Source organism: Miscanthus floridulus, chromosome 8, assembly GCF_019320115.1.
Source record: "Miscanthus floridulus cultivar M001 chromosome 8, ASM1932011v1, whole genome shotgun sequence".
Classification (NCBI taxonomy): Eukaryota; Viridiplantae; Streptophyta; class Magnoliopsida; order Poales; family Poaceae; genus Miscanthus; species Miscanthus floridulus.
This window is the reverse complement of record NC_089587.1, coordinates 178,283,708-178,355,796: the sequence shown is the minus strand read 5'-3', so window position 1 is coordinate 178,355,796 and position 72,089 is coordinate 178,283,708. Positions and strand designations below refer to the sequence as shown.

The 72,089-nt window shown below is 43.9% G+C and overlaps 2 protein-coding genes across 2 annotated transcripts; one reads left to right on the top strand and one right to left on the bottom strand.

The window, feature by feature from the left end:
• The first annotated feature begins 6,235 nt into the window (after positions 1 to 6,235).
• On the top strand, positions 6,236 to 8,150 carry LOC136477614 (flavonoid 3'-monooxygenase CYP75B3-like). The gene is made up of 2 exons (XM_066475826.1): positions 6,236 to 7,271; positions 7,392 to 8,150. The coding sequence occupies exons 1-2, from the start codon at positions 6,372 to 6,374 to the stop codon at positions 8,034 to 8,036; spliced, it is 1,545 nt and encodes a 514-aa protein (XP_066331923.1). The 5' UTR covers positions 6,236 to 6,371; the 3' UTR covers positions 8,037 to 8,150.
• A 39,974-nt stretch (positions 8,151 to 48,124) lies between these two features.
• On the bottom strand, positions 48,125 to 50,994 carry LOC136470232 (uncharacterized). The gene is made up of 2 exons (XM_066468145.1): positions 50,902 to 50,994; positions 48,125 to 48,592 (listed from the first exon to the last, which is right to left on the bottom strand). The coding sequence occupies exons 1-2, from the start codon at positions 50,992 to 50,994 to the stop codon at positions 48,125 to 48,127; spliced, it is 561 nt and encodes a 186-aa protein (XP_066324242.1).
• Positions 50,995 to 72,089: the final 21,095 nt, after the last annotated feature.

Here is a 72,089-nt window from a genome sequence, read left to right as displayed (position 1 = left end):
CGTATTTGTGGGATGAGAGGGGTTTTTTCGCCTGATTCTACGGGATCCCGTTTCGATTCGGAATTGACCCGTATTTATTTCTTTTTCATCCTATTTTCAATCTACGTGAGATATATCTAGAAATTGATATGTTCATAAACCAACTAATCACCAATTATGTATGTTAACATGTTAACGCATGGCATGCTAGTGAATATTGGACCAATAACTTCGTATGTGTATATTATTTTATGACTTTGTTCATGTATACTCGAGAATATTTAATCATGTTATTCTAACTTAATTTTTCGGCTCTATGTCTGTATTGTTTGTTTCCGTGTTTCCGTATATCCTCACATCTATTTTCAATTCGGTTTTTTTTTTCCTAAAACCGATTCTGTTTTCGCTAAAAATATTGAAAGAAAACGGGAGATGAGTTTTTCCACCTGTTGTTTCGGTTCGTTTTCATCCCAACGACGACAAGGCGAGGCTGGAGACCATTGCTTTCATGTGCGTGTCGTCAGTGTGTTGCTGGTGTCTTCGTGCGTGATGTGCTGGTGTCTTCAGGCAGCAACCTTGCCAGTTGCCACTGTTTACGTGAAGACAGCAAGCTTGCACATGCTACATGTCCTGCATGCATGTGAACTGCCGACAGACAGCACAGACCGGGCGCACTACATAGCTCCTATTTATTCATTTTTTGACACATTTATTCATTTTTTATACTCTACAGTACTTGTTTGCCTCGCTTCTATTTTTGCCTCTGTTGCTGCTCTCGCTACCGGTAAAAACTAAGAGACTTGTACCATTACGACTTGGGCTTCATCGTGGCGAGCGCCGGCATCATCGGCAGCTGCACGGCGCATGCCACCGCGGGACGCAGCGCACGGGTCCTACTTCTAGAGCGCTTCGACCTGCTCCAGGCCTCCAGCACCTCGTCTCCTGGCACGGCTACTCCCACACCATCCGCGGCTCCTCGCACGTGCCACGGCGAGTCCGGCACCATCCGTGTGGCTCCTCGCACGGCGAGTCCGGCACCATCCGCGACGCCTACAGCTAGCCTACCCATGTCGCAGTACCCGCCCATGGAGGCAGCAATCACGGCGGCGGTGTTCTGAACGCGAGTCCACATCCAATTGATGATGGTCGTCGTTTGCTGCTGGGCAAGGCCGGGTGTATCCGCCGTTTGCTGCTGGGCAGTGCTGTGCTCGGGCCGAGCTTGGTGGCGAGATGCCAACGCTCCCCTTAGATGAGACGGAGCCTCCACGACGCACGACGTACGGCACGAGCTCCAGCTGTGGAGTACGGACCCGGAGAGCCACCGAACCGCCCTGAGGCCTGAGCTGCTGGTTGCGCAGCGGCAACATCCACAGCCGGAGCAATCTGTGATTGTAAATGTTGTGTTTTGTAATTACCACATCCACAGCAGTGTAAGCATTGTGCTTTGTACAGGAAGCATACTAGCGTTAGCAATTTATGCAGGAAATTATTAGCTTGAAAATTGGACAGGAAGACATTACAGACTATATATATAGATCGCACAAACCCGTGAGCATGTTGGGCAGAGGCCCCGGCGCAGCGAAGGGAGGGACACTTGAAAGTCTTGTGGGAGCTGGTCGCCGTTCGATTGAAACGGACGGTCGGATACGCTTGACTGCAGAGAACAGTCGCTGCCCTGACCGCAGAGGATCTCGTTCCCCAGTGACAGGTACAGTGCGTCTCACGTGTTTACAGGCGTTCGTACATTTGCAAGTGAGATCGCTTTAGGCGTTCGTACATTTCGTACCTTTAAAAGCAGCGCAGGAGGTTGCTGGAACGAGTGGCATGGGCGCATGGCATCCATGCAAGCGTAAGCGTGTGGCCGTTTTGGGTAGATGGGACAAGCGGCTGTAGAGAAGCCACGGCAGAACCCACAACACCGACCGCTCAGAGGAAAATACAACGAAGCCGGCGAAGAAAAATAAATAAATAAATAAACAAATAAGGGAATTACTAAATTTTAGGTGTCTGAATTTTAGTTTTATTTCAGACGACGGTTATTACATATATTTATAATAAAATTATAGTTTTAGTTCGTTGCAATTTCTGCCGACACAATATGTAATTTTTGTCTTTCTCTGTTCCCTGATCTGTCTTCTGCTGTCTTTTGTAACTGAACTTTGTACCTCTGCCTGTTTAATCCAATTGCAGTAGGGGCCTCCTGATTTCTCAAAAAAATATGTAATTTTTGGTTCTAAAAATAAAAAACTCGTTAGATAAAACAACAAACTTGACAAGATCTGATACGTGTTGACACAAAGGCAATTTAATAATTTACAGTTATTTTTTATAGTTAGATAAGGACAAAAATTTGATATGTTATGACACAAAGATAAATGACAACTCACAAAAGTGACAATTTACTTATACTAATTGCTAGTACAAGAGTGTTGCATAAAATTATGTTAAAATTCGGACACCTGAAATATAGCAGAAATGAATAAATAAACAGGTATATATCCCGGTCGCGGCGCGGGTAGGTAGGAACGGCAGGCATTTGTTAATTAGCTGAAGCACGCCGAGTGGCGTCTGTCTAACCGCACGCTAAGCGCTCAGTGCAACGCGCCAAGCGCGCCTCCCGTGAACCGACCGGGTCCGTCAAGTCAAACCATGGACGTGCCTCTGCCGCTGCTGCTGGGATCCCTGGCCGTCTCCTTCGTCGTGTGGTGCCTCCTGCTCCGCCGCGGTAGGGATGTGCCTCTGCCACCGCTGCTGGGACCGGATCGATCCCTCGCTGTTATGAAAAATGTACTTTACCCTTTAATTACATGGTAAAAAAAGCACATACATGTGGGTGCATTTAGAAAGTGAGATCGCAGCGGCAGGAGGTTGCTGGAACGAGTGGCATGGGCGGGCGTGTGGTCGTGTCCTCGTGTGGGTAGTTCAGTAGTTGGGACAAGCGGCTATATGGACGTCTCTACTGGACGTCGGTGGACCCACATCCAAAGACGAGCGGAAAGCTCCCCTCTCGGCTCCTGCTCACATGCTAGATCGGCTGGCGCCTCTCGGCTTCTTCTCACATCAGCGCTGCGCGCGGCTCGATCACTCGAGGAGTCACGGCTAATGGCTCGATCTGCACGGTACTCCCCCCGTTGGCGGGAGAGCGCGGGCGCAGGGGGAGTCCAACCGTGCATGCGGCCATGCACAGGGAGTCGAACAGTCTGGCATGCAGTGCAGCGTAGGATACGAAGGATTTCGCGGCGTTTGTAGCTGGAGAGTTACGGTTTCCTTGGCCTCGGTGTTTCTAGAGGGCCTCTAAATCAAGGACGGAGGGAGTATCTCCTCGACGACTGTACGCGGCCTCTCTGACGACGGCCGCGCCACCGTCGGCCTCATCTCGAGCTCCGGCCACGTCCTTATCCCGGGCTCCGGCCATGTCCTGAAAAGGAGTATCCGCCATCTCCTCCCATGGGTGTAATATTCACATTGTAATTTTTACATGAAATACATAAGGCCTGCTGGCTGTTTTGAAATTTGTATGGAAGGTTGTTTGTGCTGAAAATGATTACACTACTATGTGATTGTTTCTCATAATGATTTACAAAAAAATTAGATTATTGTCAATAGAATATGCAGAAATCAACAAGAAGAATATGAGAGGATGGACACGCTGGAACGATAACATGTGAAACGGGAGATGGGTCCTATAAATGGACGGAAATTGCTCCAATACTCCTTTTTTCTAAAAACAATATGCACACATCTCAAAGCAACAGCCCGTCTAACTAATTATTTTGATAATTATTTTTCTCTTGGGTCCCACATTGGCCCGGCCCATCCAACCTAGCCCGAGTCCAACCCTAATGTGTCATTCGAGTTGCCGCCGCTGGAACTTGAGCGGTTCGTCACGTGCTCCGAGGTGCCCCTCGCCGAGCGTTGCGTGATCAGGTACTCAGCGTAAGGCTGTCGTCGGTAGTGCCTATTCCTGATGCCCGCCGGTAAGCACTACGATTCCTGTTTTTGGTGCTTTCGATCTGCTGTTCAATGATAGTCTCAGCATGGAAAAAGAGACGAGAACACCATGTTGATCGGTCACCAGGTCCATGTTGGTTTCTACTACTAACAATGGTGAATGGGTTAAAACGTGGAACAAACAGCGGTCACATGATCAGTCTAAGAAAACATGAGAGGAACGGCTTATGGTTCTAAGAACCACACGAGCATCGAACCTTCCATGATTCAATTGAGATTACAGCCGCCGGCAAATGGGATCGGAATGGGCGACGCCGTTTCGTCCAACGAGTAAACGGAGAGACACCGAACAAGCAGGATCTAGAGAGCTTGGGTCAGGACTGGAATCGGGCTGGGTTGGAACGGCCAGGCCCATGTGGGACTCAAAAGGGAAAAAATTAATTAATTAATTAATTAGAATGGGCTGCTTTGAGATCCGTGTTTTTTTTTGGAAAGAGGAGTAACGGAGTAGTTGTCTAAATGGACACCCCTCTCAAATGGAACCATATATATATAAATGTAACTTTCAAATAAGAAATGTTGCATGTGGCCTTTGAAACACAGGAACTCTCTCATACATAGCTAACAAAATCCATCCAACATAGATCTTTACGAGTTGTACAAAATACTATTAATCAAAATGTAACTTTCTAGCGGACGATGACAGTGTGGCCACTTGCTCAACTCCATGTAAAATACTTGTAAGTCCACCCTGGATGAAAGGAATAGACATGGTCGAATAATGCGCAGACACCCCCTTTGCATAGTTTGGCATTGTGGCATTGGTATATAGTTGCCTTTGATCAAAGCGCCATCCATGGTAAAAGATGGACCGTTATGAAGGCACAATGTCACAGAATATGAAATTGTTCATAAATCTTGCATGTAAGTAAATAATAAAAATGAAAAATCAAGCGAATAATGCCGAATTGATGACAGCATGTTGGTTCCCCTGCTTGAAAACACATATTAAGACTTTCTCGCATGTATACCAATGAAACAAATCTAGCATAATCATGTGTTATCATGTCATCGAGAGCACATGGAAAAACAACGTACATACCTATATTGCATCATTTTCACTAGTGCGTGGAGAACTAAAGTTGACTAGGTCTTCACTGATTGGAACAATTACACCACCGCTTTGAGAAGAGTTAGCCTCCATGGCGGCTGTGTGGTCGATAGGGAAGATAGCTTCTCAGCGTCTGATTGAGCTTGGACGGAGGCCGCTTTGCCAGCTTGACTGGGAGACTTCATCGGGCGGAAGAATCCTAAACACATTGCTCTTCTCCTTAACGGGCGTCCTATGCAAATCGCTGCTGCATCTTCGGCACCGTCGACTCAGGCGAGGCGGACGACGAGAGAAACTCGATACAGCGGCCCTGTAGTGAAGATGGTTCTCTTGGAAGTCTGCCCATGCGTGCAGACCTGTAATCTTTGCAGTCTTGGGAACGGGAACGTGGCTACGTTCCACGTTCCGAGAACATTGTTCCAATTCGTAGAACAGAAACTTGATGGAACATTGTTCCGAACACCAATGGAGCGTGATCCACGCCATGGGAACCACGCCTGGCCACTCGATGGAAATCTGAGGCCCAAAGTTCAATTGATGGAAGAAAAAAAGAGAGGAGAGGCCGGACGATGAGTTTAGATATCTATTTTATCTTTATTATTTTAGAACTTCCTTAGTTTTACATTTAGTGAAAGCTTATGCTAATTAATTCATTCATGATATGAACCAATTTAAAAGGATCATGTTTATTATTTCGGAACACGTTCCCGTTACACTTGGTACTTGTTCCATTAATCAAAGGAACAAGATCAAGCTATATACTTTCTGTCCCATAGATTTAAGAAACAATGTACCACGTACCACATTCTCGTACCACCACCCTAATGTTACGGGAACTTGGCTGCTATGCCTGTAATCCAAAACCTTCTCTTGGAAGTCTTCTCGTGCCTGTGGCCGCCAGGATCCTTCTCTTGGAAGCATCTCCATGAGTGAAGTAGCCAGAGCTGAGTTACGAGCCAGAGACGAGTTACGAGCCGGCGCAAGGCTGCGAGCCAGTTTAGAAGGTGCTACGTGTCATGATTTGGCTTCAGGTGCCCACAGCGTCCTCTCATGGAACTCAGAAGAACCCACGGCCCCACAAAAAGAAACCACTACACCAACCTCTCATGAAAATAAAACGAAGCCGGCGAAGAAAAATAAATATATATAAACAGACCAATCGCGGCGCGGCTAGGTAGGAACGGTGGGCAGGAAGATTGTTAGCTGAAGCACGCCATGCAAGTGGAACCTGTATGGCTGTATATATAGATGAACCACTCCCTCGCTAACCGCACGCTCAACGCTCAGTCCAACGCCAAGCGCGCCTCCCGTGAATCGAGCAAGTCAAACCATGGACGTGCCGCTGCCGCTGCTGCTGGGCTCCCTGGCCGTCTCCGTCGTCGTGTGGTGCCTCCTGCTCCGCCGCGGCGGGGACGGGAAGAAAGGGAATCGGCCGCTGCCGCCCGGTCCCCGGGGCTGGCCGGTGCTGGGCAACCTGCCGCAGGTGGGTTCTCATCCGCACCACACCATGTGCGCGCTTGCGAAAGAGTACGGCCCGCTGTTCCGGCTCCGGTTCGGCAGAGCCGAGGTGGTGGTGGCCGCGTCGGCGCGGGTGGCGGCGCAGTTCCTGCGTGCCCACGACGCCAACTTCAGCAACCGCCCTCCAAACTCCGGAGCCGAGCACGTGGCCTACAACTACCAGGACCTGGTGTTCGCGCCCTACGGCTCCAGGTGGCGCGCGCTGCGGAAGCTGTGCGCGCTCCACCTCTTCTCCGCCAAGGCCCTGGACGACCTGCGCGGCGTCAGGGAGGGCGAGGTGGCGCTCATGGTGAGGGAGCTCGCCCGGCACCAGCACGCCCCCGTGGTACTGGGCCAGGTGGCCAACGTCTGCGCGACCAACACGCTGGCCCGGGCGACGGTGGGGCGGCGCGTGTTCGCGGTCGACGGAGGGGAGGAAGCAAGGGAGTTCAAGGACATGGTGGTGGAGCTGATGCAGCTCGCCGGGGTCTTCAACGTCGGCGACTTCGTGCCGGCGCTGGCGTGGCTCGACCCGCAGGGCGTGGTCGGCAAGATGAAGCGGCTGCACCGCAGGTACGACGACATGATGAACGGGATCATCAGGGAGCGGAAGGCCGCCGGGGAAGGCAAGGACCTGCTCAGCGTGCTGCTGGCCAGGATGCGGGAGCAGCAGCCGCTCGCGGACGGCGAGGACAGCAGGATCAACGAGACTGACATCAAAGCACTCCTCCTCGTAAGTCTCCCTAGCTTTTTCCCCTTATTGAAATGGACCCCCGACGGAGTTGGTCCAGTTGGAGTTTGGAGCGTATATTCCTCATGTACGTACTTTCTGTGGGACACATGGTGACCACAGAACCTCTTCACGGCGGGGACGGACACGACGTCCAGCACGGTGGAGTGGGCGCTGGCCGAGCTGATCCGGCACCCGGACGTGCTCAAGAAGGCCCAGCAGGAGCTGGATGCCGTCGTCGGCCGCGACCGCCTGGTCTCCGAGACCGACCTCCCGCGCCTCACGTACCTGACGGCGGTGATCAAGGAGACGTTCCGGCTGCACCCGTCCACGCCGCTGTCGCTGCCCCGCGTGGCCGCCGAGGAGTGCGAGGTGGACGGGTTCCGCATCCCCGCGGGCACCACGCTGCTGGTGAACGTGTGGGCGATCGCCCGTGACCCGGAGGCGTGGCCCGAGCCGCTCCAGTTCCGCCCCGACCGCTTCCTGCCGGGCGGCTCGCACGCGGGCGTCGACGTCAAAGGGAGCGACTTCGAGCTCATCCCGTTCGGCGCCGGCCGGAGGATCTGCGCGGGCCTCAGCTGGGGCCTGCGCATGGTCACGCTCATGACGGCCACGCTCGTGCACGCCCTGGACTGGGACCTCGCCGACGGCATGGCCGCGGGCAAGCTGGACATGGAGGAGGCGTACGGGCTCACCCTGCAGCGCGCCGTGCCGTTGATGGTCCGTCCAGCACCCAGGTTGCTGCCGTCTGCCTACGCAGCGGAGTAGAAAAACAAAAAAGCGGATTCTCGGCTCGCTGCTATTCATATATGTCCGTCCGTATGCACCGTCAAATCATTTCAATAATGCTATAGGACACGTGTGTTTTGTGGTTTGTTGGCATATGAATTTTTTTTTGACCGCAGGATGAAGAATGGAACGTCCGATCTGTGCTAGTTTTCTGGCTGTCTTTGTGTCTCTGTCATGTGGGGTCTGGACGTCGGCGTCACTGTTTGATTTTTGGGAGTCGCGTCTGGAGTTGTGTGTCCGTTCCCCTCTTTCCTCATTCTCATTTCGTGTCATCTTCCTCCTAGCGACTCCCTGCTCCACTACAAGAAATACTCTTATATATGATGGTTTCGAGATGACGTTATAAGAAATTGTCATAGAAAGTTCTTATCTGAGATGGTTTGTATATAAGGTGATAGAACGCTCTAAACTGTGACGGTTTGTAATAAAAAATTAAAAAGAAAAGAAAATTTCTAAACCTAATCCACCAGCCTCCCTCCCACAGTCTACACACATCCATCTACTACGTCGCCCCTTCCCATCCGCCGCCACCGCACGCCCCCGTCCCCCATACTTCAGGTCCCATGCCTCCCCTGCGCTGGCGGGCCGCGCGGCGACTGCAGCAGCGCGCCCCTCCCCAACATAGGAGGGCATAGCGGCCGCGGCAGCGCGCCCTTCCTGAGCGTGGGTAGGCATAGCAGGGGTGGAGATATGCCCTTCCCCGCGCGCGGGCGCGCAGAGCGACGGTGGGTTCACACGCCTCCCCTGCGCGGCCGGACCGCATAACACCAGCGGCGGTGTGCCCCTGCTGTTGTTTGTGATTTTCATTAGGGTTTTGCTAGTAGGGATTTGATCTGGTGGATGCGTGTGCTTGTAGGTTTTTGAAATTTCTAGGTTTGGAGGAGTTTGGTGTGCGCTAGGCCCTACCGAGATCTGTCTCTGCCATTGTTGGTATGTGAAATCCCATCCAACTGTGATTTTTAGAATTTTTTCTGATTGCCGATGCCTTTTTGTGCACTGTGCAGTTGGGTCTATTTGTGGTTTTTGTTTGGATTTTTGTGAATGATGGTTTGGGCATATAATTCCTGTGAGTAGGATTGAAATTAGTTTGCTCGTCACCTACCTCCTGTTCTATAATGCAATGCAAGTAACTTTTTGATATATGCTACAGGTGCCGGTGGAAATGTCAGTACAAGATAGTAGATTCAGTAAGGAATTTCCTCCAGTTATTTCATTGCTGGTTAATCTTTGATCTTTTGTAAAAAGTTATAGCGTCAACTATAATCCTAATAGCTTGGTTTGTTTTTTATGGTACTACTGCCCTCAGGCTTATTTGAAGACCCAGAAATCTTTTTGGCCAGGCAAATTAGTTTATGTTAAATCAATTAACTTGCTTCAGGCTCTTGTAAACTGTTAAGAATACTGATAGCATCTAATGCTACATGTTTTTAGAAGGCGCAGTTGTGGGACTTTTGGCGGACCGCTGCAAGGCAATGACGGCTTATGAAACCATCGAGAAGCTAATTAAATTGGCTGAGGTGATGCCTTTGACCCCTTTTGAGTTGTAGAGATTTTGGATGCGGGGATTGCAATTTCCTGTGGTAATTTGGGATCTGTTTGGTGGTTTGTTAGGTGAAAAGTATATGCCATGATTTATAACCGTCATTCAGTTGTTCTATCACAAACATTCACTCAGTATATAAATGTGTCAGCCATGGAACATTGGTTATCATTCAGTATCTAAATATTTGGCCATGTAAATTTGTTTCATAGTTTTAGTCTTCAAGGTTCTATTTTAGTCTATGTTGACAGACTCTTTTAGTCTTTGTTAGATTAAGCTTGACAAGCACTACATGTAGCTCTTTTTAGTTAATTGAAGCAATTCTATAGTGAACTATGAACGTACAACTCCTGTCATGTTTTCCCCAAATAACATCAGGTAGATGCTCCTCTGTATTGTAGTTTTTTATTCGGATTACTAAGCCATGTTAATATGTTGGTAAATAAACCATCAACTAGCAGCTGGTCTATTGTGTATTTTTTCTCCAAGATAATTGAACCATGCTATGAAATACCATCAGCTAGATGCTCCTCAGTAATGAAGTTTTTTTAAATGCTTCTCTATTTGGGTTCAATAACTTGGACATATATGCCTTTTGGTTATTTGATTTGTATGGTTATATGCTGATGCAGCGATAGCACAAGCATTATACTAGTTACTACTTGTGCGCTGGTTTGCATGGGAAATTTGGTATTGACAAAGCTGCATTATTTTACATGCTAGTGCTATAAAAATGGTTTTTATGTTGAATGCAGAAAAATGGTTTGCCACAACATTGTCAACTCCATAGAATAATCAAAGATTTCTTGTTCAGGTTGGTCACTTGTTGGTTTTTCTACCACACGCTAGTACTGCAACCATCAGTTTTATTTGTTAGTACAGAGCTTGACTAGTGCAATCCTAGAACAATCGACTTTGATTGTTTCCTGATAAATAGATGGCATTTGTTTTTTGAATATTTGCTTAGAACTAACTTATTTCATATTCACATTGATTTTTAGGTAGCTCCAAGAGGTGCTTGATAGCACATCATATGGACAGCAAGCCAATTGAATTTTAGAGATAAAATCTTAGTTCATATGTTTGTTTATTTTAGACTCCCTAGAGATGAAATCTTAGTTCAGACGTACTTGTTAGTTTGGTTATGAATTGATTGTCCTCAAACTATATATGACAATAGTGAACATGCCAAGAAATGAAAGAATCAATGTTTGTTTGTATGATTGGTGTATTATGAGATGTGCTGCATGTTAATGCAGTGATGATTTCACACTAATATGTGATGTTCTTTTTCATCACTATGGTTTGGATCTGGGCTTGGATATGGGTTGGGTATAATAAATGAACAACTAATCCATGACAAACTCAAATGTCAATCTATGACAGCTCAATTTGGGAGAATAAATGTATGACGTGGGATACATGATGTTTTTTCTGATCATCATGGTGAGCTATCTGTGACGCATTTTTGCTTGTCTGTGACCAAAGTAAACCATCATGTATAAGGGTATTTTTTGTAGTGTTCCCCACGGCGGTGACTGGCGATTTAGGGTTTGGGGAGGTAGGTTGCTTTTGCTTCCTACTCCTAGTGAATCTTTGTTGTTTGCTTCCTACTGTTTATTTGGATTTGTTTGCTAACACCAACATGCCAGGACATTGCGGGTACCCAGCGCCAGTGTGGCTGTGTCCTGCCACAGCCATGCCTCCATTTCCTTCTCCGTCAGCTTCCGCTGCGCGCGCCGATTCCAGCGCCTCGATCCGCTCCCTATCCCACCTATGCTGTGGAGCTCGTGCAGCCTCCACTCTAGCTCCATCGCGGAGACTCCTCCCTTATGCCGCGGCTCTCACGACTCGCCATCGCTGTCATTGTTCAGGAGATGAAGCAGTGTGGAGGTGCTTTCCTGTGTGGCATTGCGGCGATCTTCCAGCGCACTGCCTGCCCGCCTGACCGCCCCGCCCTGCCTTGTCTCCCCTCTCGCCGAATCGGAGCCTCGCTTGCGTCCACCAGTCTTAGAGCTCTAGATATGCTTTCGCACGCCGCGCCCCCCAGGATTCAGGTTTGGTGTCCTATCCTTGCCTATGCGATTTGTGCCCTGGGGTTTCGGTTTCGGCTCCTTGTTCGTGTGATTCTCAGTGATTTGTGTTAGTTATGGTTTTTAGGAAGGGATGATCTGTTTGGATTCTAGTGTATAGAACGACGGTGGATCCGTCCATTTTGCTGAATGTCTCCCGATCTATTCCATTTTGTTGTGTTGAGAAGCTCGGTTATTCTAGGAAAGTGACGAGGATGGAGGATGGCATCCGAAAGGTCTTGGGAGGCAAATCTAGATCTGTCACTTGCTCATCATTGGCTCAAAGTGATAGCAGGAACCCTGCCTGGATTTGCAGCTTCCAATAGGGTGAGTTGCAGATTAGATTAGGGCGATATGCCATGTTTCAGATTGTACATTTCCAACTTTTGTAGCTTGTCATTTTAAACACTAGAAAAAAGAACAAATAGAGAAATGCTAATGTATATGAAGATACTCCATAAAGTCATCTTGTTGGATTAGCCCCTTGATATGTGTTCCTTATCTGTTGCTTGATTTATTGGATCCCCTTTCCTGATGTGGTGTCGATTTGCTCGATTGGTTGTGTTTTTGTTCTATTACTGTTGTCTCGCTGTAGCCCTCTTCCAGCTGGAAGTCCACTAGCTGCAAGTAGTGAAGCGAATTGCGTTAGCCAGAAGCAACAGGTGAATCCCAATCTACGGCTGGGCTGGCTGGCAGCAATTACTAATGCCGTCGGCCAAGGCTACTGCATTCATTGAAGTTTTTAAAGTTCTCTATATGTATTTGCTAGTGGTGTCACTAGAGTCAAGTTTCTTTGGGTGAGGAGCATACAATTCTAAAGATCGTAAAACTGGACTTGTAGGTGTTTTGTTCTTTCTAGCCTGAACCTGTATTCCATCAGTTTGTGCTAACTGAATCTAGAGAACCAATGATCGGGGTAGGGGTCTATAGAGCTAGTTTGGTTGCTTTGTCTAATAGCATTTGTTTGTTTTTTCATTTTTTCCGTTGCCCTGAAGGTGAGACAGCAGGCCTTTTTCACTTTGCGTCTGGGGCACCGCTCCTTCCCTCCAATATTTTTCCAGACGCAGTGGTATTGGCAATGACCTTTTCAGTGGTATTGTCTCTGTGATGATAGTGATTTGACTAAGTTCTGAATTCTGGTGTCAGAATGTAAAAGGTAACGGTAGCAAGAAATGTGCATACAGCTGTAGGTCATCTATAGCCCTACGTGACAGGTAGCTGATGTAGCTCTGTGGAAGATGTACACTTGTCGTTGGTGTTGCATACCATATACTGTACAAGAAAGTTGTGTTTAGTTTAGTTATAACAAAAAAAGGAAATAAAGTTGTGTTCAAATAGAAAATATCTTCCTGTAAATTTCGTTCTGAAAATCTTCCCTATGAATGCAGTTTTGCCCAACATTCTAGGATCTGTAAATCTGGTAATCATTTTTGGCATTATGTAACTCATTGATTATCTGAAATAGAATAATCTGAGTTGCATGATTTGTCTCCTTGCTTTTGAAATGATTGTTACTATGATTAAAAGTATTTATATTTTTCCATTTTTTCTATTTGTTTTCAGTCCAATGACAACCTAAACTTAGGTGGTGTGAAGAATGTCCAAACTGTTTCTTGTCCTGATTTGCATGTTTCAGTCCCCAAAGCTATTCCCTGTAAATCAAAAGGTTATCCTTTGTCTGAAACTACAGCTCCTGATTTGCATCTTAGTGGTTAGTATCCATTTCTTGATTGCACATTTATAAGTAGTAAATTGTGCACTTGAATTACTGCAATTATGGTGTTTTTCATGTGCAATTATCTTGAGAAAGCTTGTATTTTTGTCAACACAGATCAAATGTTTGTCCTTGTTTGACTATGGAAACAATTGTAATTGTTAATTGTCTTTGTGTTAATGCATATTTTGTTGCTAAACGCACTAGTATATTGAGCTTCTAGCCTTCGAGGTCCTTTTGAGTTCCAGTGAAGTTGTTAATTTGTTTGTTGGATGCCCTTTGACTCCTTGCAAATGCACTAAACTGGGATCTACATCTATGTTTGTACACTTAATCTGCTCAAACAATTTGTGAAATGAATTCCTGCCTTTTCATTTGAAGTGACAAATGATATTTTGTTGATTTTGACTCATTTGTTGTGTTTCATGTTGATCTATCCATGGCTAAAGCTGAAGATGATGGTGTTGAGGCTGTAAGTGCTATTATAAGCATCCTTCGCATGCAAGCTTGTAAGGTCAGTCTTTTTTATCATTCTTTTTCCTATCAAATGAATGCAGGAGTAGGATAATCGATGTTCTTTTGAATGTAGGACCCTAACATTCTGAGTAGTGTCTGCTTATGGTTTTGATCTTGTTCATGGAAGCTAAATTACATCTTCCTGTCAAGAAAATAGTAGCTGATGAAGCGATCTCTATCTTTGTGTTGTCGGATTTCAAATCATAGTGCATCGTAGAAGCACAACCTTTAGCCTTCAGGTCTAGCCTAGTCCTGTCTACCTAGAACCAAAAGACCAGCTCCTTTGCCATCTTTGTTCTTCTCCATAGTAGTTGTAGTGCGTGCTCTGTACCTGTTAATCTCTCCTATATTCATGAAAACCAAACAAATACCATTGTCAATCAATTGCAATCAGCAATAATGTAAATTGCAACTACCGAGCACCGCAATTGTAGTTTTGAGCATTTGCAATATGTGAAAATTTTAGTTACCTGATGACTATAATTGGCATTTACATTGTTTCAAGCAAATTTGTGATAACTTTCAATGTTCATTTCCAAATGCCTTGAAATACCAACCTGCAAATCAAAAGAGGGGTGGATTAGCTTACAACTTAGTAGTTCATATGTAATTCAATGCCAAAAGGTTTTCCATAGAGTGTGTGTATAGGCCTAAGACCTGTCTGGATGCATAGTCGATGGACCTAACTTTCCTGACATACCTATGAAGAATCTATGTTAACCATTTTGTCTGAAACATCTCATTGAGCTCATAGTCTATCCCTTTGCGACTTGCGACTTGAGGGCAATTATTACATTGGGATGCAACCCTAGTGTGATGAAGGATCAGCTAGATATTTTGCTAACCATTTTTCTATATCTATAAATTAAAGTCGTGTCATCGTATTGTTATGGTTTATACTCGAACCTAATCTATCTGTCTAAAGAAGAAAATGTTCCACTTCATCGGCTCATGACACTGACCGAAAAAGAGTAGTTTTTGTTATTTGGAAACTATTAACAGAGAATTTTCTCACATACAGAATATTGAATTTTGAGTTAAGAAAACCTCACAGCTTGCAAGCTCTAGCTACTTTCAAGTTGTCTTGGTGCAGTACTACAGAAATAAGATTCATCCACAGTAATACTACTGATTTTTTTGTTTGTTGTTCTTCTCCATAGTAGTTGTGGTGCTCTGTTTCTATTAATCTTTCATGTTCATGAAAATAAAACATATAGTTAATTAATTGCAATCAACGATGATGCAAATTACAGGTATTAAGCACCACAATTTTAGTTCTTAGGATACGCAATATGTCCCAACATGTACCATATGTTTGTCCTTGTCTTCCTGTAGAAAAAATTGTAATATGTTAATTGTGATTTGTGCCAACACATTTTAATTATTTGTCTCTGTCCTTCTATAGATAAGAATTGTAGTATGTTAACTGTGATTTGTGCCAACATAGACCACATTTTTGTCCTTGTCTTTCTATAGAAAAAATTGTAATATGTTAACTGTGATTTGTGCCGGCACACACCATATTTTTATCCTTGTCCTTTCATAGAAAAAAATGTTTTTTTATGCTTTGTGTTGACAAATTTGTCTTTGTGTTTCTATAGAAAAAGTTGTAGTCTGTTCATTGTGATCTGTGCAAGCCCACACCAAATTTTTGTCCTGGTCCTTTCATAGAAAAAAATGTTTCTTGTGATTTGTGCTAACACAACTTTTTCTTTGTTTATTGTGATTTGTGCTTAACCAAGCCAAGTTTTTCTCCTTGTCCTTTCATAGAAAAAAATTGTCCCTTGTGATATGTGCTAAAACATGTTGAAATCTATTTTTGTGATATAGGAGTAGCTGTTTTTATGTTTAGCTTATCCTGACTTATAACTTGCTATTTGTTTTCCTGAACTCATAATATTTTAGTCGTCAGTGCCTTTGTTCCACTCTAGGAAATCATTTCTTAGATTTCTTATGCCTCCAGCGACATGTGCCTGTGTCAGGCACATTTCTGTGTTTTAGCATCTCTGTGTTTATACTACATCTCTGTGTTTTAGTATCATCGACTTGCAGATGAGTTAAACCTCTATAAATGGTTTTTGAGGTGCTAGCAGACTTCTCTTAATGTTTAGTTAAATTCCTAGTTCTGTTCTTTGTCAGCTTGGTCAAGCAATATAGTACCCATGCCCAGTAGAAAAGGGATGTGGCGTTGGAGCTACTGAATATCACCACTATGTGTTATATTCATAGGTGCCATAAATGTTGATGCCTACTTTGTCAAATTTTTATACCGGAGACATGATGGTTGGCACCTGTACAGACAATGAAACGTCAGTTGCGTCTGTGTATGTCATGGAAAAAAGGCAAGTATGTCTCTCCTGTGTAAATATTTGCAGCTATTCTAGCTGATTTGATGATCTAAGTGCATGTTTTTTTTGTGCTAGGTGACTTCAAGGCCATCCACAACAATCCTGATGACCTATCCCATCCTGCATGATAACATAGGCTTTAACCCTGATGACCTGCAGGAGGTGGTGCATTCGTTGTCGTATGTGTAAGTATACCAAGCAGAGGCTCGAAAAAAACTTTTAGTGTTCAGTTGTGATTTTTGTATGTTTGAGCAGCAGCTCACCGTGTCCATGTATTTTTATTATGATTTGTGCTAGCACACAACACCCTGGCATCCACACAAATGGCATACTGACTATTTTTAGGATATGAGAGCAGAGTATCCCATCTTTGCTGAATTTTGCACATATGCAGGTAAATTCTTCTTCGCCTTCTGTTAGGTCAGTGTTCACTGTATATCTCCTGAACCTATGAACCTCGTGAATCTGGTTACTTTTGTAAGTATTTCTGCATGATAATTGATGTTCCTACTGTGCTCATCTCTGTCATTGTAAAAACAGAACTTACATCTAACAAACAACAATAGATCATGTCTACGTGGCCCTTTTTTGTCTGATGGAATTTGTGTGCTAGCTTCTCCTAGAACACATGGTTTTTTCCCTTTTGTAATTTGTGTGTTTTTAGGCAACCAACAACCATGTGCTAGCTTCTCCTAAAACACATAATTTTTTTGTATATTGAAATTCGTGTGTTTTTTAAGCAGCCAATAACCTTTGCTAGTTTTGGCTAAAACACACACTTGTATAATAGATAGACCCAATCATTTATATCTACTCTACGTGAATTATGTACTCTTCTAGTAGTAGTCGATGTGCCTACGCAGCGGAGTAGGAAAGATAAAACGGATTCTCGCCGGCCATGTCCATCCGTGACTCCGTATGCAGGCATGGTCAAATCCTTTAGGGCTCGTTCGTTTCAGCTGAATCCAGTCCAGGAATAATTCCTGTTCACTCAAGCTTATTCAAATTAGATAACAAATCCAGCCAGGAATATTTTCAGGGAGTCATTCCCCTTGAAACGAACGAGGCCTTAAGTGAATTCAGTACTCTTCTGGATGTGTTTATTTATGGAGGTAATAAAGCTTTGCGTACCATCTGATCAGTTAGGGCATCCCTAGATTACATTGGACCCAAGATCCAATTTTGTCATATGGATCTCTACCTTTAATGGAGTATTCTGTTTGTGGGGTGAACGGCGCGATACGGCATCTTTTATTATGAAAAGAAAAATGTTCATTATTTTTTATAATTACATTATTAGCAGACTTCATATATACGTACTATATATGCATACACGTTACAAGCACATTCTACCTACGTCCGAATGAAAAAGTCACATGGATATTGATATCGACGTCTTTACATTGACCAGGTAGCCATATACCAAAGCGTACGCCCACCTATACGGACACCTTATTATATGAGTACAACACAAGTGAATTTATCTATATCTATATCTATATCTATATTTAATAATAAAGATACAAAATTTCAGCCTATTTTTCGGTCCGTCCAATTTTTAGTCCGTCTTCTCCTAACTAACTTCGTGTCAGTCTTTTGTCACCCGACAAGTGAATTTATACGTGTGTCGTGCTGCTCTAGGAAGACGATGGTAGCATCTAAAGATACAAGGAATTATACTGGTTCAGGCCAGAGGCCTACGTCCAGTCTCAGAGATAGTTTGAGTGCGTGTTCCTCGGTTGAATGCTCTGAAGTTCTTACAATGGGGTATGCAAGAAGAAAGAAAGAGGTAGGAGAGTGGAGAGGGACTGTTCGAATGAAGTCTCGAGAGCCCGTCCCTTTGAAAGGTTGTCCAAGGCTACCCTTATGTAGAGTCCGGGGCCAGGTTACATACAAAGAGATAGGTTCTTCCGACTTACTGGTCATGAGCCTGAGGGAGGGAAACTAGCTATCTTGGCTTGCAAGGAAGGTTGTCTTGTTTTGGCGTCAGTACGCGTCCGGGCGTGGTTGTCTTCATGGTCTTGTGCCCACGTCACAGCTTGGTGTGGTGTGATGCTACAGTGCCCGTTGTGACGACACTGCTAGCACGGTGTTGGTTCGCTAGCTGTCTTGTGCGATGTGAGCTCGTCGTGGCCTTCGTCATCGCCTCCCGACCTTCTGGTGGCGTCAGTACGGGAGTAGGTAGTTGCTCCCACGTCGTTGGCTATTCTACTGGTCCTGAAGCCGGTGACCATGATCCCAAGCCTCGGGGTCGTGTCCCTCGTTGGCTTGATAGGCCTTGAAAGTCAATGCCGTAGTTGTGAGCCCCATCCCATAGTGGGTGGGGCCGTACACCCGTCTCATCGGGCCGTATTTGGATGATGGGTCACCATATCGGTCGTCACCGCTTGGCGGTGCTGTCTTGTCTGCGTAGCGTAGCGCAGGGATGGCATCTGTCTGGTCTGAGGGGATAGCTGTCCCCTCAGTCGTCGTCCTAGTGGAGTGAGTGGGGCGTGCCTGCCCTTGTCGAAGCAGGTGTACTTGATGGAGCTCGACATCTCCCCGTTCCTTCCAGGGTCAGGACGGAGGAGAGGTCATGCGGCGCTGCATTGCGCATAGTGAAAGGAGAAGGGAGAGGTCATGGTCAATCCCTTGTCTTGGTGCTTGGCCCAAGTCTACGTGGCTTTGATGGGCCACGATTGCTGTGCTTGTGTTTGCTTGGCTATCGTGGGCCGCCCGAGCGGCTAACTAATCGGTGTCTTGAGATACCCGAGGTATCATAACCCCGACAGTAGCCTCCGAGTGTCTTCACAATCGTGAAGTGATTGTGGAGACGATGATTTCTACGTGTGTCTAGCACGTGCTCGAGGTCATGACTGGTCTGAGCTCGGAGCTCGACCCCTTGCGGGCTAGAGCATTCAATGCGGTAGGTGGCTATTATGTCCCATCCCGTCAAGCCATCTTGATGGTCTGGTATGCGATTGCTCTGCTGTGCTTGGCCATGTCAGGGTGCTATGTGCCAGGGTACGTGATCCAGACAGAGCTGAGTGGTCTTATCGACGTTGTACCGACTCTGTCTTTTAGAGGATCTCGATTTGCCTGACCTCACGTGGGCTCCTCACATCGACTTTGACCTCTCGTATTTCGCCATGCAACGTGGGGGTCTCAGGCCGCATAGTCCGCCCTTGGGCCTATAAATAGGGGCCCTCCTTCCGTTTGAACTACTCATGACCATGCCTTCGAACTGTCCCTAGACCTTTAGAAAGGTTAAGTTTGAGAATGTGACCTGCTATGGGTCGGTTACGCTGGCCGGAGGCCATCGTCACCCCATCCAATAGTTGGTGCTAGAAGAAGATTTGCGAGCAGGGGGAGACGAGATTGTGCGGTTGCCGAGTCCGGTCATATGAGGCCTTGGGCCTTGGTCTTGTCTCCACGTCCCACCCTGAACCTTAGTGGTTTGGGTGCCTAAAGTGGCTGGTGAACGGGGGCACCTCCGTCCCTCTTTCGGTCCTCTAAAGCTGTACGACGTTATGTCGAGGCCTCAATGGGAGGTTGCTCGGCGATTGCTAGAAGCTGTGTGAGCAACGGGAAGAGGTTGAAGCCACTTCACCTTGTCACACCATCCTCATCGTGCAGGACATGATGGTGACATGGCTACACTTCGGTTGCCAGGGACATTAGAGATCTCTGTCTCTCTTCCCCTGTGTTTTGTCCCAAAGGTCATGATGCTGCAAAGAGGCTTGCGAGGCATTTGCTGCCCTTTCTTTCTTTGCTTTTGTAGCATTTGCCTTTGGGTTTTCAAGGTATCACCATCGAGGTTGTACCAGGCCTCTACACCTTATAAGTGGCGTGACCGCTCTTGTATTTTTGGATTATCAGATGAGAGGGAATTTCTTCTCTTAATGTTTTGGTTGCCCTTGTGGTCGTGGCGAGCCCCTAAGCCATTGGGTCAGGGTCATGCCATTGGTCCAGGGTCGCTAGACTAGAAGGGTTGACTTGCCTTAGCTTGTGCAAGAGGTCGTTTTCATGATCCCCCTTTGCTCGGTCGTGAGGTTTCCCGTGTTCGTGCTCTGGCTCATGGGTCTAGGACCTTTTTTGAAATGTGTGTGACCGAGCCATGATTGTGTTTTGTTTGGGTTGTGCATTGCTTCGTGAGGAAGATGTCATTGCGTAACCCAAGCCGACCGCCCAGTCGATCTCTCCTGAAGGGGTCGTTGACCTCTATCGGTTTGTGAGACTTTGGAGCTAGCCTTAGGTTGTGGACTTGGAACACTAGGAGGAGCTGGTCGAGGCTTGGCCTCGTCCTCTATCAGGGTCACAGGGACCTAACTCCATTCTTTCCTAGTGTTCTTGTTGACCTCGAGAGGTCATGATGCCTTGTTACAGGTAGGTTTGGTTTCGCCCCACGCGGGGTGAGACTATCCACCGTAACCTCATCGGTCGGAGCGGTGCATCTCGTCGAGGTCAGTGGGTAATTTGAGTGGGACCCGATATCCTCCAACAATCAACGTGAAGTTTAGCTATGCCTCATCGAGAGACATCCCATAAATCATCGACCGTCAAACTTGTCGATCCCTGACCGCCTCCGCAGCGGCTAGAGGGCAAGATGCCTCCCCCTAGAGGGGGTCAACCCAGGCGACTTCGAAGCCAATGAATCAAATATAGGGGGAGATGGTCAAGAGGTTCCGCACCACTGATAAGAGCCGCTCGGGTGAAAGGTCCTAAATGGCTAGAGGGGGGGGGGGGGTGAATAGCCTATAAAAAATTTCTACAACAACACTAAGACAAATGGTTAGACAACTAAATGGCGAAGCGAGTTTTACGCTAGCACTATAAGTGTTGCAAGCCACCTATCCACAAGTCTAATTGGCTATGATCTCTATGTGTCAAGCAATAGCTATGTCACTACTTCTACCACTAGTGAGCAACCTTAGCAAGAGTAATTAAAACTAATTATGCTACTCTACTCAACTAGCTACAACTAGCTCTAGACAAGTATATAGGAAAGTAAATACAAGTGCTAGGAATGATATACCGACCCGAGCAAGAGATCAATCATAATGAATATACCAATGAAATCCTTAGTGACAAGATGACACAAGATTTATCTTCCAAGGTACACTTGCTTCCTGGCAAGGTAGTCCCCATTGTGGTGATTCACTCACTTGGAGGTTCACGCGCTAATAGGCACACGCCTAACCCACAGCCAGGTGCCGCACAATGAACACTAGATGAGGATCCACAAGCCACGAGCAATCTACTAGAGTTGCCTTTCACAAATCATCGGGAGGTGGCCAAGAACAATCACCAACTTTTGCCAACACTCCTCCATGTTGGCATTTCTTAGCGCAATCACCAAGTATGGAGATGGAATCCATTCCTGGCAACGACACTAGAAATGCTTTTTAGTATTTCTTAGCATCATCACTAAGATTTGGATAAATCTTAGCAACATTGGCAAGTAACACCAACATGATAGTTCTTAACGATTATAGAAATAATATCCGCAAGTGCACGGATCTATCATTGTAGCATTTCACCCGGAAGTATTCAGGGTATCATTATTTATATTTTCCCAAAGGAAGGCATGGTGTAAGAGTCTAGCATGGATATGAACAAGATTACATGCTTGCATAGTGAACCAAAGTTTATAAAAAAATGGTAATTTTGGGATAGTGGACACACACTTGGGTCAACCTCAAGGATAAAAGAGAAACAAAGAATAAAAGAATGTTCCTAAGTGGAGCAGGCTTGTTCTAATATAGCCATGCAAAGAACAGCTGATAATCATACAAATTACATGGTTAGAACTAGACCTAAGTGTAAGATGGACAGGGAGATCTTCGGGCACTGGTCTACCAGCAAGCCAGGGAGACTTTATGAACTCTTACACGAATACCTAAATGTGGGGATTACAAAGGATGGACATGTGAAAGGTCCTAATGGCTAGAGGGGGGTGAATAGCCTATAAAATTTCTACAACAACACTAAGCAAAGCGGTTAGACAATAATGAGGCGAAGCGAATGATGCGCTAGCCTACTAAAAATGCAAGCCACCTACCACAATTCTAGTCACTATAGTTTCTATGCACACAAGGCTATGTCACTACCACTAAGTTAGTGAGCTCTCAAAGACTAACTAAAGAGCCTCACTAACCACTAGACCCGATACTGTTGGTATTTTTAAACGCACACAGATAAATTCGCAAGCGCACGGATACCATTGTAGTTTTCACCCAGGAGTATTCCAGAGTATCATATTTATCCATAGGGAGACAATGGTTAAAGAAGTTGATAGTTCACAATCATGTATCTACTAACTAGTATACTAACTAAACTAAAGTGGGGGTAAGTGTTGTTTATGATAAGAGTTATGAATAATAACACACATAAGAGAATTCCATGGTATATAAATGAGCAATCTAGCTAAATTGAGAGGACAACGGTTGAGTTCAAGGTTCCTAAATACTTTTGTATTACTTTAGTTCTATTCTAGTTTAGACTAGAGGGTATAACTAAAGCATGGGTAGATATAGCGATCACACATAATAGCACTTTGGGACATCGGAACACTAGCCACAGAAAGGGATGAGAAAGGGACTAGGAAGCTCCGACTATGGTCCTACAAACACTAACCCAAACGTGGTGGACTACATCGGCCATCAAGGCTATCACCACATGGGATTACCACAACTATCCATGGGGTTGGGTGCAATCTCATGTAACTCATGGTCTAGACACCACATCTACACTACTAATTACTACTCTAATCACATATAATAACTAGAGCACTCAATGCGAGCGGAGATCCCATGCTAAGGTATGATAACTATACTAACCATACACATGAAAGGCATAAAAGTGAATAGAGAAGATAACTATATTAAAGCATCAGTCTTGCAAAAGTAAGATACAAAGATATACCTGACCTCCGAAGATTTCTCTAGAACCCGAGCATGGCTCAACTCTCCATAACTCTCAACTAGGGCTATTCTACTTCTATATCTTGATAGCTGGCTCTAATCCTAATGAGGAGGATATGAATTAGGGTTTCAGAATCTAATGAGGGAGGGGGTATGGGCTGCTATATATAGGCTAGAGGTAGAGTAGTAGCCAAGGAATCAAGGTGGAGTAATGGGCAAGGACTCTAGGAGGAGTAGGGGGTAAGGAATTACCATGTCATCGATCCACGTCAACTCTCCCAACCACCGTTGGATGAACCAACCTAAAATCGCCTTAGAATCAACGGTGTAGATCGTAGGAAGGAGTATGCGGCGGCGGAGGGCGATGGGCCACCCCCATGGGCCAGTCGGCCTCCCTAGTGGGCCGAGCAGCCCACTATAGTGCTAGGTGGGCTCCTTCTGGTGGCGAGGCTTGGGCTCCATCTTGAATCATCTTTCACAGGTTTCGTGGGTTGAGTCACTTGTTGTCATCGGTTTGCTTGTTTGGAGTATATGATAGTGGTCCTAGGAGCTATTTTATGGATAAATCCTCCAGTAGTCACATATTCACCAAAGCTCGTGGAATTCATTAGTTTAAACCCCTATTCCTATGTTTGGTGATGGAATTAAATATAAATGCAGGTTATGTTGATGGTTTATAATTGATGTTAGTGTCCATCAACAAGCTCCCCCAAGCTTAACCTTTGTCAGTCCCTAAGCAAAGCTATACTCAGCAATGGATCAGGAGTTGCTACAATGTTCCACACCTCAAAAGTACACATGCGTTCAATCAAGAATTCTCCTCCGGATTAGAATAAACTTATCGGACTTTCAAACTTACCCCTATTACCTTCAACCATGAGACTTCTTAGCCTTCACTTGGGTCTTGAGCAATTGAAAGATAGAGCGATCAAGTCAAGCACTATGTCTCAAGTTCTTTGTTCAACCATTGTTTCGGAGTTTTTATAAGTTTTCAAAATAAAACTCAGAGATTCCATTGTATGACACTCTCAAGTCTCTCAATATATGTGGTATTTGTGGATCCTTACCAAGGCAATAAAGATGTTATGCCTTTTTTGTCTTCCTACCACTAAGGCTTATGTGGAGTTCATAGGTAGGGAGAAAGCTAGAGCATACTTACAATGCATATATTGTAAAGTCAAACAATGGATCCAAAGAGAGTTGAGTCATATAATCAAATCAAGATGTGCATATGTGTGGATATATGTGGTGGATATATATGGTGGCTAACCTATAATTCTACTTTGCTCCTTGAAAACATATCTCTCTTTTGACAAGCACTTGAAGCCTATGGAACATCTCCGGCACACTCTCATCCTCCATCTTGAAACTTGCGAACTTCTCCTTGAGAATATATGCCTTTGCACCCTTCACGGCTTAAGTGCCCTCAAATGATTCCTCCAACTTCTTCCATGCCTCATGAGCCCTCTCAATGTTCTTGATTTGCTCAAATTTTCTCTCATCCAAAGCATCATAAATGGCACTAAGAGCAATGTCATTGTTTTGGAGTAGCACTTCTTCGGCGATGGTGGGAGCCTCCTCATTGTCAATCTCAATCTTGGTCTCCACCACCTTCTAAACCTTTCTATTGATTGACTTGATATATGTTGTCATCTTAGCCTTCCAATAAGGATAATTTGAGCCATCAAATTGGGGTGGCTTCTTGATGTTGTTGATTTGAGCCATTTTGACACTGAAAGTTGTTAAGCTTTAAATCACGGTGACCATGGCTCTGATACCACTTGAAAGGTCCTAATGGCTAGAGGGGGTGAATAGCCTATAAAATTTCTACAACAACACTAAGCAAAGCAGTTAGACAATAATGAGGCAAAATGAATGTTGCGCTAGCCTACTAAAAATGCAAGCCACCTACCATAATTCTAGTCACTATAGTCTCTATGCACACAAGGTTATGTCACTACCACTAAGTTAGTGAGCTCTCAAAGACTAACAAAAGAGCCTCACTAACCACTAGACCTGACACAAGCTAGCTCTCAAAACTAATTACACTAAAGAGCTTAGCTACACTAGGAAAGTAAATACACGAGATGGATAGTGAGTTATACCTCCGTGTTGAGTTGTGAGCCAATCACAAGATGATCACAATGAATACCAAGAAATCCCCGGGACAATGATGACACAAGATTTTTTATCGAGGTTCACTTGCTTGCCAGCAAGCTAGTCCTCATTGTGGCGATTCACTCACTTGGAGGTTCACGCACTAATTGGCATCACACGCCAAATCCACAACTGGGTGCCGCACAACCAACACAAGATGAGGATCACACAAGCCACGAGCAATCCACTAGAGTACCTTTTGGCTCTCCATCGGGGAATGGTCAAGAACCCCTCACAATCACCACGATCGGAGCCGAAGACAATAACCAACCTTCGCTCGATGATCCTCGCTGCTCCAAGCCATCTAGGTGGTGGCAACCATCAAGAGAAACTAGCGAATCCTACAGCGAAACACAATCACCATGTGCCTCTAGATGCAATCACTTAAGCAATGCACTTGGATTCACTCCCAATGTCACAAAGATGATGAATTAATGATAGAGATGAGTGGGAGGGCTTTGCCTAAGCTCACAAGGTTGCTATGTCAACACAAATGGCCAAGAGAGTGAGCTTGAGCCAGCCATGGGGCTTAAATAGAAGCCCCTACGAAATAGAGCCATTGGGATCTCACTGTAGCTTTCTCGGGCGACCGGACGTGCCGGTCAATGTGATTGGATGCACACCACCTAGCGTCTAGTCTCTGGATCTGTGCCATGTGTTCTCCATGTTTGATGTTCATCGCCTGATCCCATAGTCAAGTTCTGCCACGCCAGAGCCTAAGTGATGACTGGACACAGGCAGCCATGACCTAACACTCCTATGCCGCGTCAGGTCAACACAACCACGCACGCTACGAACAAGCAACTAGATGCGCCAATGAACTCCAGAGTCCGCACGTCAGGTCGGTTCCAGTAAGGTTCTAGAGCAGCTTTTATGTGATCAGACGCGTCAAGTTCACCGTGACCGGACACAGGCCAGCGTCCGATCCATTCTTCACCTCTGTGCGCCAAGTTTCATGCATGATGTCAACGTACGTCACCTGTGACCGAACATAGGCCCTGCGTGTCCGGTCACAATGACTGTGCTGCGTCCGGTCAACCACCAGACCGAGCCTGAGCATGCCACCAATTTTATAAATGATTGGACTCACCACCTCAGTGTCCGGTCACCTCGGGTTCAGCGTTCGGTCACTGAAAATCAATGATAAACAACTCCTCCACTTCACCAACTTCTCCACCCTTGCTCAAATGTGTCAACCACCAAGTGTATCACCTTGTACACATGTGTTAGCATATTTTCACAAACATTTTCAAGGGTGTTAGCACTCACTAGAATCTAAATGCATATGCAATGAGTTAGAACATCTAGTCGCACTTTGATAACCACATTTCACGATGAGTTTCACCCCTCTTAATAGTACGGCTATTGATCCTAAATGTGATCACACTCGCTAAGTGTCTCGATCACCAAACCAAAAAGCTCCTATCAAGTTTTACCTTTGCCTTGAGCTTTTTGTTTTTCTATTTCTTCTTTTCCAAGCTGAGCACTTGATACCATGGCCATCACCACCATAAACATGATCATCACCATTTGCTCCATCAATTGGAAAGTGCTACCTATCTCATAATCACTAGAGCACATAGGTTAGCACTTAGGGTTTCATCAATTCACCAAAACCAAACTAGAGCTTTCAATCTCCCCCTTTTTGGTAATTAATAATAACCCTGTAGTAGAACCGTCCAATTTATAAGAGCACAAGTACAATAGCAGCCCACAAGCGGTCGTACTGTCATACTTGAACCCATATAAACCCGGTAGTCTATCGAGTACCATGAAGGGTCTCGATTCAACCAACATACAACCAAGATCGTACATGATTCAATATACATGTCACACATTACATAAAGTTCACAAATACAATTTCATACATCAGAGTACGATTAAAAGTTATTACAAACCAAGTTCAGGTATAATAGTAGCGGAAGCAATTAAAGTTTGAAACCAACATCTCCATTGTTGTTCAAATACTGTGCCAGCTCATGATCACAATCCCATAAAAGCATAAGAGAGGGATTAACAAGAGATGCCTTGCCCAGGGCCCTACTCCTCGCCCACGGCAGGACAGAAGCAGTTCATATAGTAACCATGATACATCGTATTATCTACAACAATGGAAAATAAACCCTAAGTACAAGAAGGTACTCAGTTAGACTTACCCATCATAAACTAAAAATAAAGTGACTCCAAGGATCATGCAAGGCTTTATAAGTGGAGCTAGCTTGACAACATTTTGCATAAAAAGCTTACCAATTCAAGTATACAGTTATAATTCGGTCATCAAGTTAATTATAGCTATTCATCTCTAGATTAGCAACTAACCTGTGCCAAACATGTGGTATATCATTTAGTAGCATGACAATAATAACCATAGCCGGTGTAGTAATTCCATGTTCTTCATAACCATCATTCCATAATTCAGTTACTACGATGCTGGAGCTAGCCAAGTTTCTCACTGTCTAGGAGAGACAACGATTCGAATCGATTTCAACTAGCTGAGAATTTATTCCTAACACAAATCTAGGCATACCAGATCAACGGTCACCTTAGGTCACCTTTGGTACAACTCAGGTCCAGATTTCGTGGGTTCGACCAGTGCCGCATAATCAGGGACAACCAGCTGCTAGGATGTTCAGGCCTAGCCTACCCTTGGGCTCATGTTTGGCTCCCCACACATCCTTACTACCATCTAGAGTGCGCACTTTTATAGAATGGGGCCCAACCTGAGTTGAGCTACTCGACTTCATGGTCGGAACAAGTTATCCGGCCAGCTAATTAAGAGGCATGCGTTCAATCACGACAGAATTGCCAACAACGGTACAGTCCTTAACCAGCACAGACGGAATCACATGAGTCAACCTATACATAGACTCCGCCTGGCCTCTAGTTACATTACCCCATGGTTCTATTCTATGATAGCAAATATAGCCAACCATACTTCGGTATCCACCTATATCTCTCAGGTGACTGGAAATCATCCGACTTCTACTAGTCTAAGCATGGCTAAGCATATATTCGATCCTAGACCTACATAGGGTTAAAGGTATATATATATGTACAAGGTAGTTCTATGCATCAAGTGTTTCCAATCAACTATAATAACCTAATGCATCAAATATAAATGACTCAAGTGATATTTTGTAAAACATGGGAGACTTAGAATGCTCTGGGGCTTGCCTTTGATAAAAGAAATTGGCCTGTGGTCTAGGCACTTGGGTAAGTCTTCAAGAGTTGGCTCCTCTCCTTCTAGAGCTATAGTCGGAGGTGCCTCCTGTTGTTCCTCCGGCTCTTCTTCGAACTCCAACAGAGTTATCCCCTCGGATGATCCTATATGGATTAGCAAGAAATAAGATATCATGGATGCATATATAATAACATGTATAATATGATATGATGTGATGAATGCATCCTCATAAGTGTTCTCAGCAGCATTGCATTATGGTGATAACAAGTTACATTTTCTTTTACTGAGTAGGTGCATATCTCTTCTCTAGTAACTTAAACAAACACTTATGTAAATTATTTTCTAGATTACAAGACAGCAACCACTTGTTTTGACCATAACTAGAGTTAGACACATCTAAATAATATGGTTGTGGACTTTCTAGAAAGCTTATGAAATTTCCTACAACTTTCTTTTAATCATCTTAAGGTGATTCAGTAGATATCTAGGTCAAACAATTCAATATTTCAGATCTATCCAGAGAGCAAGCATTTCAGATAGCAGACTTCCGACCTCCATAATTCTCAAACCATAAGGCCTATGACTATAAAAATTTAACACAAGGTAGATAAGTAAGTTATCTACAACTTTGTTATTAACAATCTTTATAGAAAAGATCATTATCATCATGAAATCATCACCACAACAGAAACTACATATGCAGTTATCTAGTTGAATTATAAAGCAATAATTAACTAGTTGCCTATAAACAAATACGTCTAAGCCTCACTAACAGTATCAAAATATTATATGCATCACACACGCACCACAAAAAACATCATGGTTAATCCTAACTAATTTATTTATATTCATTTATTAATTTCCTTAGGTAATAAAGTGATTTACAGAGTAAATATTTCCTGTGCTCAATAAATTTTGAGACAATTACAGTAGGCTACACACGGCCCTAAAAGTATACTGTACAAATTTCATGCCATTTGGATAAGTATAGCTACCTCTACAAAAATGACAAGTTACATATGCTTATTTTAGAAAAAATAGTTTAGCATAGTAAAAAGTGTCCAGCAATAGATTTAATATTTTTCTTACTTTCCTCCTAGCATGATAATACTGTGTAAAAATTTGTATGTTCATAAGTTATGTATTTTTACCCCAATTAATTTCACTATAATCTAGCAATTAATTAAGATTAAATAGGAAGACCATATTAGAAGTATGTCTACTATAGGTTTAGTATTTTTTCTAGCTAGAGAGTGTCAACACAAGACCAACAAAATTAGAATAATAATTTTATCACTTTCCTAGCTCAAGTTATGCATTTTACAAGATATAAACTACTTTAAAAGCACTTATCTTGCTCAATTTAATTCTCCCAAAAAAATACTATAAGTAGTAGATTTAATATTTTTATCAAATAGTACTATTCATGATGAATCCAATAAAATTTTGTTCACCCCATTTGGATACTCCTAGCTCTAGATATAATTTTTGCAAGTTAGCAACAAAATCTATGAAAAATAAATAATGAAAAATCAAATTTCCACTCGGGCGCTACAACTAGGTGCACGCGATCCATACACCCCGCTGTGACTGACGCGTGGATCCCATAGTCAACCCGATCCCATGTGCTAATGAGACAGAGGCATGGCGTTGGCTTTGATCGGCGAGAACTCGCCGACGGCAAGGTCATCGGCGACGAGGTCACCACCGATGTGTTCCCCTCCTTGTTCCGCACCTAGTGAGCTAAGTGGGTGAACCCCTGATGGTGGTTGGCTACAACGACGACGCTAATGGTGGGCGGCAATGGTGCTGCGGTGGTGTACCAATTGTTTTCGGCCACGGCAAGCTCTGACGGGCGCGACTACACCTCTATAGGGATCTAGCCGAGATTTAGGGGTAAGTTGGGGCTTCGGTGGAGCGGCGGTGAAGCTTGGTCGCATGCGTGGTGGCATAGCGATGCGAGCATGGTGGTGCTCAGCCATGTTCTGGCACTGGTGTGCCGGCATTGGCTCAATGGCCAGTGGCATGACCTAGACCTAACCCTAGGCTAACCCTAACACCGAAAGAGAGAGAATGTGGGGCTCTAGCGAGCATGGCCACGGTGAGTGCAAGCTTGGCGGCGCTTCGATGAGGGCGCGGCTACAACGAACTCGCCCTTAGGCATTTACCTTGGCTCGATTGGCATGACTAACTAGTTGGGAAGGTGGAGGAGGTGATGGCCAAGTGGTGCGCGCGAGCAATCGGATAATGGCATGGTGGCGACAGCGAGCGAGTGTGGTGGAGCTCGGCGATAATGGCGACGATGCTCGGTTTTGCTGCCCACCCTGGCCTAACGCGCATGCCTGCGACCTCCATGCAGCGCCCGTGGCCTAACGTCTATCGGCCATGACATGCGCGCGCCGCGGCAGTTCATACACCACTGAACCCGACTGATGAAGCAAGTTTAAGCGACCAGTCCTCCTAATCCGTGGCGCTTTAGAAAAAAATTCCTTAATAAACATTGTAGATCTATGTGAAAGCTACAAGATTGATTAAAAGAGTTTTGTCTAATTCACAATGGTTTTCAAACTACAAAGCTCTAAAGTCGGCTACATTGAAACTAAAATTCAGTTAAAGACTGCGAAATTTCAAGTTTTGAAAACAACATTTTGTTGATACTTGTGAGCTCTATTTGACCATGTTAGACACTGAATTAACTCATGACCCTTAAATAAAGTTTGTTACCCATGATGTGAACTACAACTTTTATTGAGGTCACATAGCTATGCAAACACTCTAAGCTACTATTTAACTTTGGTCAAACTAGCATCATGAAAATGGCATTACAAAGTAAACCATCCCTTAGAAGCAAAATTGGCTTAAGTCATGAATATAAACATTGTTCCATTTACCATCCTAGATGTGTCTAAGGTGTTTTCATGACCTCACAACCATTTCATACATTGGTCATACATGATTACAAGCATAATTAAGTATATGAGCAACACCACATGTGATAAAGAGAAGGTAAATGAAATGAAACTTCATATGCTCATGCTCATGAATGCTTAGATGATGCTTGTGCTCATGAAATGTAAATGCCAAATGCAATGCTTAACACTGGGGTGTTACAACCCCTCCCCCTTATAGAAATCTTGCCTCAAGATTTGAAAGACCTACCATTCTTCATAAAAAGTGGGATAGACTTCACGTAAATAATCCTCCCGTTCCTATGTGGCATCTTGTTCACTATGGTTATTCCACACCACCTTGTAGAACTTAATGACCTTGCTCTGGGTTACTCTTTCCATTTCTTCTAGCACTCGAATTGGTTTCTTTTCATAAGTCAAATCCGATTAGAGCTTAATGTTGGTGGGTGCAATAGTGTCAGTGTTTCGAGTAAACACCAATGAGTAAATTTATAATATTGCGTGTCTAGCTCAGATGGTGTGCTAAGAGGACACAAGGATTATATTAGTTCGGGCCAAATGTCCCTACGTCTAGTTTCAGGCTACTCGTGTTACCAGCACTGAGTTTCTAGTAGGGGGTTACAAACTGGCGAGAGAGGGAGGAGCTCCCAAGTCTCTGTGGTTCGATTGCTCGATGCTTCTACTGCTCAATCTATCGGTCCATCGATCTCCCCTCTAAACAGTGCCCTGCCTTCCCTTTTATAGACCAAGGGGAGAGAACATGATACCAGAGACCGAGAGAAGGGAAGAGGGAAAAAAGATAGAGAAATAAGGCTCCCGGAGGTATGCTGTCCTCCTCTTCACGTGGGTCCCACTAACCCTACAGATCGTCGTGGCAGCGACGTCGTACTGGGGTCCTATTGGCCACTGCAGCATACATGCAGGCATTGTGCGTCATTCTTGTCTTCCATCCTATCCGAGCGGATGGAATGGTCAAAGGGCCCCCTAACAGAGGCCATACGGGGGGCTGGCGGTACAGTGCCAGTCAACTGACACCGGTCGACTGGCGTTGGATGGTGGTCAGGTAGGTAGTTGGCCGCATAGTGCTAGCCTATTGACGTAGTGGGCGACATGAGTCTCCAAGCATGGCCTGATGCGACCACTAGTCACATTAGGACATGCCCGAGACATGCTCTCAGGCATGCGCCTCCACGCCGTAGTGGTTGAAGTAGTTCGGGTCCCACCCTAGGGCCACTGCTTTTGTCCGATAGGAAATCCGACCCCTAGGGAATGGGCGAGGTAGAATCTGACCTTTGAGGGTCAGACGAGGCGAAGCCCTCCCTGTGGGACCAAACAAGTTGAAGCCCACACCCTAGGGTCGGAGGAGTCGTAGCCCACGCCTTGGGGTCGAACGAGGTGGAAACCTCGTCCTCGAAGTTGTAGCCCATGCCTTAGGGTTGAACGAGGCAAAAACCTCGTCCTTAGAGTCACAACCCATGCCTTGGGGTCAAACAAGGCAGAAACCTTGTCCTTAGAGTCACAGCCCACACCTTGGGGTTGGACGAGGCAGAAACCTCATCCTCGGAGTCAGACGAGGCATGGCCTGGCCCCTAGGGGTCGGATGAGGCCATAGTTGTGTCCTTAACCATCGAATGAGCAGACATGACGCTCATTAATCCTTTGGCTCGGATACCCGGGTATAGATATCCGACAAATAGCTTCATCAAGTATGCGGAGACATCTTTTTAACTAAGAAACATGGAAGACATTGAATATAGTACTCATCTCTGGAGGAAGTTGTAACTTATAGGAGCCATTTCCCTTCTGTTCGATAATCTAGTATGGCCCTACATATCTAGGTGCAAGCTTCCTTTTTACTCCAAATCTCTACACTCCTTCATGGGCGAAACTTTTAAGTACACATAGTCTCCCACTTCAAAGGTTAGTGATCTTCTCCTTTTATCAGCATAACTCTTTTGTCTTGACTGAGCTACTTTCATGTGCTGTTGGATAACACGTACTTGTTCTTCGACTTCTTTGACAAAATCTATGCCATAGTACCTCCTTTCTCTGGGCTCAATCCAATTCAAAGGAGTTCTACATTTGCGACTGTACAAGGCTTCAAAACTAGCCATCTTGATGCTCTCTTGATAACTATTGTTATAGGAAAACTCGGCTAAAGGTAGCCACTTTTCCCATGAACCCTTGGAGGATATAACACAAGCTTTCAACATATCTTCTAAGATCTGGTTCACTCGCTTGGTCTGTCCCAAAGTTTGTGGATGATATGCTAAACTTCTGATTAGTTTAGTTCCCAAGGCCTGGTGCAAGTGTTCCTAGAAGTTAGCTATAAACTATGGTCCCCAATCTGAGATTATGGTCCTCGGTACTCCATGTAGTCTCACGATCTGAGAAACGTATAGCTCAGTGTACTTCCCCGCGTGATACGCCGTGTTAACTGGTATAAAATGCACTGACTTGGTGAGGTGATCTACAATGACCCATATAGAATCGTGACCTTGTTGTGTCAGCGAGAGGCATGTGATAAAGTCCATACTTATTTCCTCCCATTTCCAGCCTAGAATAGGCAACGACTGAAGTATTCCAGCAGATTTCAAATTAATGGCCTTGACTCTACTACAATTATCACACCTAGCGACATAGGCGGCGATTTCCTTCTTCATCTTGGTCCACCAAAAATGGCTTTTCAAATCTTGATACATTTTGCTACTACCTGGATGGATAGACAACTTGGATGAATGCACCTCATCTAGAATTTGATTTCTAAGTTCTCGGTCTTTTGGTACCACTAGTCGGTCCTCAAACCATAGCACACCTCTTTCATCCAACCTAAAATGTTTGGTTTCCTGTTCTTTCATCTTTATCTTAATGTGAAATACACCTACATCTATCTTCTGTAGCTCGATGATTTTGCTTTCAAGTGAACAACTGATAGTGATATTGTGTAGCACAACAGGATGTAACAAATTAAATCCATCTTCCAACAAGGCTTCTAAGGTGTTACAATGAGATTTCTAACTAAGTGCATCTGCTACAACATTGGTTTTTCCTGGATGGTAGTGCACTTCCAAATTATAGTCCTTGATCAGCTCTAACCACCTACGTCATCTCATGTTCAGCTCAGGTTGAGTGAAGATATATTTGAGACTTTTGTTATCAGTGTATATGTGACATACATTTCCTAGCAAGTAATGTTTCGATATCTTCAAAGCATGGACAACTGTGGCAAGCTCCAAATCATGTATAGGATAGTTGACTTCATGCTTTCACAATTGTCGGGAAGTGTAGGCAATAACTCTTCCTTCTTGCATGAGCACACACCCCAAACCTGTACCCGATGCACATCGAAAGACTTCTCATTGTTGGGTTGTGCTCAAACAGGAGCTATAGTTAATAAGGTTCGTAAGGTGTGAAAGGCAGCTTCACACTCTGGCATCCAATTAAACTTCTCATCCTTCTGGAGTAGTCTAGTCATGGGCTTAGTTATCTTAGAAAAATTAGGAATGAAATGACAATAGTAGCCTGCTAACCCTAGAAAACTCCAAACTTTATGAACCAAAGTCAGGGCCTTCCAATCCATGACCTCTTGTACTTTAGATGGGTCTACCAAAATTCCATCTTCAGATAAGATGTGAGCCAAGAAAGATACTTTGCTCAACCATAATTCACATTTGCTAAATTTGGCATATAATTTATGCTCCCTCAATCTAGATAAGATAACTCTTAGATGCTCTGCATGATCTGCCTCATTCTCTGAGTAAATCAAGATATCATCTATAAACACAACCACGAACTTGTCGAGCTCAGACATGAATACTGAATTCATCAAGTACATGAAGTAGGCAGGAGCATTTGTCAGTCCAAAAGACATGACCAAATACTTGTACAAGCCATACTTAGTGGAGAAACCTATCTTAGGTATATCCTCTGGCCTGATCTTAATCTGATGATAGCTAGATCTCAAGTCAATCTTAGAGAATGCCTTTGCTTTTGCTAGTTGATCAAACAAAATATCAATATGAGGCAAAGGATACTTGTTCTTAATGGTCACAACATTAAGTGGCCTATAATCCACACACATGCTCAAGGATTTGCCCTTCTTCTTTACAAATAAGGCTGGACATCCCTGTGGAGATGAACTAGGTCGAATGAGACCTTTGTCCAAAAGTTCCTATAACTGGATTTTTGGTTCGACTAACTCATTTGGTGGCATCCTATAGGGTCTTCTTGAGATGGGTGCCATACCTGGCACTAACTCGATCTTAAATTCCACATCCCTATCAGGTGGTAAACCAGACAACTCATCTGGAAATACATCAGGAAATTCACACACTATTGGAATATCATAGAGAGTGGTGGCTTTGATAGCGCAAGACAAGTTTTGGAGATCAAAACTCCAGGGAAGTGGTACTAGAAAAGCATTACCCCCTTTTGGTTTTCTCAACATAATTGTTCTAGTGGTAGTGTCAATGAAAACTCCATGACCACTCATCCATTTCATGCCCAATATCACATCTATCGCTAGTCCTAGCAATACTATAAGATCCATAGTGTACTCCCTCTCTTGTATAGAGATGAGCACATCTCTCACTATTTGATTTATAGAGATAGTAGACCCAGCTAAACTTATACTATAAGCACCCTTGTCTACCTCAATTATCTTCTAATTATGCTTAGATGCAAATGTTTGGCTCATAAATGAATGAGAAGCTCTAGAATCAAACAAAATAATGGTGGGATGTTTGTTAACAAGAAACATATCGGTGGTAACAACTTATCCCGCAGGAACTTCTTCCACAGCTGTATAATGCACGTATCTAGGACATGCTTTTGGACTAGCCTATTTCTGATTACCCTGGTTTTGATAGCCATTCTTCTTGGGATGGGGGCACTCCTTGGCCCAATGACCCAACTAATTGCAGTTGAAGCATGGCTGGTTGTTCCTTGGTCCTACTGAGCTTCCCAAGCCTGCATTGCCCTTAGGTAGCATCATAGAACACATCAAAAGGCTTTTCATTATCGGGTTGTGCTAGAACAAGAGCTGTAGTTAACAAGGTCCTTAGCGTGTGAAAAGCGGCTTCACACTCTGGTGTCCAATTGAACTTTTCATCCTTCTAGAGTAGTGTGGTCATGGGCTTAGCTATCTTGGAGAAATCAGGAATGAAACGACAATAGTAGCCTGCTCGCCCTAGAAAACTATGAACTTCATGAATCGAAATTGGGGCCTTCCAATCCATGACCTCTTGTACTTTAGATGGGTCTACAGAAATTCCATCTTTAGATAAGATGTGACCCAAGAAAGGTACTTTGCTCAACCAGAATTCACACTTGCTGAATTTGGCATATAACTTATGCTCCCTCAATCTAGACAAAACAACTCTCAGATGCTCTGCATGGTCTGCCTCACTCTTAGAGTAAATCAAGATATCATCGATAAACACAACCACGAACTTGTCAAGCTCAGGCAAGAATACCAAATTCATCAAGTACATGAAGTAGGCAGGAGCATTCGTCAGTCCAAAAGACATGACCAAATACTCATACAAGCCATACCTAGTGGAGAAAGTTGTTTTAGGTATATCCTCTAGCCTGATCTTAATATGATGATAGCTGGACCTCAAGTCAATCTTAGAGAATACCTTTGCTTTTGCTAGCTGATTGAACAAGATATCAATACAGAGCAAAGGATACTTGTTCTTAATGGTCATAGCATTAATCGACCTATAATCCACACACATTCTCAAGGACTTGTCCTTCTTTTTTACAAATAAAGCTAGACATCCCCATGGAGATGAACTAGGTTGAATGAGACCTTTGTCCAATAGTTCTTGTAACTGGATTTTAAGTTTAGCTAACTCATTTGGTGGCATCCTATATGGTCTTCTTAAGATAGGTGCCGTACCTGGTACTAACTCAATCTTAAATCCCACATCCCTATTAGGCAGTAAACCCAACAACTCATCTAGAATACATCCGAAAACTCACAAACCACTGGAATATCACAAAAGGTAGTGGCTTAGATAGCACAAGATAAGTTTTAGAGATCAAAACTTTAGGGAAGTGGTACTAGAAAAGCATTACCACCCTTTGGTTCTCTCAACATAATTGTTCTAGTGCTAGTGTCAATGAGAACCCCATGATCGCTCATCCATTTCATGTCTAAGATCACATCTATGGCTAATCCGGGCAATACTATCAAATTGACTGTGTACTCCCTCTCTTGTATCGAGATGAGCACATTTCTAACTATCTGATTTGTAGAGATAGTAGCCCCAACTGAACTTATACTATAACCACCCTTGTTTACCTCAATTATTTTCTGATCATACTTAGATGTAAATTCTTGGCTCATAAATGAATGAGAAGCTCTAGAATCAAATAAAACAATGGCGGGATGCTTGTTAACAAGAAACATACTAGCGGTGACAACTTCTCCTGTAGGAACATCTTCAACAGCTGTGTAATGCACGTATCAAGGACGTGCCTTTGGATTTGCCTATTTCTGATTACCCTAGTTTTGATTGCCATTCTTCTTAGGATGGGGGCACTCCTTGGCCCAATGACCCAACTGGTTATAGTTGAAGCATGGCTAATTGCTCCTTGGTCCTACTGAGCTTCCTTGCCCTCCATTTCCTTTGGGTAGGGCAATGGTGAACACCCTGCGGAATGTCTTCTAGGGGTGATTGGCTTGAGCTTTTGGTGGAGGAGGAATAAACTTAGGCGCTAGTGGATGAAACTATGGCGTAGCCGCCACTAGAGCTCTAGAGTGAGAAGATCCTGAGGCACCTGCCTTAGGTGCTCTTTTGCGGCCCTTCGCTGCTGTGTGCAAATTGTTCTGGTTCTCCTAGGTCAAGGCATCACTAACGAACTCATTGTATGTGGCACACCTTGAGTTGGCCATAGTCTTCATCAAATTGGTGCCAAGGCCTCTCTTGAAGCTTTCTATCTTCTTTTTCTCCATATCGATGAACCCTAGGGCGTATCAGGACAAATTGTTGATGGCATGCATGTACTAGGTAAGGGTCTTGGTCCCTTGTGTGAGTCGCATGAACTCGGTTGCTTTCATGCGCATTAGCCCCGAGGGAATGTGATGTCCCCTAAAGGCTAACTTGAACTGCTCCCATGTGACCTGTGAGTTGTTCGATAAAGAAGACAGGAAATGGGTCCACCATATCTCGGCCGGTCCCTACAGTTGATGGGACACATATTCTGCCTTCTGATGCTTAGTAACCCTCAATAGATGGAACTTTTGCTCGATTGTGTTTAGCCATTCATCCGTCTGGAGCAGTTCTTTAGCCACTTTGAAGATAGGAGGCTTGGTGTCTTGGAAATCCTTGAAAGAGCTATATTGATTTGGCTCAAGCCCTTGATGTTGTTGATGGGTGTGAGCAGTGTTCTGCGCAATGAGGCGCAATGTATCCTCCATTACTCTCTGATTACCCAGGAACTGTGTGAAGAATTCATTCACAGACTGTGACAGCGGTGGTGGTAAGTCACCATCATTGCCACCTTGGCTGGTGCCTGCTCTAGCATGAGTGCGAGTCATCTACAAAGTTGCAATAATAAGTGATTATTGGATGATGTTAGGAGATTGCAGATGAATTGAGTAATCATGCCAAACTGAAATTATTGGAGAGAATCTTAAATTCATACAATAAAATAGATGCATAATCATCTATTCTTGCAACATGACATCACCAATTAGATCACTCATCGTGCTCGCAGCACGTTAACATGCATGTCATAATCCACCAATAAAAGGAAACTAGAATTTCATTAAAGTTCAACCTATAGTGAGACAACATGCAAAGTGCCAATATTACACCGAAGTCAAATCACGAATATCAAACTTCAAGCTACAAGTCCATTACATGAATAACATGGATACATCTAGCGCTTTAACTAGTCACTAGGTGACTCTAATCTTTAGCATGCTCACTGTCGAGGTCGAAGATAGCGTTGTCCTCATCCTCTAGCTCCACTTCTTCTTTCTCCCAACCATCATCTTCAACTAACATCTCTGGATCTTCTTCCTCATCAAGGATTGTGTGTAGTTGGTTGTTCAGAAAATGCACCTCATGCTAAAGATCAACTACCATGTTCTGGGTCTGTGCAAGCTGCTAGTGCAAATCCCTCTCAACATGGTCCTGCTGCACGGTTAGGGCTTTGGCTCTATTTGATGCTGCTTCTCTAGGGCTGCATGATTGTTTGCTTGGATCTGCTGGTGCGTAGCTATGAGTGCATCGGCATGGGCGACCTCTAGTTGCTCCCATAGTACTGCTAGCACTGCCTGATCATGCGCTCTTGCCTCTTGGGTGGTAGTTCTCTGCTCATCAACTTGCTCCATCTGAGTGTGGAGATTTCCCAATGCTATATATGCCTGATCAGTTTCCCATCAAGCCTCACTTGTAGCCTTTTTGTGCTTGCGCACATGCTTCCTTAGCTTACGCTGTGCAACTTCGGCTCTCATGAGCCTATCCATGCAAGTGGTATAGGACTCATGCCATAAGTCCTTGGTGTCCCGACGAGTATAGAACATCTTCATCACTGTAAACATTGCACTCATAGCGGGACTAGAACTATCTGCCCGCTCATTCTGGTCTCAGATCAATGCATTACGGTTGCGCTGTGCCCAAACTACCATGGATGGATCCACCCGAGGAAAAGTACCAGCGGCACTGCCGGTAAGCTCATCCCCGTGCTGCTGACATATCTGACTCAACACCTCAAAGGCCACTACTTGAGCAGCCTACCAAGGAGTTCTTCCTTCAGATTATGCCCTCCATTCCTACCAGAAGGGTGCTTGGTTATGAGCTAGTATGGTCAGTTGTACTTCATACCATGGTTGTCCCTCCAGGTATACTTCATTCCAGTAATAGAGGGGTGATTCGTAATACTCCACATAATGCAGACTCTCCAAAGTAGGGTAGGGGTACCAAACATCAATAGGAAATTCTCACTTCTAGCCGGTGCTGCCATTTGTACCAACAACATGGTGCAACTCTCATGAGACAACGTCATAATGGATAAGAGTTACATAACTGAGTAAGAGACTTATAAGGGGAGGAACAATGCAAGTGTGTAATAATGATTTATCATGATGCATGCATGTTCCGTACGTCCTCACAAACTTAGGAAAAAAATTAAAACTTCTAACAACATACACAGTGGCATACATATGTTCTCTCATATATAACATAACTAGTCGGGTTACATATTTCGCTGTTAGTGTACCTGCATAAGAATTTCATTTCAGCCCAACCCCACAAGTATATATGCAGAAAATAAAAATCTAGGCTCTAGGTTGCAAGCTAAATACTTCCATATATATATACACCCATATATATATACTTCCATATCAAAGCTACCCGAGAGTAAATACGTCCTATATATACATATAAATATGCATATATAGCAGTATCAAAGCTAACCCACAATTAAATACTTTCGTATATATATGAGGCATATATACACTTCAGTATCAAAGCTAACTCTCCCCATAGACCGCACGCTCACACTTGCGGTCATGCCACTGTGATGACGAGTGGCATCTTACCTTGGGCGTAGAGGCATTTGATCCATACATTACCACTCAAGTGAATGACATCCATACAATAGCACGTTGTATGGACGACGAAATGAAAAACCCCCAAGTTAGTACTTAATTAGCCACATGAAGTCCTTAACTAGGCATAAAGAAAAGTGATCACTAGCACACTTTAGATTCAAACTCTAGGTTTTAAACACCTATATATAGCTATAAGTTGCTAAAAATGATTTTGGAAAACAAAGACCTTTGTTTTAAATACACATGTGGCAATTAATGCTGAATCTTACTCTGATGCCAGCTGTAGCAAAACTGACCAATTTATAAGAGCACAAGTACAATGGCAGCCTACAAGCGGTCGCACTGCCATACTTGAGGCTATTAAACCCGGTAGTCCGTTGAGTACCACAAAGGGTCTCGATTAACCATCAACATACAACCAAGATCATACATGATTCAACATACATGTCACACGTTACATAAAGTTCACAATTACAATTCATCCATCAGAGTACAAATTAAGGTTATTACAAACCATGTTCAGGTAAGATAGTAGCAGAAGCAAATTTAAAAGTTTGAAACCAACATCTGCAACAATGTTTAAATATAGTTCTAGCCCATGATCACACTTCTAGAAAATCATATGAGAGGGATTAATAAGAGATGCCTGCCCAAGGCTCACTCCTCGTCCATGGTGGGATAGAAGCATTTCTTGCAATAGCCATGATAAACTGTACCATCTGCAACAACGGAAATAAAACCCTGAGTACGAGAAGGTACTCAGCTAGACTTACCCATCATAAACTTAAAATAAAATGACTCCAAGGATTATGCAAGGCTTTATAAGTAGAGCTAGCTTGACAATATTTTGCATAAAAAGCTTACCAATTCAAGTATACAGTTATAATTCGGTCATCAAGTTAATTATAGCTATTCATCTCTAGATTAGCAACTAGCCTGTGCCAAACATGTGGTATATCATTTAGTAGCATACAATAGTAACCATAGCCGGTATAATAATTCCATGTTCATCATAACCATCATTCCATAATATAGTTACTATGATGTTGGGGCTAGCAAAGTTTCTCACTGTCCGCGAGAGACGGTGATTCGAATCGATTTCAACCAGCTGGGAATTTATTCCTAACACAAACCCAGGCAGACCAGATCAACAGTCACCTTAGGTACAACTCAGGTCCACATTTTGCGGGTTCGACCAGCGCCGCACAATCAGGGACGACCAGCTGCCAGGACGTTTAGGCCTGGCCTGCCCTTGGGCTCATGTCTAGCTCCCCGCACATCCTTACTACTATCCAGAGTACACACTTTTATAGAACAGGGCCCGACCTGAGTTGAGCTACTTGGCTTTGCAGTTAGAAGGAGTTATTTGGCCAGCTAAGTGAGAGGCATGCATTCAATCTTGTCAAAAGTGCCAACAACGGTACGGTCCTTAACCGGCATAGACGGAATCATATGAGTCAACCTACACATAGACTCCACCCAACCTCCATTTACATTACCCCATGGTTCTTTTACACGGTAGAAAATATAGCCAATCGTGCTTCGGTATCCACCTATATCTCATAGGTGACTGGAAATCACACGACTTCTACCGGTCTATGCATGACTAAGCATATATTCGATCCTAGACCTACACAGGGTTAAAGGTATATGTATCTGGACAAGGTAGATCTATGCATCAAGTGTTTTCAATCAACTCTTATAACCTAATGTATCAAACATAAAGGACTCAAGTGATATTTTGTAAAACATGTGAGGCTTAAAATGCTTTGGGGCTTGCCTTTGAGGAAAGAGGTTGGCATGTGATCCGAGAACTCAGGCAGGTCCTCGAGAGTTTGCTCCTCTTCTTCTGGAGCTATGGCCTAAGGTGTTTCCTGCTATTCCTCCTTTTCTTCTTCGTTGAACTCTAAAAGAGTTATCGCTTCGGACGATCCTATATGCATGCGCATGAAATAAGATATCACGGATGCATATATAATGACATGTATGATATGATAGGTGGGATGAAATGCACCTTCCTAAGTGTTTTCAATAGCATTGCATTAAGGTGATAACAAGTTGTATCTTATTTTACTGAGTAGGTGCATATCACTTCTCTAGTAACTTAAACAAACACTTATGTAAATCATTTTCTGGACTACAAGACAACAACCACTTGTTTTGAACATAGCTAGAGTTATACACATAAAAATAATATGGTTGTGGACATTCTGGAAAGCTTATGAAATTACATACAACTTTCTTTTAATCATCTTAATGTGATTCAATAGTTATCTAAGTCAAACAATGCAATCTTTTAGATCTATCCAGAGATCAAGCATTTCTGATAGCAGACTTCTAATAGCCATATATCTTAAACTATAAGGCCTATGACAATAAAAATTTGGCACAAGGTATATAAGTAAGTTATCTACAACTTTGTTATTAACAAGTTTCACAGAAAGGATCATTATCATCATAAAATTATCACCACAATAGAAACTATACATGCAGCCATCTAGTTGAATTATAAAGCAATAATTAACTTGTTACCTATGAACAAATACTTCTAAGCCTAACTAATAACACCAACAGATCATATTCATCACAAGCACCACAGAAAACATCATGGTTAAACATAACTAATTTATTTATATTCATTTATCAATTTCCTTATATAATAAGGTGATTTAAAGGATAAATATTTTCATTATTTAATAAATTCTGAAAAAATTACAGTATCCTACGAATGACCTTAGTACTCCACTGTACAAATTTCATGCCATTTGGATAAGTGTAGCTACCTCTACAAAAATGACAATTTACATAGGCTTATTTTAGCAAAAATAGTTTAGCATAGTGAAAGGTGTCAAGCAACAGATTTAATATTTTTCTTACTTTCCTCCTAGAATGATAATACTTTGTAAAAAATTGTATGATCATATGTTATGTATTCTTGCCCTAATTAATTTCCCTAGAAACTAGCAATTAATTAAGATTAAATAGGAAGACCATATTACAAGTATGTTTACTATAGATTTAATATTTTTCCTAGCTAAAGCATGTGAACACAATACCAACAAAATTAGAATCACAATTTTATCACCTTCATAGCTCAAGTTATGCAATTTACAAGCTATAAACTATTTTAAAAGCACTTATCTTACTCAATTTAATTCACCTAGAAAAATACCCTAAACATTAGATTTCATATTTTTTCAAATATTACACTTCAATATGAATCCAACAAAATTTGGTTCACCTCATTAGGATACTCCTAGCTCTACATATGAATTTTTGAAGTTTGCAACTAAATCTGTGAAAAAACTAATAAAGAAAATCAAATTTCAAATCGGGCGCTACAGCTAGGTGCACCCGGTGCATACACCCTGCTGCGACTGACGACTGGGTCCCGTAGTCAACTTGGCCCCATGTGATAGAGAGACATAGTGGAGGCGGGGCTTGACCAGCGAAAAGCTCATCGCCAACGAGGTCACCGGCGGTAGCGTCATCACCGACGTGTTCCCTAGCTCAACCCGCACCTACTAGTACCCTCAGTTTGCTCAAAGGATCACCGGAGCTAGCTCACTGGCAAGCATGGCAGTGACTTGTGGTGGTGCTCCGGCCATCCTCGGCGATGGCATGGCCAGGCGAGCATGCTACGGCATCTACAAACCTTAGCGAAGCTCTACGACGTGGATTAGGTCAGGGTGGAGCAGCGGCGAAGCTTGGCCATGTGCATGGCAACACGACAACGTTCTGCTCCAATGAGGCTGGTATTGGCCTTAGGCTCTTGCCTCAACCTAGACCTAGCTCTAACCTAACTCTAATGTCTAGAAGCGTGAGAGGAAGAGAACAGGGCATGCATAGACATGGTGGCGTGCATGGCGGCGGCGCTCTTGGCTCACGGCGGTGTGGCTCGTGTTCCGGCACTGGCAACATGGTAGCGGCTCAATGAGCTATGTCTATAGCATATAGGACCTACGACAAAGATGAATTAAGAGAGAGCAAGATGGGAGGAGCGGTGGATAAGGCTAGCCACGGTGAGCTTAGAGCTCAGCCGCATTCTATGACCATGGCGGCATTCTATGACCATGGCGGCGATGGCGATGTAAAATGTCGCATTACCTGGGCTCTAACGGTGGCAATGGCGGCTCGACGAGGTGGAGGAGATGATGGCCGAGTGGTGTCCGTGAGCAATTGCACAATGGCACGGTGGCGGTGGCGTGTGAGCACGGTGGAGCTCCGTAATAGCGATGGCAACGCTCGGCTTTGCTACTGCGGACATGAGAGCGAGAGAGAGACAGAGTGAAGCAAATGAGAGCGAGTGAGGAGGCCAGTGGCATTGCGTGGCTTTGTTGCCTGCATCGGCCTAACCGGTGGGGCTGGGGCTGGCATACGGCCACCACACGGCAAGCGTAGAAAGAGATGAAATTTCATATGCTCATGTTCATGAATGCTTGGATGATGCTTGTGCTCATGAAATGTAAATGTCAAATGCAATGCTTAACACTAGGGTGTTACATCTATCCCCGCACAGCCCTCTAGTTCTGAAGTGGGTGAATCGTTAGAAGAGCGTGAATCCTCAGATGACATAGAGTACCGTCAATTATTGAAGGATTACCACGAGGTCCAAGTGGATTTGTCATTGACCAGGTTGAACGCTGAGACGCTACTCAGTGAGCTAGATGCCACGCACGACGCACTTCAAGCTTCCAAGAATCTAGCCTCCTAGGCGCGAGTCGACTTGGCGATCGCCCAGCAGAAGGCTCAACACATGATGAACCTTGTTGTGGTACTGAGCATGCGGGTCGACACCTAGCAGATGTCCATGCTAGCCACTTGTAACGTGGATTTCCCCATTAGAAGAGTGGATAATCTGTTGGCCGCGGAGGAGCACCTCTGAGCCCTACCGGCCTGAATTCGAGGTGTGGTGACCAAAGCCGTTCGTCAGGGGGCTGCCATGGTGCTGGCTACTACCCAGCTTCAGATTAGCACAACGGTGAACCTCGGAGTGGCGGGGTAGGGTTTTTCACTGCGTTCATCGGACAATGACATCGCCGATCTAATCGAGAGATTCGAGCTGGCCGCCAACACCGTCTTACCGAAGGTGGACATCGAGAGATCCTGCATGCCGACCTCGACCCTTGATCTATGGGACATATCAGTAGTATTAGTAGTCATAAATAAGTTTGATCTGCATGACGCCCTTGCAAAATATGTGAACTCTTATTTGCATGTTGGTGTTAACTTTTGTTGAACTTTGTATTTGGCCTTGTTTGCATCCATGTGTATCCACATCAATCCACATGTGTTGGTGTGGAATGGAATGAAATTTAGTTTAATTCCACTCCAATCCACATCAACACATATGGATCGAGATGAATACATGCGCATCCAAACAAGGCCTTAGGTGTGTTAAACTCTGTTGAGCGTGGTGTAGCTCAGGTCCTTTGGTCATTTTGTAGCTGGTTTGTAGCCCCTGTTGGTTGCTTTTCGCTATAGACTTCTTTCTAGTTGTCTTTAATCTGATCTATAATATGCTAAAAATGAGTGTCTTTGATCTCTGTTGAAGCCAACTCGTGTCTTTGATAAAATTTGTTGAACTTGAAAGAACCATGCAGTGAGGAGTTCATCTGAACAAGTATAGAATATTATTTTTGCTTTTGCTTTTCTGTTGTTTTGTTTTAGTTTTATTTGTTTCCTTTAGGTATTCAACGAAAGTACTCATACAAAACATGTTTTCATGTATAACGTGAGATGTGTCTAGCCCGGTCAGATTTATGATGCTGGGACTTTCTTGCGTGCGCAGTAAATTTGAATACCTATGTGGCTTCCTAAAGGAAACAAATCTGAAGAAGGTACATGTGACAACCATTACAATTTCAGCACCAGAAGTAAGTCTTGCACTTACAATCTATTGAGCACGGTGTAGGTCAGGTCATTTGGTTTCACTTTGTTTTTTTGTTGCCTTGGTGTCTTTGTCCATCTTTGTTGAACTTGCAAGAATCTTGCAGCGAGGAGCAAGTCTTGCCTCAGTGTAATGCAGAGCAGAGGAGCCATTGGTGTTGAAATGTTATTGCACACGTAAAAAAGTTCGACCACAAGTCTCGCCTTAGTCTAATGCAGAGCAGAGGAGCCATTAGTGTTGAAATGTTATTGCACACGTAAGAAAGTCCGACCTCTGTACATTTGAACACGTTTGATAATATCCTCTATAGTTTTCCTTGTCTTCTTATGATGCTTGTTAGTGTGTCATTTACGATTTTAAGTTTGGTTAACTTAATAGTAGCATAGCCTAGTAGTAAAATTTGGTGGGTGCATTGTAGTGCTTTTGAAGTGTTATTTTTTTGTATTTTGGAGTGCCCTCATCAGCATACCCCATGTACCCATGACATTAGAAATCAATATAAGTATTGTACTATAACTGAATTAATGGATGAAACGGCGATGGGAGCTGTAACACCACCGTAACACATGTGCGCACCAAACAAATAATTCAATTTGCAAACAAAACAAAGATGGTACACTAATTTAGCTAAAATAATGACAACATCTATCATTGAGGAAATTAACATGTCCATAGACAAGCAAACAACATTGGTCCATTTAAAATGCATGACAGAGAGATACATCAAATACAACTTTATTTACTACTCTGCTAATGAATCCAAGAACAAGGGAACATAAGGAAGATAGTATGGTCTGTAGATGAACTCTTTTTTAATAGTAAGTCTACCATACCGAAAGACACAGACAGGATGACATGAACTTTTTTGCGGTCCATGTTGTATGCGATGATTGTTCCATCCTCCCTAGCAAAGAAAATCAAAATCCGTTCTGGGTGAACTATGATCACTATGTCCTCGTCATCAAAATCTAGGTAACCAAATCTAATATTAATCCTTCCAAATAGGATCCGCATGGTGACCATATGCTTCAATATCCAATTATCAGTACCATAGTCTTCAAGGATCTAGATTAAATGCTTAGAATCATTGGGACCATCAACAGTACATAAACACAAGTGACCCTGAGCTTGATGCATGGAGTGGTTAAGACCATCTGGCCTATCAATTTTCCTCCATGTGTTTCCCTCCATATCCACAACAAATATCATAGAGTACCTCCTAGAGTGTCCCATAATGTGCAGACAACCGTTAAGAAACACACTTGGTTGTCTATGAAAATGTCACATCAGTATACTCACCCCATTTAGATTCCTTATAGATCCATGCTGTAGTTTGAGATAAGTAGATATCCACACCTGCACACACAGAGTTGACATCCACATATTCAATCACATGGAAGTGCGAGGAGGCTGTCAAATCAAATGCCAAGCGAGCCTCACCAACAGCATGGCCAACATCAGGGGTGCTAGGCGGCAGAATTTTAAACTTCTGGGTCATTGGATTGTAGATGACATAGCGGTATCCATCAGCCCCAAGGCACCTGCATAGGATGAGGCCGTTGTAGTAATCTGAGAGAGCTACATTGTCAATGTTGAAGGGCAAGAATTTCAAAGAGCGGGGGCGTACACCACGGACGACGCTGGTGAAGTTTTGATTGTCGTTCTCACTGTCGTAGAAGAAGCTGGCCACAGTCTGGGGCAACTTCTTATGGTTGTTGGAGTCCAAGATGAGGTTTTTCTAGGAGTGACAGACACATTTGCAGCAGAACAAGGAGCGGGCAGGGAGGTGGCGGAGGATCTCAAGAATGACATCCTCCGTGAGACTAGCCAGTGCGTTCCTCTTGTTGGAGGCCTCCTCCATTTCGTCAGTGTGCAATACGATGAGAGCTTCCTCAGTAATGAAATCACTGAAGAGGAAAATAATCCAACAAAGATCCATTAGTGAAGTCCATAACTCATACCAAAGTGCAACTTGAACAACCATTAACAATTTTCATGGTACGACCTCTTGTAAATTTAAAGTAGCACCACATAGATATATATAACTCAAACTAGAGTAGCAGTTAATGGAGCTGCAACCATTACAATTTCAGTAGTTAATTGAGCTTCCTTTGTTTTCACAAGTAGAATGTCAGTGAACAAGTGATAGTGATCATCATTGGTATCAGTAGCAAAATGTGCAGCTTAAGCATTGTTGGCCTCAGTGATGTGAATGATGGACACAAAGCATTGATTTGCTTTCGATGCCTTCCTCTTATTTGGAACCAAATGGATAACTTGGTAGTCAACAAGGAGAACACATAGAAAGCAAACATATGAGCTGCATCCTAATACATCCAATAGCCATGTAGACACCATTGGCACAGAAATGTGGCCTCAGATATGTTACAAGTTCAAAATACTATAAGGACTCACCGGTGGTACTGGAGCACATGAAATAGAAATATAGAATCAAGCAAGCACTGGACAGAAAAAATAGTTTAATGCAGAAGCGAAGGGCCTGTATATTTGCCTAGATAGATAGGTATAATCAAGCAAGCACTTGACAATTAACAGTCCTAGTTGCACACAGGCATTTACAGTAAGAACACTGAACATATGCAAAAAACTAAGACCAGCAAAAAACCAACTAGTGCCACCTCCTAGTTTTTTTCATCAGCATCGGCCTAACCAGATCTGCAACGCTACAGTGTTTCTTATATACCTCATGTTCAAGCAAGGACCAAAATAGTGTAGGCAGAAAAAGGCGAGAAAGGAGACCTACGGATCAGATCTGTCGCCTCTACCGTGGCACACGATGGAGACGGACTCCAATGCCGCCGCGCTCCACCAGGAAGACCCACCGCCTAGCCTCCAAAAGGACGCCTAAGCCACCACAACACACTGGGGATTCTCCATTGCTGCCGTCGCCGTCGCAAGTCCAATGGACATAGATTTATTTTCACTTGCAGGGGATACATCCAATATATAAGTCAATATGTCCACATAAAGAACATACACTACTATTAGGACTCCAAAGACATGTAAACACAACCATACGTCTAGCGCAATGGTAAAGACGGTTTATTCCTTGATCTGGGTCTAGGGTTCGACTCCTAGGTCTCATGGTTTTTTTTTTAGTTTGAATTTATTGAACCCCGGCGACAACAAGTGACACGCAAGCCATCGGGTCCCATAGGTCGGATGGAGATGGATAAAGATCCCACTGGCCGTCGGGTCCCAAAGGTCAGATGGTCCCATATGTACACGTGACACGCAAGCCATCGGGTCCCACAGGTCTATCAGATCCCACAGATCGGATGGAGATGGAGAACGGTTCCACATGACACGTAAGCCGTTGGGTTCCATAGGTCGGATGATGAAGGGTCCCGCAGGTACTTGTCGGATGGAGAAAGGACCGAGCGGAGACTTCTATGATGAATTGCAAGCATTATGGATGAGTAACTGCAGGTTCCACAGTACATGTTAGATGGAGAAGGGTCCCACAGGTACACGTCGCATGGAGAAAGGATCGAGCGAAGACTTTTATGACGAATTGCAAGCATCACGGATAAGTAACTATAGGTCCCACAGGTACACGTCGGATGGAGAAAGTACAGTGTGGAGATTTATGACAAAGCCGTTCGTTACAGATCAAATATTGTTCGTCACGGATGTGTAATTAGTTCAATGACAAAGCCCTGTTCGTCATAGGTTTAAACGAGATCGTCATAGATGAGTCGCGCGAGTGATCTGTGACGAAACCCTACGCTTTTCTATGACGTTTTTTGTGACGATGCCTGATATCGTCATAGAAAGGGAGGGTTGCAGGATCGTCACCACTGATCTATGACGAAACAGAAATATTCGTCATAAAAAACGATTTTCTATGACGATTTTAGATTCGTCATTAGCATTTTCGTCGTAGAAGTGAATATTTCTAGCAGTGACTAGCTCCTATCTTCTCATCAATGAAGCGGCGGTCGAGCTTGTCGGCGTGGGTCTCTATGTTGAGTCATTTGAGGGCCACGGTGGTAGACACTAGGAATCGGCTGATGAACATGGCACGATCAGCCTGCTGTAGTCGACGTTGATGCTGTTGCACTGCTCCGAGAGAGATGAGGACACATCAGACATGGCGCGGCTGAGGTTACCCGCCATGTCGGCAAGGCTTCGTGTGGATGATGATGCAGCACTCATTGCGTTACTCCGCCTCCGAGCTTCCGGCAGACATCGATACTGATGAACTGTTGTCCCTGTCCATGGCGTTGCTAGTTGTTTATATTCCAATGTCCTTAACCATGCATTGGCTCGGTCATGGCAAAAACATTTCGAGCATTATTCATTGCTTCTAGCCGATGAAGATTAGCTCCTCTTACTCTTCATTCACCATCTTGTAATAATCATCGGCTATTTAATCATATGACATGAATCTTCCGGAACATCTGAATTTGTATGTGTCCACCGGCTTTTTGCTCTTTTTGATAGCCGATGGATCTAAATTGAAATAAACGGATCTCATGTCCTAGGAATCTGACATCAGATGTTTGTGGAATCTTACCTCGTATCCCACCGTAACATTGTCGAATCCAATTCCAAAGAATAATTAATACTTCCTTTTGAATAATAGTGAAGTGTTTTGCAGCTGGATTGACCCCTTCGTGTTAGGACTCCGGCTTCTCCTGGCATGTGGCAAGCCATCCTTTAATTTTCTACACAGTAGCATGCGTAGACGAACACCAACGGAGCCACGTAGCCAGAAGAACAAGACGGCAGCGGGCATCAACCAGGTATACATGGCAAGAAGAACGAACGCAATCGGCCTCATAGCCGACGGTAACGGCCGATGGTTATAAGCGATGGACAAAGATGAACGCAATCGACCTTCATATCTGATACTTGCTTGTATGTCGTTCACAAATACGTCTGCTGGTGTTCTACCTGGACATGACTAAGCAACGGAGAAGCCAGACATCAACAACCACAAATATCACTTTTCTGATCAAATCTTCAACCTTTATGCCTGAACAATGATTTTCCAATTAATCTGTCAAGTGATCGGCATGATATATTTTTACCAATTTTAAGCCGATGCAAATATGAATCGGCTATTTGGCCCGATACAACAGTGATCTCCATCGGCTATTTACCTTTCAGCCAATTTCATGCAAGCCGATAAGCAATCTGGAAGCTACTTAGGATTTCATGCAAGCTGATGAGTCAACAGAATTCATCTATGATCCTCCAAGCTGATATCATTATTTTTCTTTTATCCCGTGAAAATCCTTGCATGCAGAGCTACGTATTTATACTCGGCTTAGTCGATGCAATATCAATAGCAGATAGCAGAGCAGAAGGTAGATCCTCGAGAACCCAAAACATGATCAGTTCCTTTCTCTTTTGCTCATTCATCGGCTATGCCCTATATGTTGAGAGAAAACTGAAAGCCGATGAAAAAGTCCAATGCTTATTTATTTTAGGTTCACTTCTACCATCGGCCCTTATGGTCTGGCTTTACTGATGGGCTATCGGCCGTCTTGTACATATATACATATATTTTCCTCCTGAGCGGCCGGGACCTTGTTGGCTTGAGGAGCAGACAGCTCATCGGCTTTCTTACTCTAGTTACTTATCTTCATAGGCAGTTAAATTCTCAGGTGATTATTTAATTCTTTTCTGGACTCTTTCCTGGCCGGCTGATCTGACGTGCTACTCGTGAACCCTCCTTGTGTTGCCTTCGTCCGGAGAATTGCTGAATTTGCTTCTCATAAGATCGTTGCACAAATTTCCGGAGAATGAATTGTCCAAAATGCATCATCCATGTACATGACGCTAGATCCCGCTTGCTTGCTCCTTTTTATCATGTGTGCAAGTGCCTTCATTAAGCAAGTCATACATGATGCATCAGGGTCTTGCAAACGTATTTCTTGAAATCCAAATGTCTGGCCGAAAAAATATCAATAATATATAGTAGCCGATGACCAAATATAAACGTCCTGCTCGCTTGGGTTTGTTTGGCTTATAAGCCGTACTTTTTTAGCCAACGAATAATATTTTTCTCTCACACCAAATCAGTCTGACTTATCAGCCAAACAAACCCAAACAAATAGGACGAAAAGCTCCATCGGCTTGCCTTAATGCCTTGATCTGTTGGCATCGGCTTGCATACTACAGTCATACGGAGTTAAGTTTTATTTCTGCCAAAGAATACCAAGGTAGTGTTTAGTTGGCGAAATTTTTAGCGAAACGGTACTGTAGCACTTTCGTTGTTATTTGACAATTAGTGTCTAATCATAGTCTAATTAGGCTTAAAAGATTCGTCTCGTGAATTTTCGTCTAAACTGTGTAATTAGTTTTATTTTTTATTTATATTTAATGCTTCATGTACGCGTCCAAAGATTCGATGTGACGAGGAATCTTAAAATTTTTTGCAAAATAGAAGGGAGCTAAACAGGCCCCAAGAGAACACGTTACGTCACGTGTCCTGATTTCTCTTTCAAGCGTCAGGCGTCCTGCTTTTTCCTTCCTGTAAATAGACTTGCATGTAAAATTAACCCAATCTTTAAAACTTCCAGACATGTGCGTGCTCTTAAAAGCATTGTATCGAGCCGATTCCTTTCTTGAACACCTGATTCCTTTCTCCAACAGCTGATTCCTGTACCTCCACGGCACAATTCATTCAGACTTATCGGTCGTCCACGAGGCAACGTGACTATCGGCTATCCATTACTTTTAATTTGGCACACTTGCTTTTAAGTGGCTATCTACACGTGAACTCTAGCAGCGCGCATTAAAGTAATGCCGAGCTCTTTTCAATACTCGGAATCATATCCTGACTTCTAATCAATACTGAAATAATCTAAATCAACATCCCTGATGACACTACGTAAAAAACGATTTTTAGCAACGGTTCAATTTTTTTATAGGGGCGGCTGGTGATGGAGCCGCCCTACAATAGCGTGCTCGGGTGCCCAGACACCAGCCGCCCCTACAAATGGAACAGCAGGGGCGGCTGGTGTTACGAGCCGCCCCTACAAATGGGGTCTGATTTGTAGGGGCGGCTGGTGTTACGAGCCGCCCCTACAAATGGGGTCTGCCGCCCCTGGAAATGCTATTTGTAGGGGCGGATGGTGATTGAGCCACCCCTACAAATGGCCCCGTATTTATAGCACCGATTTGTAGGGGCGACTCAATCACCAGCCGCTTCTACAAATGCCCCCCATATAAAACAGATGTAGCACCTTCTTCCTCCTCGGGTCACTCACTCCAACCCGTGAAAAAAATGTGGGGATGCCTTGGACACCTCCCAAAAATTGCTCTACTAAGAAGGGAATGTTTTGGTGTCAAATCCTTTGGTGGAGAGATTGTAGAAGGTAAGAAAATGCTATTCCATACTTTTTTTAAGTTTTAATGGTTGGTTAGTGAGTAATTAGAGTTTTGTTTTTCTCTCTCTTCTATGGTTCTTGAGCTATTTATGAAGCAAATTAGAACCAATTTTTGAATGTACTAGGGTAAATTAGGGAGGGGAACAAGATCATACCCTTATTTGGTCCATGTTTCTTGATTTTATTGAACAATTAGTTAGTTTTATGGATGTTTCATGTGCATGTGGATCTAGATCTAGGGTTTGGTTTTTTTATTAATTTCGTTTTTGTAAATTTATGTTTGATGAAATTGGACTAGGGTTTGTATGAAAGATATTGGGTAAAGTATAATTCTTGCTAATTGTTGTCTTTGAAATTATTTATTGTAATCAATAAATATGTATTTTAATTATTTATGGATAAATGGGCCGTTAATTAATTTTCTTTTACCATGGTGTGTTTGTATGCTTCATGTAATTATATTAGATTTATATTCATATATATCTGAAGTATATACAATTATTCTTAAGTAATTATTAATTTGTTTCATTTTTATATATATCTGAATAAGTACTCCTTTAATGTTTGTTTTGTTGTTGTTGTAAAAGATGGAGTACATGAACTCTTGGATGTATGGTTCGTTAAGGTTCAAGGCAGGTTTCCGTGAAGAGGTGGATAAATTTATTGAAGCCGCAAAGAAGCATGCAACGACATTGAAAGAGAATAAGGATACAATTATTTGCCCATGTAAAGATTGCAAGAACAGTATGGCATGGACAGATGTGACTATCATCAGATCACATTTGATTATGCGAGGATTTGTTGAGGACTACACAGTGTGGATTCATCATGGTGAAACGGTTATTGTTAACGACGAGGATGAGGAGGAATATGACGATGAAACCATAGAATCCCTGTCCTAATATTCAGCAGAGCTTGATGCACGAATGGATTTCGAGTTTGGCAATGAACAAGGTGGTGATGCTGGTGGTTGGGATGGTAACGATGAAGGTGGTGCCAATAATGATGGTGGAGCACGTGTCGGGGATGAAGATGATTTGGAGGACATGATTCGAGCCCTTGGACCAGAGATTTTACTAAATAGCCCGAAAGGTCTAGAAAATTTGGAAAGGGTGACAAAAACATCGAAGGAGACTGTGTATGATGTTGAAAAGGGTTGTCCGATACATTGGACATTGCTACGTTTTGTGCTTGAGCTGCTCATCCTGAAGGCTAAGTATGGCTGGTTAGACTGTAGTTTCAATGATCTATTACATCTCCTATGGGTGCTGCCACAACCAAACTCAGTTCCCACCAACACATACCAAGCGAAGAAGGTCATAAGTCCATTGACAATGGGGGTTGAAAAAATCCATGCATGCCCCAACCACTGTATATTTTTTCGTAGCGAAACATTCAAGTCACTGGATAAATGTCCCCGGTGTGGGGCCAGCCGGTACAAGAACAATGACCTTTACGGTGGAGACGAAGCCTCCATGGGGAAAAAGAGGAATAAGAAGGGTACCAAAAAGGTGGTACAAGAATCTCAGCCCCCAGAGGACACTCCATTAGGCAACGATGCAAAGCAGAGAAGAATTCCTGCCCTGGTAATGTGGTACCTGCTAGTGACCGACCGCTTGAGACGTATCTTCATAAACCCTAAAGAAGCCGCACTCATGACATGGTGGGATGATGAGCGCAAGGTGGATGATGATAAGATTGCACACCCGGCTGATTGTAGTCAGTGGCAAAGGTTTGATGAGAAACACAAAGAATTCAGCGATGACCCAAGGAATATACGGTTTGGCTTGAGCACCGATGGAATGAATCCCTTCAATGAGAGGATGAGCGACCACAGCACATGGCCAGTGATCTTGACCATGTACAACATCCCAACATGGCTGTGTCAAAAGAGAAAGTACCTTCTCCTCACTATTCTTATTTCTGGCCCTAAACAACCAGGCATTGATATAGACATGTTCCTCGAGCCCTTGATGCAAGAAATGGAGAGGCTATGGAGGCATGGGGAGCAGATGTACGATGCGTTCTGAAAGGAGGACTTTATATGTAGAGCAATAATATTTGTTACTACCAATGATTACCCCGCGCTGTTTGCTTTGTCTGGACAGATCAAAGGGAAGACGGGATGCTTGGTTTGCTTGGATGGTACTACATGGGTGTACCTGGATGCATCCAAGAAGATAGTTTACCTAAGAAACCGACGCTTCGTAAAGATAAGTCACAAGTACCGTAGCAAATTGTTCTTTAGATTTTATGACAACGCCCCGGAGATTGAACCCCCTCCGGAGAGATGTCATAACGGAGAACACGTGTACAGAATGGTGAAAAACATACGCGTCGTCTATGGAAAGAAGAATCCGGATGGGACGAACAGAGATAGAAGCACACCTCCTGTCGAAGGCGTACCTTTCAAGAAACAATCGATCTTTTTTCAGTATCTGCCTTATTGGCCAGATTTAGAGGTCCCCCATGCCATTGATGCTATGCACGTGCAGAAGAATTCTTTGAGAGTCTCATTGCTATCTTGATGGACATAGGCAAGTCAAAGGATGGTCTGAAAGCACGGAAAGACATGGTGCAGCTAAACGTGATGCCACAGCTTCACCCGGTACCTGAGGCTAATGGAAAATACACTCTGCCCGCGGCGTGCTTCAACCTAACACCAGACGAGAAGAGAGCTATATGCACTTTCCTGAGAGGGATCAAAGTCCCGACTGGGTTTTCAGCAAATGTGAAGAAGCTAGTGTCGATGAAGGACTTGTCAATAACACATTGCAAGGCTCACGATTGCCATGTGGTGCTGACAATATTTCTACCTATTGCAATCAGGGCTATAAAGCCAGAGTTCTTGAAAATGGCCATCACCCGCATATGCTACTTCTTTTCGAAGATCTCAGAAGACAATTGGCAAGGAAGAGCTGAGTGACCTATATGAATTTGTGGTGGAGACACAAAACCAACTGGAGATGTGTTTACCTCTTGCTTTTTTTTGATATAATGCCACATCTCATGATTCATATGGTTCATCAAATACAGGCGCTTGGCCCTTGCTACTTGCATGAAATGTGGTCCTATGAGTGGTTCATGTCAGTTCTAAGTCGATACATGCATAATCGAGCATACCCAGAGGGCTCCATGATAGAGAGTTACAGTACTGAAGAAGTCGTCGAGTGCTGTCAAGAGTACCTAAAAGTACAGAAAGGGATTGGTAAACCCGATTCTCGTCACAAGGGTAGGCTGGCTGGGAAGGGCACTAGTGGTAGAAAAGTGTTCATCGACCATGATTACAAAGAGGTTAGTCGGGCGCATTACAGGGTCTTGCAGAGTACACAACTGATGCAACCGTATATTGATGAACACTTGGCTATCATTATGGCGGAGAGAAATGGTCGTTCGGATGATTGGGTCATGAAACAACACAAGCAATGACTAAATACATGGTTGAAGGACCAAAACATACCGCCTGGAGAAACCATAGACTCTATTACCATCAGTAGGTTGGCGAAGGGGCCATCGAGACAAGTGACATCTTGGAATGCTTATGACATCAATGGGTATACGTACTATACCCACGCAAAGGATAGTAAATATGTGAACCAAAACAACGGCGTTCGAATAGAGGCTCTTGATGGATTAGGGCGAAAGATCCAATACTTTGGCATCATTGAAGAGATATGGGAACTTGACTATGGAAGGGATATAATGGTGGCCCTGTTTCGATGCCGCTGGATCAAACAACACCAACTGAACGAGATCGGATTGAGAGTCCTGGACCTCGAGAATCTAGGCTACCAAGATGACCCTTGGGTGCTGGCTTCACGTGTCGCACAAGTTTTCTATATGTCTGACCCACAAAGTAACCTCCCCCCGAAGAAGAAGACAAAGCACGTGGTTGCCTCCGGGAAACAACACATTATTGGAGTTGATGGCGTGGACGATGTTGAAGCTTACAATAACTACGATGAGATGCCGCTATTCTAAGAAGATCAGTGTTGTGGAAAAGAACCTCCCCAAAGACATAATGCCATGGGAACGAAAAGGTGTGAAGGGGAAAGTCGTTATAGCGGGCTAGCTAGTTGTTGAACATGGAGTGTTTGTGTAAGTGTGTGTTTGTAAGACTTCATTTATGCATGCGTGTGAGACTATATATTTATGTACGAGTGTAAGACTACATATTTTTGTATTTGTGTGTGACTACATTTTATGCATGTGTGTGAGAATACCAAGATTTTCAACCATTAAATGATTTCAGCTGAAAAAGTGTTGAATATCAAAGTTGTATAACTCATCAAGATCTACAACTTTTATTTTGATCATTTCTTCATCTGACAAAGTGATAGTAAACATTGTTCACAGATCAACATGTTTCTCGTATAGTTCATGAAACTATGAGTTATATGTGAATTTATGAACAATGTTTCCTAATACTTTGTTACATGAAGAAGTGACCAAAATAAAAGTTGTAGACAGTGAGGAGTTCAACAACTTTTATGTTCACAACTTTTATTGTTGAAATCATTTAAGGTTTCAAAATCTTGTTTGAAGTTGCCATTTAGTGAAATTCAAAATTTCAACTATTCAAATTTGGTCAAATGAAAATATGATGAAAATAAAAGTTGTACATATTGATGAGTTCTACAACTTTGGTATTCATGAGTTTTTCATCTGAAATCATTTACTCTTTCAAAATATTGTTTCAAGTTGAAATTGTTTGAATTTCAAAATTTGAATCGTTCAAACAAAGTCACATGACAAGATGACCAAAATAAAAGTTGTACATGTCAATGAGTTATACAACTTTTATGTTTACAACATTTTCATTTTATTTCATTTAATATCATAAAATTGTAGTCGAAGTTTTAAAATTCAAATTTTTATTTTTTGTTTTTTTGTTTTCTATATTGTTTTGACTACAATTGTTTATATATATATTTCTTCATATATAGAATAATACAAAATATTATATTTGTGCATATACACAATTTTTTTTATATTAATTTGTGTTTTTATGATATCAAAAATTTAGAATTTATAATTTAAAAAATAGAAACTATTTGTAGGGGCGGTTGGATGAGGAACCGCCCCTACAAATGCATTTGTAGGGGCGGCTGGATCAGGAACCGCCCCTACAAATGCATTTGTAGGGGCGGCTGGATCAGAAACCGCCCTTACAAATAGTCCCAAGTATAAATAGGAGGGCGCACGGGAGTCAGACTATCTGGGCGCTGTCTTCTTCCTCCGACGCCGTCAGGCTGCCCCGTGCGCCTAGGGTTTTCGCCGCCGGCCACGCCGCCGGTCCCGCGCCCGCGCCCACCCACACCCGACCCCCGGCGTCTCGCACCCGGCCCCCAGCGCCCACCCCCGCGCGCCTAGGGTTTCCGCCGTCGGCCACGCCATCGGTCCCGCGCCCGCACCTGGCCCACGGCGCCCGGCCCCCGGCGTCCCGCCCCGTACGCCGACGACCAGGCTCCCGGCGCCCCGCGCCTAGCCCCCGGCGTCCCGCCCACGCACCGACGACACAGGCTGCGGTGAGAAGCAGCTGGAGGATTGCACAGTGGCCAAGTCAGTGATCTCCCGCTCTCTCTCCCTGTGCCTCTCCCTCTCTGATTTATGGATTAGAAAGTAGCAAACAAAGTAGCTATTCTCATGTGATACTGTTATTTAGTTTTGTTGGTTATCATGAGATTAACTGCCTAGGTTGAGTCATCCTAGATTGCACAGTGGGTTGAGTCATCCTGGTTCAGTTTCATTCCTTTGCCCTTGTTAGTTTCTTGCGGATGTGCTTGTTGGATTCTAATTTGTTGTCTTACTTATCCTGATGCTTGGGATCACCAAGATTTGGTATTCCTAATAAGTTTTATCATGATGATGACCAATAATGTGTATCTGTCTTGGTTATTTACTAGATCTTAGTATCTCACCTTGCTGGTTTGCACTTGATGCTAGATGTTTGTTGACATCTGAGATTTGAGATTGGTATGTTGGCTTGTTTAGGATTTACGTTGCATATGGGAATTGTTGCAGTAAATATGGTTTCTGGTAAAATGTGTACCTATATTTATTGTTTTTTTGTTAGAAGCCTTGGTTTACTTTGATTGCTTTGTCAACAGATGCATTTCAATCTTCTTCGCTAGTTGGTTGGTCCTTTTTATTTGCATCTTTTTTTACTCATTCTTATTATCATTGAGTCTTCACTGTTATTAGTGGTGTGTAGAATAACTGTTATTTATCTGTGCATGTTTTCCAGTATTCATGTCATTGATACAAGTACCTTTACTCCTATTTGGTACTTGGGCATATATCATCAGAAATATGCTTTGACCCAATTTTTACTGCCTACATATATTTAATTGTGCTACAATAATATTCTGCAATCTTCGTACTGAACTAAATAATTATGCGATATATTTGCACTTAAAGGTTTGCAAGATCAGTGTGCAGTTATCAAAACTGTTATACTTGATATTGCAATACTCTGAAAAAGAATATAGTCTCTAAGTTTAATAGTTTATATGCTTTATGTATTAAACATCATATGTCGTACTACCTATGCCTGTGCTAATGCCTACCTGCTTCTTTGAGATGCGCTTGCTCTTAGCATGTTCTGCTAGCTGTGAAATTTGTAATGAAACTAGGAATCATGGTACTATCTTGTTTTTTGAATGCACACATTTCACATATTGACCAACTGCATCACAAAGGGCTAGCTATACTATATGCATGGAACCTTTCAACTGCAGCTAGTACTGTTTGGTCTTAGTTCTCAACTCTAAAGGAAAGCCACCTTTCAGTTAGCTTGCTTTGTTAAGTTTATTAAACAGTTCTGACCCCCTTCCTATTGGAATTAAATTTCTTTGCTTTGTTCTGTTTACCAAGCTGTTTTAGGTGTCGATCTATAGCATGTTTTTTAGTACTCAATTACACATGAAAACTGAGCACATTTTACTGCTCAAAACAATGAATTTGACACAGATTTAATTTGTCTTTCTCATTCTGATTCTGCTAGACCTAGATGTATACATATGTCACTAATTTCTCCTAAATATGGTAGAACTGTATTGTTAGTTCTTCTCCCGTTCATGCATAGTTCAGTAATGAGAAATAGGAGGTGTTCAGTTCATGCATAGTTCTAAGCTACTTGATAAAACAAAAATATAGTTCTTCTCCGGTTCATGCATAGTTCTAAGCTACTTGATAAAACAAAAATATAGAGCTGCCCTAGGATTTATTACACGCTTTTGCTGCTCTGCGGTGATCTGGCTGGCCTGCCCCTCGCCCTTTGGCTTGCCTATTCAGCTCTGGCCACATCAACTCGCTGCTACGACGAGCACCATCTACGAGAACCCTAGAGCACAGCCCTCTCCCCCACATCCTACTCCATGGTGCAACTTGAGTCAGTTACTGCAACTTGCAAGAAGGCTCACTATTTTTAGAAATGCCCACTACTTTTAGATATGTGCATTGTTGCTTGAGCTTGTTTAGATATGACAGTGAAATAGTGGGCAATGCAGTCATCAGCTTGTGTGCTTATTTGCTGTATTATTAATCAGCTCCCTAATATAACTAGAAAGATGTAGAGTATTTCCCAAGCTTTTTGGATTGCTAAAGAACATACTTTTTGGATGGATGGAACTCTAGTTATGATTTTTAGATGTAGCCTGGCAGGTTTTGACCTTGCTTTGCGCAGCAGTGGGTCTTTGTTATTTTTGACCTTGATAACTGCAGCGTATGATTCTAGTAATAACTAGATAGATGTAGAGAATTGCATATGCTTTCTGGATTGTTAAAGGATAATTCTTTTTCATTGTCCAGAACTCTAGTTATGATTTTTCTAAGCATCTGTACTGCTGCAGCCTTAAAAATTTAGATACTTTGATAGCTGGTTTTGATTAACTGGATGGCACCTGTAGAACATGATTGTTGTACTGGAGTTGTATAGGTTCTATTGACTTGCTCTTGCACCTTCACCAAACAAATTGTGATGAAAGGAAAAAGGAGAGTCCTGTTGTCTTTATTTAGTTAGTGCACGACGTCCTCCTTATGTTGTCTGCTCCTTGCTTGCTATTTTTCATGTGTAGAAATGCGTTGTGTTTTATATGAACTTTTATCTCTTGTGTATGTTTCACAGTATTTAGCTTGTATGTGCCTTACTTTCATGTACTACTCTTACTACTAGTGGCTGGTGGTTGGTCTCCTACAACTCTTATTACTACTATTTGCTACTCCTACTACTACTCTACTACTATACTGTCCTCCTACTCTTCTCATACTACTCTCCACTCCTCTTCTACTACTACTCTCCTCTACTCCACTCTACTCCTCTCCTCTCCTAAGTAGTTGTTGCTTTTTTTGCTACTTCTACTACTTCCTTACTACTACTATTTACTACTTCTACTTCTGTCTTCTATCAACTACTTGTACTTCTGTCAACTACTTATACTACTTCCCTACTACTACTGTCTACTACTTTTGATTGTCCGATCTGTCTATTAGGTTCGGAAGATATTAAGCATATGATGTTAAGTCAGTATGGCAGCTGTTGCTTTTTTTGGGAAGCAGCACCTGCTTTTTTTTGTCAAATCTCCCCTCTCCTCTATTTTTGCCACCTTTCCTATCCTCTATGTTTGGGAAGACTTCACCGGAGGCATTGGAGCTCAGTGTCCGTAACACCGAGCTGGCAAAGAGGAACAAACACCACCATCATCTAGGCCCCGGTGGCTACTATGCCAAGGAAGAGCAGTTTAGGAAGATGGACGAAGAGGCCGCAGCTGCTGGGAATATCGATGTGATGAATCTGAAGGTACGCTCAAGGAACTGGATATATGCGAGGAGTACAGAAACATCCGATAGTAATCTTAAGTTTGATAAGTCGGAGCCCAAGAGGCGGTATCAAGGATACTGAAATATGCTAAAGACAAGGAGAAGGGCTCCTTCAATCCTTCCAGAGAGAGGGACGAGCTTAGCCTTGGCTTGGGAAACAAGGAGCACACAGGCCGCACCAGGGGGCAAGGGAAAAGGATGACCTAGAAGCAAGGATTCGAAGAGGACAGGCACATGTACAAGAAACATGGCCAAGACTGGGAGACTAGTCTTGAGCTCCAAGTGAAGGCTCTAGTTGTGAAGGCGTTGGAGGAGCAAGGACTGTCTACGGAGCCACGGATGTTAGTAACACCGCCGGGAGAACTAGCATTAGTTGGCAGCCCTCCGAAAGTTCCTAGCAGCCAAGGTTCCACTGCAGCCTCAACCCCCATCGATCGCATACGGGAACCAACTAGTTGCACCTTGGTGTTTCTAAGCGGCTGACATAACACTGTGATGGAGGTGGCAATGGGTGTGGCACATCCTCCCAGTGGCTTACACCATAATAATAAGATACCGCCGAACTACACTAGGGTCGAGGTGCATACCCTGAAGCCCGAGTTCATGCAGTGGAGGATAGACTACGCAACTCCCAAGGGGCTGATGTTACTCGGAGACGTTATTGGGTAGTTCATCCTCTGGCACAAACGGGACATTATATTGACTGCTTCTTCGTCGCCTCCCCCTCTCCCAAATTTGGAGCGAGTTGTTGAGGTTGGGGAGATATTTTCACCGTCTCGTGACCACCATGTACCTAAGATGCCACATTCTTCCCTGCCTCCTAGCGAGCATGTGCCTAATGAGATGCCACAACCTTCTCCAGCTCGTACCAAGCAAGTGCATGATGAGATGCCATAGTCTTCTCAACAAGCACAGCCGATACATGAACAACGAGTGCCTCCTGAAGAAGGTGATGCACAAGAAGATGAGGACGTGCCTGAACGGGAACTTTGAAAGAAGATTCCAATCAACATAAGGCCAGTTTATGTTCCGATGAAAGACGTCTCGTCGGTGTCCAAGTGGTATTCACATGACCAGTTCAAGCCTGAGAACCAAGTTAAACAAGTCCCAGAACGGGGTTCTGAGGAGGCTGTAACTAGCAAACTCCACCAAATTGCAAAGCAGTATCCAAATGTTGATAACATCAAATGGTCAAAGGATTGCCCGAAAACATATTAAAGAGGCAAGCCCTTATACCAAACCGGGACATCCGGTGCCTACCACTTGGAATGAGAAGGTTCCATGATTGGTACTTGCGTGTTCTCCCAACGAGCATATATCTCGTACAAGCATGCTTGCCCACCGGCACATTTGGAAGCCTAGCCAGGAAAATTGTCTTTGACTTCAATGACATGCACACATGCTTTCACCTGGGAGAAATGGAGATGAATCTAATTCGCACGTGGTGCTTGTAAGTCCTTGTCCTCCCGATATGATATGAATGTAATCTTTGAATTTTGTTGTAACTAACCAATGTCGTGATTTGTAGAATGCAAGTGCACATTGTCAAACAAATGCCAAGTCTGAAAGCCAGGTATGTAGACCCTCAAGCTATAGCCCAACCAAATTTTAATTACCCTAAACAGTGGACAGTGGATGCCAAAGAGCTAGCTGCTGCAAAGACTCTTTGGGAGAAAGAGCGCATCTGTACGACGAAACTAAAGGAAGAGTCCCTTAAGGTTGCGGCATACATTGCTCTGGCTTTCAAAAATCTACAACAACACTCTACTATATGGCTACCTTACAACTTCGAGTAAGTTCAACTATATACTTAAAGCTTTGTTCGATATATTTTATTCAATGCAAAAGAGCTTATCTAGTTCTATGATTAAATCCATGCAGCAACCACTAGATTTGTATAGCCGTCGATGTCGGGAGGAGCATGGCATGGGTCTTTGATTCAATAGATAAGGACCCGGCGACATACAAAGACTTCATATCGATTCTCAAGACGTATACATATCGACAATCCTCATTAGCTTATATGTTTGTATACATACTTGTAACGTTCACTTATGGATACTAACAAGTTGTATTTGCTAAAATAATTCGAACAGGGCATTTAGGTTCTATGTCACTCATCATCACGGAAGGCATGATCCAGCGAGGAAGGAAAAGCTGGCTATAAAAACACTATGTGCGGTAAGTGTAACTTACTTCTTCAGTACTCTGTTACATGGCTGTCAAAAGCATTACCTAACATTTTCATATGCAAAACACACAGTGCCCCAAGCAGAGGCCTGGGAGTGTATATTGTGGATACTATATATGTTCTATGATGAGTAACACCAGTGTCTACAGGAGACACCCCTTAAGGGTAAGTTTGAACCTCTTCATCAGTAGTATAAAAACTTCATACATGGTATGAAATATTAAACCGAAACTTGTTCTCTTGTAGTGGAGAGAAGAGAAAGGAATGAAAAAAGACCCATACAAGGATGACCAACTCTTAGAGCTCGTCGGCGACCTTTGCAACTTCATATTGGACCAGATTGTACACGTCAAAGGCGCCTACCATGACCGAGAGTCTGACTTAGGTAGAAATCCTCAGTACCAACCCTTCGTGAGACTGAAAGGCTAGCTCTAGGACGTTGATAACAATGTTTATGGAATTTGTATATTAAATGATGGATTGTATATATCCTTACGAATTGGACTTGTAATTGTAGTTTATATAATACTATTGTGCTGGTAGTCGCATTCGGAACGTTGGTCGCGGGGCTTTCGGCAACGCGAATGTGGTTCGGAACGTTGGTCGCAGAGCGTTCGACAATGCGAACGTTGGATGGAATACGTGGAAACAAACAGTTCTAGTCGAATTTGAATTGTAAATTTGAATTTTTTTGCGGGAAAACGTACTGTAGGGGCGGTTCTAGATTGAACCGCCCCTACAAACAGGTATTATAGAGGCGGCTGGCACTACAGCCGCCCCTACAAAAAGATTTGTAGGGGCGGTTGGTGATTGAGCCGCCCCTACAAATAGATTTGTAGGGGCGGTTCGTAATGCCAGCCGCCCCTACAAATCGATTTGTAGGGGTGGCTCAATCACCAACCGCCCCTACAAATAGATTTGTAGGGGCGGCCTGAGAACCGCCCCTACAAATGCATGATTTGTAGAGACGGTTCGGTAGGGGCGGCTGGCTAAACCGCCCCTACAAAGGGTTAGCAGCCGCCCCTAAAAATGCTTTGTGTAGTAGTGTGATCCTCTGTTTTGATGGAGCAATTTTTGGGGCTGACTGAGGCGTCTGGTATGAGGTATTGAATCTCCCTTGAGCTGGCTATTGCACAACCTGCTGAGTAACTGGTGAGGTTAGCTACTGGACTGAATATACCTGGGTTTTGTCTAGTAGGCTGTTGATTCGTCTACGTGACAGGGGCACTTGGTGATTGTTGTGCTGGTGGCTGCTCCCCCTGTCATATGAGCTTGCCCCATGCCGTCGGTAGGGCCTGACCTTGCCCCCTTGCTGTTGACAGGGCATGATCTTGCTGCTTTGTTGCTTGCAGGGTTTGATCTTGAGCCTGTCCGCCTGAAAGCTGCCGCATTAGTGGCTGCTGGAACTACTCACCATTCGGCTGCTGACTAGAACCAGGTATGTTATTTCTCACAGCCGAAGGATTAAAGCCATTAGAGTATGCTGGCCAAACTTGATCAACTGGCCCTTCAAAGAAAATCTCTTTCAAAACATTGCCAATCGTGTTAGCCAACTTATTGTGGTTTGTAAAGGCTTCATGAACAGTCTTGTGGACCAAATGAGCAGTAGTTCTTGCTTCAACATCTTCACTTTGACTATGCAGGAGGACGCTTGGCATGGGAGTCTTCTAGACAACTGAATCACGTGTCCTACTGTAAGACATCACGCACTTTTCTCTCACTTCCTCTACCGCTTGCTCAATGAGCACCTTCTGGTCGTCAGACAAGTCTTCAAGGTTGACCTTGAGGATCGTCTGATTATCCATGTTGACGATTGTGGTCCCATCGGACGTGCCAAGAATGTGTCGACGGCAGAAAGCGATAGGTAGCCACCAGTACACGCAGCAAGCTGAGAGAAACCATGCGGAGTAGATCCCGAGCTCTCTCTAGGGCGCCGAACCAGATGGTCGTGGACTGAGGGTGTGCCAATCAATTTGACCATGTAATTGACAAGGAGAGAAAATGATCAGTAATTTAAGGTGGAACATGCTGGTGTTTGTCTAGACAGTTCCAAATATACGGCCAAGTGGCTAGTATGATAAGGCTATCGACTAGAGAGTCGATATCTATCATGTTCATGATGTAATGTAAATAAAACAAGCATATCGACAATTATTATTTACTCAGTTGTATGAATCTAACTTAGCCAATATTCATGAAAACATGCGAAAGATATAAGGGTAGACGTGTAAGCATACATGTGAGGGACATACTAGCTTTTAACCCAGACAAAAATAAGTAAAAGCATATAAATAGCCACTGCATCCTCAACAAAGCAGCCTATCGGATAAAACAGCCGATTCCAATGATCGTGTCATACGACATACGATCACTCGTCTGTTGGATACAAATAAATCTACAAACAACTAGACTCAATCTATTGTACCATCAACAGGTTGAGTCGTCTGATGCAGTATTAACAGTAGGACCCTAGATCAGAGACCAGCGGTCGATAGATCTACTTGTATCGCAAAGGAATCATGAAAGCGTGTTATACGCGTGGAAGCTCAGGCCATCGACTAAATAGCATATGGAGACATAACGGGTGGCTGATGCCATGCTCTTCTTAACTGATAGATCTATTAACCACCACTGTCCAATCCGACACACTATCAACAGGTCGAGTCGGTTGATGCAGCATTGATAGCGGAGTCATACCGGATACTAGCGATCAATGAACCTATCTCCTAATAGAACACGACTTCAAACACCTGCCATGTACAATCAAGTCTGTGATAGATTGGTCATTAAAACAGGATGTAACATCAAGAATCGAATTCAACTGTGATAGTAATCAGCAGACGATGGATCAAAATAGATAAACCCAATGAATCTCCGTCTAGATTGGGCAATTGGTGATATTATGTTAAACAGTAAACTATTTAACACGATATCGATAACTTTGATTAATACCAACGTTTACAAGAGATCAGTCGTCTGTTACAGCCTTGTAAAAGTTGATACAAATCGATAACTAATATATACTGTGATTTGTAAGAGATCAATCATCTGTTGCAGCCTTACAAATAACAATATAGATCGATAACTAACTTATACCGCGACTCACAAGAGATCAGTCGTCTGTTACAGCCTTACAAGTAACAATATAAGTCCTGACGGATACTCACAAACAAGCCGGAGGTCAGGTCATCCGATGCAACCCTGCTTGCCCATAGAACTTGTCGAAATCTACTCTACTCCTACTCCTAAGGGGTGGCCTGAGCCGAAAAGTAAAGGTACTTATTTGGTTGATCGATGAGAGATATCGTGAACTCGTATATATACACATACATGAGTCGGTTGGCCTTTGCTGTGTACGAGCGTGATTCTAAAATAAAGATGGAAATATAATCTAATTTTACAAGAAGAATATATCTCCATTGACTGAGCCAGGTCTGGGTCTCCCATGCACGTTTTGCAAACGTGGCTATGCAAACATACGACCATGCCACATTATTATCAATCTCCAATAATTCCCGACATGTGGTACTTTCTTTAATTAATTACCATCTTGTGTACCTGTCAGATGACTCTCGTAGACTCAATTGGTATATAGAAATCGATTTGGCTTTCACCTCGTATGGCAATTGGACTTAACTAAATAATTCTTCTTCTCTTTGCTTCCAAAGTTGTTGCCATCCCAATAGAACACGTAGTACAGGTCAAGATCTCATGTTTTCCGTAACCAAGCTTTCTCCCATAAGCTACCTTTCTATCTTTGTCTCCCTTGTAACAACCCAAAAACCCACACACCAAAAAAATCACAACTACAAAATTTTTGTTGTTACCCCCATGCAATGTTGAGTGACATCTGTAGGAGCCAACCCTAGGTGTTGCATTAGTTGTAAACCAACTAAACAATTTCATGAGCATGGCATGTCATTTGTTAATTATGTTTATTTAAATACTGACAAATAAAACATAGCATACATTGTTAACTCAAATGGTGATTTAGATTTTCATTTGTTTTATGTAATGCCTAACAACTTCTTTAAAGAAATAAACCATAAAGTAATTATTAATCAAACCAAAGAATAGATGCTTAAAGAGAAAACTATCTCTATTTTTGTATAACAAAACTACACCTATTTTTGTTATACAAAATAGCTAAATAAAGTTCCTAATATATATAAAAGAATGTTGTGGGCCTCATACCTAAAACTCCAATGAATAAGGTACACCAATTTTGAATTCAGATTCCAAAATCAAATTTGAATTTAAACAAAGGAGAAGAAAAGAAAAACAAAAAAAGGAGAAAAGGGAGGAGCTAGCCTCGCAGCCCAAGCAACCGATCGGCCTAGCCTGCCTTTTCCCCCAGCCGGCCCAGCTCGCTCACCTGGCTTCGCTGGCCCACGCGCAGCCGCAAGCAGGCCTGGCCTAACCGTGCGCGGCCCACGCAGCCAGCCAGCACGCCAGCACGCCATCACCATACGGAAGCCGCTGCCAAGCGGGGCCCAGGTGTCATCACCCACCTTGGTCCCCCCTGCTTTTTCCCGACCGTAGAGCAGAGATGGGAGCGGGAGCTCCACGCAACCCGCCTCGGCCGCATGATCGCGCCATCAACCAATCGGACGCGCTCGAGGACGCCAGCCGGACCGACCAAGTCTGACAGAAGTCACGCTCGCGGCGTGACCCTGCCCCCCCTAGCACGTGCCTCGCCCATCACCGCCGTGGCCCCATCCCGCGTTTCCTTGGCCGCGACGCATTCTCTACGCATACTCGCTGTCAGGCGGAGCCCACTTGCAGGCGATAGCTACAGCAGGAGCACCCTCGGCCACTTGATCACGCCGAGCCGCGATCACCATCCGATCCCGTCCGCCATTGATGAGCTCTGGAGCTTGGGGCTATAAAAACCTAGCCCTAGAGCCCTAGCGCGTTCCCATGCCCCGCCGCCACATGGTGACCTCTCTCGAACCACACCAAGCTACGAAGAAGGAACGAGAGAGGAGCAAGGAGAGGAGGATCGGAGCCACCCGCGTGCTGCCGAAGTCGTCGGAGCCAAAGACGACGCCGTCGTCTTCATCACTGTCGCTGGTCGGCACTGCACTGCTTCCGTCTACACGGCCACGACCCACCACTGCACCGCCATCCTTTCGCCTTCGACACCAACGGTGAGTCCCTCGCTGCTAAGACTCCTCCTAGCCCCATGGACGCCAACGCACGCACATGCGCCACGCATGCCGCGGTGACATCGAGCCGATCGTACTCGAGCACGCCCCTACTAGCGCAAACGCTCACGCCCTCCGCACATGCACGCACACGCCAGGACCCCAGGAGGAACCAAGTCGAGCGCTGTGCTCGAACACGCCGATGCGGTTCACGCTCAGAGCAAGCGCGTCGCAGCCAGAGTACGGCCGCGACGGGGTCACCACTGCCGCATCACCGCACTAGGGACGCCGTTAGCACCTTGACGCAATCCGCCATGCCGATGAACATGCCACGCGCTCATTCTTGAGAAAAGGGGTCCGCTGCTATGCCACCTAGCTTGCGCCGTTCACCATCGGACCGCTGCCATGGCCGAATCAAGCCGCCACCGTGGCCAAAGCCACCGGAGGCTCCAGAAGACCCTTCGATCTGCCCGACAAGCCCGCTGGAGCATCGTGATGCTCACACACACCACCAATCCGGCCTATGCCGCTGCAACCGCGCCATCCCCATACGCCGATCATGCTTGAGCAGCCGACGCCGTGGCTAGACCCCTGGGAAACCTTGGCTGCCGCAATAGCGCCACCGTTGGAGACACCGCACCTTGGAGAAGCCGTAGCACCACACTACCGCACCCCTACGCCTCTGGTGAGGCTCGCCGGCGAGGTACGCCACCGGTGGGAACCCATTGCTTGGAGGAATGGGGAAAATTTCTTCCCTGGACCGCCCACTCGTACACCCGGTGCACGTGGACCATAGAGAAACGAGGAGAAGGGTGGACGCGGTTCACCGAAGGGAGAAGCGGTCCACCGTAGACCGGCGCATGCGTCCACCGTAGACCACAAGTTGTGGACTCGAGCCCGACCCAGAATCCAGAAGGTGCCGTGTCGCTCTGTGCCGATGCCACGTGGCGAGCCAAAGCCCAGCCCGTATCCAGGCCCAACCGACCCAGTTTAGACCCGGTCTGTGTTGACCGGTCAACGTTGACCGATTGACTGAACCGACATGTCAGCGGCACAGGGACTCTAGACCCACTTGTCAGTAAGTGACATCATGCTGACGTCATGACGACATCACGCGGGTCCCACCTGTCAGTAACGACACAGCCGAGGTGACATCATGCTGACGTCACGATGACATCAGCTGCTGATGTCAGCAGCCCTGGCCCCACACATCAGTGACTATGAATCATTGACCATTGACTCGCCCGTTGACTTGACCGGACCCACAAGTCAATGACCCAAGAGACCCTGGCCCCACCTGTCGGAACGGATGACGTTGATGACGTCATGCTGACGTCAAGATGACGTCAGCAGGACCCCCACTTGTCAGCTCAGAACTGAGCCGCTGACATCATGCTGACGTCAGCATGCCACATGGACTAGCCACAGCATGACACGTGTCAGCCCAGGATTAATTCGGCCTTTTCCATTTTCAGAGATAAATTAAACTTTAGAAATTCATAACTAATTCATACAACCTCAGAAAAATACGAAACTAGGACCAAAATTCATCTAAAATCGAGCTTTACGCAATGAACCCATGCTTGAATGTATTTGGCTCTTTTGAATTTTCATTGCTTCTTTGTGCTATTCCATAAACGTCGCTAACACGACTATAATGCGATCGTTGCAGACTCGGAGGAGAACCAGACGGACGAGGATCGTGAGTACCGT

What these genes read in the sequence shown, in the direction of transcription:
- LOC136477614 (XM_066475826.1), top strand. Translation starts at nt 6,372, where the DNA reads ATGGACGTGCCGCTGCCGCTGCTGCTGGGCTCCCTGGCCGTCTCCGTC. An exon ending in ACATCAAAGCACTCCTCCTC is followed by an intron (nt 7,272 to 7,391) that starts GTAAGTCTCCCT and finishes TGGTGACCACAG; the next exon opens with AACCTCTTCACGGCGGGGAC.
- LOC136470232 (XM_066468145.1), bottom strand. Translation starts at nt 50,994, where the DNA reads ATGGCGGGTAACCTCAGCCGCGCCATGTCTGATGTGTCCTCATCTCTC. An exon ending in TCGACTACAGCAGGCTGATC is followed by an intron (nt 48,593 to 50,901) that starts GTGCCATGTTCA and finishes TGTCACTCCTAG; the next exon opens with AAAAACCTCATCTTGGACTC.